Consider the following 72089-nt stretch of genomic DNA (forward strand, 5'->3'; position numbering starts at 1 on the left):
TTTTTATTTTTTTAAACTGTGCATTGAAAGAGAGAGAATTCAGAACTATTCCCACATGATACTTTTGGAAACTCTTTAGCTTTTTTCCTTTTGCAGACTCATTTTAGGTAGTTTTCTGGTTTGACTTGAGGCAAGCTTCTGCAGGAGAAGGCTCCCTGTCTCCCAGGCTCCCACTAAACTTCCCTGTGCCAACATAAGTGTTGGGGAGCACAGAGCAGGTCTGAGGGGAAGCTCTCAGTGGAACTTGTCTGATTAGGAGAGTGTTATGTGAGCCCCAGCACTACTCGACTGTGTCAGGATCTGATCTTGCGACATTAGACACTGAGATGCCATTAAGGAGGGGAGGAAAAGAGATGAAGGAGGAACAGGGGAGTGGAGGGGAGGGAGGGGAGAGGAGAGAAGAGGGGAGGGTAGGAGGGAAGGGGAGGGGAGGGGAGGGGAGAGGAGAGAAGAGGGGAGGGGAGGAGGGAAGGGGAGGGGAGGGGAGGGGAGAGGAGAGAAGAGGGGAGGGGAGGAGGGAAGGGGAGGGGAGGGGAAGGAAGAGAAGAGAAGGGGAGAGGACATATGTACTTATGTCCCTAGTTCCTGGTTCATACCTGTGCTTTAGATGCAAATGAGTCTGGGAAAGCAAGTATCTAGCGTCTCTGCCTCTATAAGAAGAAGTAATTTTACCCTCCAATAAGATCCATGCTGAGTAGCCAATGTAAATGACTAATGTCCATTACAGTCTCGTGCCGCAAACGAACTCTTGGCTTCTGAGGAACACTATGACAGCATTCTCTGAGGAGGACACTCTGAGTTCCAAACATTTCCCTCCTCATCTTTGACCTCTCAGAGCCCCCCTCTCTCATAACAAGCTTGATGTATAAACCACAGAACCCTAGCATCTCTGTCACAGAGGCACCTGAAGGGCCATCCAGGTCAATGTTTTCAAACATGCTCTGGGGAGCCACAGGGCTTCCTCAGACACCCCACTGAGGTGAAGATCCCCTTTCTCCCTTCCCTTCCCTCCCCCTCCACACACAGCCTGTTTCAATTTGGAGCAGCTCAGCTTGGAACTGTGTTGCTTTTGTTCTTTTGAAGGAAGATGACAAGACTCAAAAATGTTTGATAGTCACTGGTGCAGGCCAAGCCCCTTTGTAAGTCTCATTCATCTTTGTAACCCTGGTGCCTACCACGGACCCTGGCGCAATGGAGGTGCTTCATAAATATTTACGAATGAAAACAAATACAAATTTCATTCATTCATCTAGTCACCAGAGAAACACTTTTTCATCTGCTGTTGGGTTGTGAGGAAAATTTGCCCATAACTTCTATGACCCCATTGACTGCCAGCCTTTTAGTTAGCCAGTGTATGTGGTTAGAAAGCATCCCTTTCTTCCCTCACCATCTCTGTGGGACCCAGGCCGTATCCCAGGCCGAATCAGCCTGAGGGTTAAAAGTGAGGTCATATTAACAGGAACAGACATTATTGTTTTGGCTTAACTCCCAGTCTGTTATTGCACATTTTCTCTCCTTTGCTGGCCTCATTTCTCTTTGAGACATGCTCTGGTTTTAAGCTTTGTCTCCTTCCTAGCACACAAGATAGAAGCGGTGGGAAGAGCCTTTTGCTGCAAAGAATGTATATCTGAAAACTCTTTGAGCAAGGGAAACTGCTCTTCAAGGGTCAGAGGTTGTTATTAAGTAGGACTGCCTGCCAGCCAGCCGGGTACTTGTGAGAAATTTAGGGTGCCAGGGAGAAGATATTCACCCAGAATAACTGATGCTGTTGTTAAAAAAGCACGTTGTGGTCAAGTCACAGCCAAATCTTAGTCTTCCCCATGGGGAAAAGCCACAGCTTGTTGGTTTTGTCTCTATGTGGTACTGGTATCATTCTATCAGCTATCTGAGCTAAACTATGGCCCTTTGCTTCATTCAACTAACATTTAATGAGTCTCTTTTAATGTTTCATTCACTCATTCATTCACTGATTCATTCAACAAATACTTATTGATTCCCACTAGGTGCTAAGGGTACAACATTAAATGAAAGAATCAAGAATCTTTGCCCTTTCCGATTTTGTATTCTAGTGGTGGTAACATTTAAGTGAAAAGAGAGATACAGTTGTAGAAATATATGGAGTATCAGATGGTGATAAGAACTGAAGAGAAAAATACAAGCAGGGAAAAGAGAGAAGGATGGGGGCCTGGGGTTACCATTTTAGTTAATATGACCCAGGTAGGAAAGACCTCGTCACAAAGTTGAGGGCAAATCTATGAATTAGGTGTAATTTCTATTTTATGGATGAAGCACCTTGGCTCAGAGCGGTGAACTGACTTGGCTGAGGTCACATAGGGAGTTAATGGCTGAGTACGTATTTGGACCCAGATCTGAGTGACCTTGAATCCAGGCTATTTCTGCAATGCTACACTGCCTGTGGTTTTTCATTCGTAAAACATAGGGCTAGACTAAGTCAGGACATGTAGAATTCTTTTTTTCTGACTCTAACATGCCTTGTGCCAGTGGTCTTTTCTGAAGGTGATAGAACATTCTTAACTGCTGTCAGTAATATCAGACATAACTGATGTTATATTACCCACCTTCCCACTCACTTTAGAATAATTATTCCTGGTTAGAGATTTGACCAAAAGTTAGATTCTTAACACACAGACACAATCTTAAAAAGTAAAAATGGCCGAGCTGCAGGTTGTTGTGAAAATGTAGCAATGTGGTTGGCATCAGTATTATTTATGGTAATAAATTATTTAGGTCTTTAATAGTCAAGAAGCTCCTAGAATCATAATGCTGAATAAATCTAAATACTTGGGATACCAGAAAATCCTGGAAGGGTGGGTCACACAATCAGGCTGTGGGTGGTGTGTGAGAGTTGGGGGCCAGTGAATCCTGTGGGGTGTGATGTAAGAGGCACGTTGCTACTTGAAGTGCCTTGAGGGCAGAGCCTGCAGGATCATGTGCCGAATGTTGCAGTTAAGTTCCCATCATGAGGGCAGGGACTGCCTTCTCATCCTCCTGAACCTGTAAGGCCAGGCACAGTACTTAACTTATGTTTCAATAAATATTTGCTGAATGAATAAATGTATGATGACAAAGAGATCTGAAGCCATAAAAGACAAGGAATGGATACTGGAATTGAGAATATACATTGCTTTGTCCACATCCCCTCATCTACCCTTGAACTTCACTTCTGCTCCCTAGGATTACCTTTATATTAGTTTTCTAAGGTTGTGGTGAGAACTACCACAGAATGGGTGGCTTAAAAAACATGAATTAATTTTCTCGTAGGTCTGGAGGCTAGGAGACCAAGATCAAGGTGTTGGCAGGACTGATTTCTTCGGAGTCCTCTCTCCTTGGCTTGTAGATGGCCATCTTCTCCCTCTGTCTTCACAAGGTCTTTCCTCTGTGCCTGTCTGCGTTCTAATTTCCTTTTCTTATAAGGTGACCAGTAATAATGGATTCAGGCCCATTCATATGACTTCATATAACTTTATCCCACTTTAAGGGCCTATCTCCAAATATAGTTACATTCTGAAGTATTGGGGGTTAGGACTTCAACATGTGGATTTTGGGGCAACATAATTCAGCTCATAACAACCTCTTAAACAAGTTACTTGCACGTAAGTCCTTCTCCCAGCTCTGCTTTTGCAAGGGAATAGAAGCTAAGCTATGATACTACTAAATCTCTCTTTCTCTTTCCCCTCTTATATAAATGTACACATCTACACATTATCTATCTATCTATCTATCATCTATCTAACTGGTTGTTTTATTTTTGTTGTTGTTGTTATTGGTGGTGGTGGGGTGTGTGTGTGTGTGTGTATGTGTGAAATTGCATCCGAATACAAAATCGCATCATCTCTTCAAGAAATTCTGTTAAGAAAATTATAACAGTGTCTGAGAAGAAATAGACTTTTCTTTCATGCCCGATGTTTAAGTAGCCTTAATTGTCTAGTGCTTTTGACAATGCCCTGCTGATGCCTGAGTTGTTGTATGCTATGTAAACCCCAATAAAGGCTATACAAACCCCTTTTGAGATTTCTCACAGCTAAGTAATTATGCCTTGATTGATGGAAAAGTAAGCACACCTTGATTGCTTATGTAATTTTGAATTAATTACATTACTTCCAGATTTGTATGCTATTGAGGAAGGTGCTTATCTACTGATTCTAATTAATATATAACAACTTTATGATATATAGAGAGGCTTTAAACACTTAAGATAATATAACCCCCAAGGTTCAATTCATTCATTCATTCAACAAATATTTATAGAAGTTTTAATATGTAGAAGTTACTTTCGGAGTCAGCGTGGTGACGAAGGTGAGGGTTTCTGGAGCCCAGGGCTGGGTTTCACTGGGAGAATCTTGACGATGGCTAGTCTATAAGATGGGATCTGTACCTATGGAAATGATGTGGCTCTCGAGCATAGAGAAGGGGTGGGGGATGCTTTACTTCCCCCTCCCTCTTGCCTCTTCAGTCCTCTCAGAACCTTTCCTGGGAGCTGCAGGCTGTGAAGGTGAGCCTCGGCTATGATACGGGACAGGGCAAGGGTGAGGGCTGGATCTGAAGGCAAACTGGCCTCAGCCTTGCACAGAACTCTAAGATTTATCACTGCCTAATGCACATTACCCTTAAATGTAGAGAAAGTGTATACATCACCCTGAAAACACATGTAAAGTCTGCTGTTTGCAGAGGAAACTCTCAGTATGAGTGTATCTCTGTGTGTGTGTGGTGTGCACACCTAAGTGGGTGGGAGTGGGGTGGGGTAGAAAGCTTGCCTGGGAGAAAAGGGAATGACAGATTCTTCCCAAGTAGTGGATAAATGGGAGATCATTAGTGGCAAACTGTCTGCCATCAAGGTAAGATATTTGGTAAAGAGGACAAAGGATTGGAGCTTACTTCATGATTGAGCTGAGGTGGGGATCCAATAATATAGAGAGTGTAAAAATATAGCCTCCCTGAGAAGCACTTAGCAGTGGTTAATCCATTAACTAATTAATTCAACAAACATCATTAAAAGCCAACTATGGACCAGGTGCTAGCGATAATAATATTTGCAAAAATAGACTTGCTTCTGGCCTTTTGGATTTTGTAGTCAGTGGGTGAGAAAGATGCTTATATTTCAAAAGTGATAAGTGTGGTAAAGGAAGACTGCAGGGAGCTATAATGGTATATTGTAGGGGATACTGGTCTAGCCTGGCAGATTAGGGAAGGCTTCCTAGAAAAAAAAAGTAAGTGATCTGAGATTTTTTTTTTTTTACATCTCTATTGGAGTATAATTGCTTTACAATGGTGTGTTAGTTTCTGCTTTATAACAAAGTGAATCAGTTATACATATACATATGATCTGAGATTTTTTTAGTATCATAGGAGGACTAAAAACAAACAAACAAACAACCCCCCCACAAAAAAAACAAAGAGAGGGTGTGGGGAAGAGAGTTCTAGGGACAAAGAAGAGCCATGCAAAGGCCCTGGGGTGGGAAGGAACCTTCTAATGAGATGGTCTGTGGTGGGAAATAGAATATTTTGGTGGAGTTTTCCAACAAGTTAATCAACTATAGCTAAGAGGACTCACTCATCACACCTTTCCATAACCTTCCAATCCTAAAATGACATGATTTACAGCATTTAATTGCTTGGGTTCAATCCAGTGAGAGTTGCTTTGAGAAATAAAAGAAGAGCAAAAGACAGGGTGCTTTGGTGAGTAGAACCTAACACGCCAGCAAGTTGAGCAACCATATACGACAGCATATGATTAAGGACCACAATGAGGGGTCTAAGTGGCTCGGAGAGTTGGAGGTCAGGGAAGAAAGCAGAGTGGGATGGGGCTTCCTGTTGTCATGTCTCCTGATCAGACAGCTGGAATTCTCCACTCTGCAGAAGGGAGTCTGACTGAAGAGGAGAATTCTTGGCAACCAGTAGGTAATCCCTCCATCAGCTGTCAGCGAGCAACTCTCAGGAAGGAGCAAGGACACTGGGGAACCATGCTGCTTTGTACCAGATGCTTCAAGTGTACTGTCTCAGTCCTCACACCAGCTGTATGAAATAGTATTATTATTCCCATTTTACAGACAAGGAAACTAAGATTTAGTGGTGTGGAAAACATGCCCATGGTCACGCATTTAAGCAGTGACTGGAGTTAGAGCCCAATTCTGTCTGGATTTAAACTCAGTGTTCCTACCATAGTCCTAGGCTTTTTCCCCACTGTGGAGTGTGAGTGTGTGTGTGTGTGTGTGTGTGTGTGTGTGTGTGTGTCTTGCTTTATTCTATTTTATATGTTTTTAAAATATGTATCTAAAAACATATACTAGAGTGTATGTTTTTAATAAGGGAAGGAGATGAAAGAGTGGGGAAGGGAAGTAATTTTTTGAAAAATCTGCTCTTCACCAAGCAATATGCTTGCTTATTACATAGACCATTTCACTTAATGTTAACCACAAACTGTGTGCCACATATTATTCTCTCCATTTTAAAGTTGAGGAAAATGAGTTAAGTGTTTTGTCTAAGACCTTTCATCTACCAAGGCAGTAGAGCTGGGATTAGATTGCAGGTATGCTTGAGTCCAAATTCCATGCTTTTTATAGCCTGTCACCTTAGTCTCTGGGGCCCTCAAAGTCAATGTTATATTCTGCACTGTGTCATGTGCCTTCTAATGTTCAATAAATATTTGTTCACTTATTTACAAAAATAAATTTATTTATTTATTGTTGACTATGCTGGGTCTTTGTTGCTGCATGTGGGCTTTTCTCTAGTTGCGGCGAGCGGGGGCTATGCTTCATTACAGTGCGCAGGCTTCTCATTGCTGTGGCTTCTCTTTTTGTGGAGCTTGGGCTCTAGGCATGCGGGCTTCAGTAGTCGTGGCACATGGGCTCAGTAGTCGCAGCTCGCGGACTCTAGAGCACAGGTTTAGTAGCTGTGGCACACAGACTTTGTTGCTCCACAGCATGTGGGATCTTCCTGGACCAGGGCTCGAACCTGTGTCCGCTGCCTTGGCAGGCAGATTCTTAACCACTGTGCCACCAGGGAGGTCCCTGTTCACTTATTTACTTTTAAAACAAACATGGTGCACCATTTTTGTGCTGGACACCATAGTGAGCATAGACAGTGGAAAAGAATTCTTTTAATTCCTTTTCGCTGTTATGGTCAGTACCAAACTGTGAGACAATTAATTGTTCTCATACTGTTTCTTGGATTTTACTCGATGGACATTAGAATTGAAAAGGATCTTAAAGATCATTTAGTCAATGTTTTCATACTTTAAAAGATTCTTGTAATCAAGATGCAAAAGTTTAAAAGTAAAACATTAGCTAGAAGAACCAGCAGCATATTAATACTACAGGGCTTCCCTGGTGGCGCAGTGGTTGAGAGTACGCCTGCTGATGCAGGGGACGCGGGTTCGTGTCCCGGTCTGGGACGATCCTGCGTGCCGCGCAGCTGCTGGACCCGTGAGCCATGGCCACTGAGCCTGCACGTCCGGGGCCTGTGCTCCGCAACGGGAGAGGCCACAACAGCGAGAGGCCCGCGTACCGCAAAAAAGAAAAAAAAAAAAAAGAATACTACACCATGAGGAAGAGGAATTACTCCAGGAATATAAAGATGAATCATTATAGAGACATATATTAATAAAATTCTTCATACTAATAGATGTAATGACATAATTTCTATGATCATATTCCAGAGATAATGAAAGGCAACTGATTAATGCAATATCCCATATTTTTTATGTATATACAAATTATATATGCATATATAAGACATTATATACATGTATAAAAGCAAGCACACACTTGTCCACTTGTCTACATGTGTACAATATACACACACACACTTCTGAAATTCCACAAAAGAAGAGCTGAACAAATAGCAAGGCATATATTAAGTTCTTGGATAGGAAGTCCCAACCTAATAAAGATGCAAGTTTTCCCTACATTAATTTATAAATTGAATATAATTCTAATAAAAATACCAAAATAATTTTTAAGAAGTTCTTATGGAAAAAGAAACAAATGAGAATAGCCAGAAAACACAGAAACAGAGTAATGAGGGAGCACCTGTTCTAGAAAATATTAAAACATATCATAAATCTTTAACAAATTAGTGAGGTACTGGCTAGTAAATAAGACCTATAGAAAAGAATAAATTTCCAAATATGTATGGAATTCCAATATATATACAAATTAGGATATAATAAAGTTAGCAACTAAGCCTGTGTGTGTGTGTGTGTGTGTGTGTGTGTGTGTATAGAGGAAAGGAAACAGACTAGTCCATACAGTAATAACTAGGTAGCCATTTGGAAAATAATTGGATTGACATTCACACTGTACACTAACATGAGTTCCAAATGGGTCAAAAATTTAAAAGTAAAAAAAGAAATTGTAAAGGTAGTAGAAGACATGTGAGAGTTACTTTATTACCCAGGAATGGAAAAATCATTTCAATTATTATACAAAATGAAAAAGCCAGAAGAGAAAAAAAAAACTCACTTTATGTATTTAAAAAATCTCTCTGCAAAAATGCCTTAAGCAGAGTCAAAAGACAAATGACCCTTGGCGAAATATCTGCAACTTATCACAGAAAAAAGGGTAATGTCTTTAATATGTAAATAGCTTTTACAAATCAGTATAGAAAAGATCATCAAACCACTAGAAAAGTGGGCAAAGGATATGCATACATAGGTCAGAGAAAAGGAAAATCCAAAACTAAACACTCTATAAAAGGGAGAATTGACTGTCTTTTTGCATAATAAAAGAAATGAAAATTTAACTTATTCTCATATACCATTTTTGTCTTCCAAATTGGCAAACTTTCAAACATTTGATAATAACTTTATGTTGCCAAGACTATGTGGAAACACTTTTATATGCTACTGGTGAGAAGTAATTGGTACAGTTTAAACAATATCAAACAAAATTACAAATACATCTATTCTTTGACCCTATAATTCCACATCCAGGAAATTATACTACGGATATATTTGCCCATGTGAAAAATGACATAAGCAATATTATTCTTCACAGCAAAGAATTAGAAATCACCTAAATATTCATCAACAGAAGACTGGTTAAATGGAATTAGGAAGCTGAAGCTTTTTAGGAACTGATATTGAAAGACCTCCAAGTTGCATCTTTGAGTGAAAAAGCAAGATGTAGAACAGTGTATATGGCATGGAAGAAATGGAAAAAAAGAATAAATATTCATCTTTGCTTCTGCATTCATTAAAATATATACCTGAAAGGACAGAGTTGACTTAATGACAGTGATAACTTTTTCTGTTCTCTTGTTTTGTTTTCTTCTTTTGGAGACAGGTGAACTGGCAGCTGTAGGATTTGAAGAGGAGAAAGACTTTTCATTTGACACATTTTTTTTACTTTTTGAATTTTGAACCATGTGTAATATAAAAATTATTTTAAGAAACTCAATACCTACAAAATAGATCAATGAATAAACCCCAAATTTTCAGGTACTTTTTCTGGGTAAAGTTGGGATGGCCAAACACAGAGGCCCATCCAATGAACCTTCTTGCTTCTCAATGACCTCTAAAGCATCATTTGAGAATCCTGTTACCATGTGGACAGTTTGAAAACCAACTTTTAAAATCCAAGAGTGAGTGGATATAGAGTATCTCTAAAAAGTCTGGCACATAGTGATTATCTTGGCAAATCTTAAGTATTATTTTTATTTTTATACTTTGTAGGTGGGCAAACAATAACACAGAAATAGTCAATGAGATTTTAAGATCCTCTTTTTTTCTTTCTTATATGGTGCTTATTAATGTCTTGACACACAGTAGATAGTCAACAAGTGCATGGTGATGGATTGACCTCATCCTGTTGTACCGTCAGTGATTAATAGAGGTCATACTGTTGGTGGAGGGTAACAGATATCACAATATGGTAGCTTGTCCTGTTGGGGCCTGAGGAGCTTCACCTCCTGAGGGAAGAACATTCAGGAGGCAAAATTAATTTCAAATCACAGCCTATGGAGGCCACATGGCATCATGGAAGGTACATGGAATTTGGAATCCAAAGATCTGTTTAGATTCATGATTCATTCACAGAGTAGCTTAGTAGACCATGGTTGGTTCTTTTCACCTGTATCCATCATTGACCTCATCCCTGTGATATCTGTCCTCCTATCCTCATAGGCTGCTCTAAAGCTTGAAAGATCTAACTAGATTTGAAAGCTTTTCAAAACTAAAAAGTAGCACAGAAGTGTGCAGCATAATACGTAACGATTTCATAATAATGTCAGGCCTGTTTGCTCTCTGCATAAGTGGTGGAGGATTTGTGGCTGGTGAGGACAGTGTTAAATTTACAAAGCAACCTAAGGAGAGACTCGCTTGCCATAAGGGGAGACCCAGGACTGATGGTAGGCACTTAACAGCATGTTCCAATTACAGCATTTAAATCTAATTGCATACTCTGTTAATCTCTGTCAGTGCAGCATCATTTAATATCATCTCGGCAGCCTCTAATATCGTGAGCAATGTGAGCTGAGCGGAGACTATTGAAAAAGTTCAGTCCCAGGTCTTCATATCCCCTTTAATTCTCTCTGTCAATTATGCCTCAGCCAAGAGTTCAAATAAAGGTCTTGGGATCCGGCGTAGGAGCTACCTTTTTGAAGCAAAGCCTCTTATAAATATATAGATTATGTCAGGAGCCTCCAATTCCTTGTGCTGGTTATTTTTGATGGGTTAGTTGCAGTGACTAGTCCCTAGGGTATAACTTACTATAGACTTATTCAAACAAATACTGTAAATGCAATCTGTTCCATAAATTATAGTTCTGGAAATAACATGATACCACTTGCACATATATTTTCTCTCCTCCCCCATCCCCCTGGCTTGAGTAAGGTCGATGGGAAAAAAAAAACCTCAGACTCTTACTTAGCTCAGTTTTTTGCACATAGTAAGCTTTTAATCTTTGTTTATTCTTACCATAAATTTTAGTTGATTAGCATGAAACCTCTGGTTATGGACTTAGATTTTAAAATACAATTCTTGAATCAGAAAAATCAAATTTAGGGATGTCACCAACCCTATTTAAATCCTATTTTAATTAAGAATCATTTATTCAATCAACAAACACCAGATAAATGAGTGCCTGTTGTGCCAGAAATTCTGGCTGAGGAGTTATGTTCTTTCTGAAAGAACTCTAGGGCTCCAGTTCCAGATCCATGTTTTACAAGTCACATGGTTAGGTAATTTTCTAAGCTTCTCTAAATCTAAACTTAGTTTCTGTAATATTTTAATACTTTTGCCTCCCTTGAAGCACTGTTTGGGGGATTAAATGAGATAATGTATGTAAAGTACCCGGTACAGTTTGGGGCACTTTTTATGGCTGTTTAGTTTTTGCTAATAGTTAATGAGTAGTTATTATCTGTCAGTCAAAGGACTAAGCCCCTTCCATGAATTATTATTTTATATAATATTTTTGGCAGCCCTATAGTTAGATACCATTATTGCTCCCATTTTACAGTTGAGGAGATTGAAACACAGGGAAATTAAGAATTTTGTCCATGGTGCTATGGCTGGAATGTGGAGAGCAGAAATTTAAACCTAGGAGATGAGAAGCCACAGGTGTGTTCTCTAAGATCATAGTAGGATCAATTCCATGCCTTCAAGGACTTTCTTCAAATCTCGTTAGAGAGATGAGACTTACCAAAAACTATAATTGGTTAGCCACACAGCCATGTGTGATTAAGTGCCCAAAGGGATTCTGCCTGTCTTGTTGGAAAGCCCTGAGACAAAGTGGCTGGAGAACAGGCTGAGCTGCTCAAAGAGACTCGAAATCACATAATGGAAATAGAATAGAATATGTTTCTCTCTCAAGGAGTTATCCAGGGATGTGTGGTCCTGGGATGCCCGGTTTTGTCTGCCATCCTCACATGAGGGTTGGGTCCGAGGCAGCTGCTCCAGTTGTTACTGGTCTTGGGTTCCTCCTATCTGGGTGGACACCTGGGATAGTGTAGCGATTAAGACCTCTGTCACTTTATGTCTGTGGGAACTCAGGCAGGGTATTTACTCTCTGTGCTGCAGATTTCTCAACTGAAAAATAAGCAGAATAATAGAGTTATTGATATAATTGAAAAATGTCTAGAATAGGGCTTGGCATATAGTGAGTGTTATATTATGTGCACGTGATTTTTATATGTATATAGTGGGGTCTTAGTATTTTCCCATCAGTTGGGTGTCCCCCTTTCTGGAGATGCCTAAGGTGAGATTACTCACTGGAAATAAATGAAGTTTGTAATCTCCTCCACCTGGAATTCCTGCAGTGGAAAGGGGGACCCAGATAGAGACTAGGGGAGATGGGGACAGAAAGATCAGCCCACAATGCAAAGAGTGTAGGGCAGGCCCCTGTGTCTGCAGGGGGAGGGGATGGGAAGCAGTCTGGGTGAGTGATGGGACACCTGCACCCTCTAGTTGAGGTGAAGGATTGTTCCATCTTTCCCTTCGCTTCCTCACTCCTTAAGAGAAAATGAACTCCAATTTTGGCCAAGGACATACCATGGGCCATGGAACTAGGCAGGGATGGTCTAGTATTCTGGGCAGTCTTTCTTTGGGAGGTCTTGCAAACATATTAAAATGCAGCCACATTCCCTAGTTCCTATAATTATGAATAACCCTAGGAGTAGAGTTGTAATCTAGTAGCTGACAAAATGTTACATTTATATAGATGCTTAATTCAACATTCATTCATTTTGATTTGCAGGTTTTTTTCCTCATTTTGGATCCTATTAAATATATTTTAAATTTATTTTATTCAAGTATATTTGATTTACACTGTTGTGTTTATTTCTGCCATATAGCAAAGTGATTCGGTTATACATACATATATTCTTTTTCATATTCTTTTCCATTATGGTTTATCACAGCATATTGAATATAGCTCCCTGTGCTATACAGTAGGACCTTGTTGTTTATCCATTCTATATGTAATAGTTTGCATCCGCTAATCCCAAACTCTGGATCCATCTTTCCCCACCCCCTCCTTCCCCTTGACAACCACAAGTCTGTTCTCATGTGAGTCTGTTTCTGCTTCATAGATAAGGTCATTTCTGGATCCTATATTTTTTTCTGTATGCAGGTCTAAGACCCTGAGCTCACAGTACTGAATAGATGAAGCCACTTTGGCACTGGTGGTTGGGAGCAGATGATTTGGTCACAACAAGAAATTGGTTGAAATGACGATTTTTGGTTTTCACTGATTTATTTTTGGAAATTTTACTCAAAACTTTTGTGGTTGGGATTTCTTATGCATGAAAGGGGAGAAAGAGGTCACAAGCTCTTGTGTTTTTTCTTCTTTTTGTTTTTTCCCTCTTCATTCTGGATGGTGAGGTTAGATAGTCTGGGGCTTCTTCTCACTGAGGAGGTAGGACTCTACCTCCAAAGGCACCTCAGGGTCAAGATGCTGCTAAGTGAAAGGAACCTGGAAATGGATGCTTAGGTCTGATGCTTGAGTGGGAGAAAGATTCTGGAAATGTCCAGTCCAGATAGTTAGGGTGGGGAGAGGGCTTTAATAGTGGCGTGACCTTCAGCAGGGGTTAGTGAGATCACAGATGGGGGAAGTTGGAAGCTATGGGAACAGGGATCCCAGTTGAAAATCCAGCAAACTCCCCATTGATATGACCAGCAGAAGGTTTTGCAAATATATCTTTCTTTGTTCTGCAGGGGCCCAGAACCTTCTGGGAGTCACTTAATTCCTAGCATTCTGGAAGCAGTGACCCTCCCTAGGGCCAGAGTTGGGAGAATTTCCCTAAGTCAGTCACTTTTCTTACTCTACTAGACCAGAGAAAGTTCTGCAGGAGCTTAGTAAAATGCCTTAAAATTTTAAACTTCTCCTTTTGGCTGTTTTGGTGAACACTTACCTGTTCCCTGGCAGTGATGAACAATACAAACCCTTATAATAAAAAGGGCTAACGAGCTTGCCTTCCAGGCAGCAACATATATTTTAAAAGATACTTAATAATATAATCTGAATGAGAGGTACTTATGGAAAGGCAAAGGTGGGTCCACAGTTGGGGACAGGTTTGAGATGGGGAGAAAATAAGTGGTCAAGGACCCAAGTTTCTGAGTTAGATCAACTTGTGTTTGAATTTTACTTTGGATCTTATTAGCTGTGTGATGCTGAGCAAATGATTTAATCTTTGTGAAACTCAGTGTCCCCATCTGTAATATAGACCTAATTATTGCTGTGACATAATTCCTATAAAATGCTTATCATGGTGGTTTGTACACACAGACATGTAACATGGAGAAGTAGAATAACATAGAGGTAGCTCACAGCTGGGAACAAATATGCTGTTGCCTCCCCTTCTAAAGTCAAAGAACCCTCTGCTCCAATGCTCAGTGATGGCCACACATTGGTTTTGCACAGCATGGCACTCCATAAGGAAGTGTATGACAACCCTACCCCCACTTGTCTAAACAAATAGAGGGGTGTGTGTGTGTGTGTGTGTGTGTGTGTGTGTGTGTAGAAGTAACTTTGCAGAAAGAGTTTAATGGAGAGTATTACGTGGAAAGTTAGCTCCCTTTCCCTATTCTAATTGAATTCTTGGTTTTTTTTTCAAGAAGGGAAAACTGGTAGCTCATTCTCCAGATGGCTGTTTGCTAAATTTAAGACATGCCCCCCAAGACCTTGGAGTTTGGAGACAGAAGTGGTGCTGGATGTTGGAAAGGGACAGAGACTGTCCCACATACTATTGTGGGTTCTCAAGGAACAGTGAAAAATCCCACTTGCTTCCACAGACTTTGAGTTTGGGATGAGGAGGGTAAGGATATTGGTAATCTGCAATTTTGCCAGAGATTATTGTGTATCTTGAAGATAGGGGTCTGGAGTCAGACTGAAGATGTTCTTGAATGTCTTGGGGTTCCCTGGAATAGGGCCATGCCCATGAATCAATTCCCACCTATCTCAGATGAATGCACAGACCATGACAGAGATAGGAGAAAGGTCACTGGAACTGCTAAGTGTGCCCCTCACATTCTCCTGGGAAAGAGATTGCTCCCCCACCTACCCCTCCCCCAGGTTAGCCAGTCCATGAGACATGGAGGAGAAAGAGGAAACACAAGAGCACGAGAATGAACGGTCAGGGGTGAGCAGGCCACAATTCTCTCCTTTCTTAGCAGCCCCCTGCAGCTTCTTCACAGAAGATGCAGGGATAGGGGATGGTAATTCCTGTGTGGGATTAAATATCTGCCTGGAATGAATCAGAGGATCAGTCCAAAAATTGCTGAAACAGGTTGAGTTATTGGAAGGACTAAGATATTGTCAAGTGGTTATTTGATAACCTTAAGGCATCACCAAACCCTTCCCCTCACTGCCCCTCTCCACTAACATGTGGCGGTGATACTTGAAAAGCAATCAGCATATCAACAAAGTATTATAAAAGAATGGGAAAATAGTGTGGTAGAGGTAAGTAGGGGATGCTATGGGTACACAGTCAAAAACTGAGGACTGAGTCCATGGAGAACATATGTGTGCAGAGGTGTAAATATTGAATAATGGATCTCTGGAAAGAAAAAACTGATTTGTAACATTGGCCAATTTCTGTGGTGTAAATACTCCTGCCACGGCTATCAACATGATGTTACAAGATGACAAGTTGAGAAAAAGTGTGCACAATCTGCTCAAGTGAGCTATTTCAGATACCTCCAGCATACCTGTGTGTGTGTGTGTGTGTGTGTGTGTGTGTGTGTATGCGTGCACATGCGTCGGTGAAGGCTTTCTAGGAGAACGGACCCCTGACCTAAGTCTGAAATGATGCGTAGGAAATAACCAGGCAAAGAAAGGTAGGAAGGACATCCCAGGCAGGGGAACAGAATGAACAAAGGAAGGAAGCCCAAAGTGCAACGACGTATAAGGACAGAGTGTTTAGTCCACTTTAGGGTGGTTATCGAAGGTTAGCACGTGTTCATTTCTGCTCTCTCTCTTTTTTTGTTGTTGTTATAAACTACATGTATGTTATGCAAATAAATGAACTCAAATAAATTATTGTCATATTTAAGTCTATTCATTGTATTTTTTCATCATTCGTCAGTCACAACAAACATTTATGAGAGCCTACTTAGTGTTTTTCCCTGAAACGATTTAAAGATGAGTAGAACATAGTCCCTGTCCTCAAAGAACTTGTCGTGTGGTTAGAACCAGAGCATAAACAGATACATACAATACATCATGCTGAGCACACTGGGTAAAATATGCATATGTTCTAAGGGGTTGGGGGATGCTGAGTGATGGACCCCAAAGATATGGACATCTTAATTCCTAGAGCTTGTAAATATGTTGCCTCACATGGCCAAAGGGACTTTGCGGATGTGGTTAAGTTAAAAACCTTGAAATGGGTAGGTTATCCTGGATTATCTGGCTGGGTCTTGAATGTAGTCACAGGGATCCTTATAAGAGAACAAAGATGTAAGGATGGGAGCAGAGGGAGAGAGAAGATGTTGTGCTACTGGCTTTGAAGATGAAGGAAGGGGCCATGAGCCAAGGAATGTCATCAGCCTTAGAGTCTGGAAAAGGCAAGAAAATGGATTCTCCTTTAGAGCCTCCAGAAGGAATGCAGGCCTGTCATAACTCGATTTTAGCTTATTGAAACTTGCTTTCGGACTTCTGACCTACAGACTGTAGTTCACATTGTTTTAAGCTACGAAATTTGTGGTAATTTATTAAAGCAGCCATAGGAAACTAATACAGGGGTATGAAAAGGAGAGACATAACATGGTAATTAAGAATCTTGATTTGAGAGTCAGAGTGCCTCTTTTATAATCATAGCCTTATCTCTGAAGAGTTCTATGACTTTGGGCAAGTTACTAACTGCTTCATGCTTAGTTTTCTCATCTGTAAAGTGAGACAATTATACCTACTTCATAGATTTAGAGTGTGGGTGTTGTGAAATTATATACATATTGCACTGAGTCCATAGTGAGCAATCTGTGAAAGTTAGCTACGATTTTCTTTTAGACGATTAAGTTTCCTCCTTCTCGCTGCTCTCTGACCAAGTTGGTGAATACGTTGGGATTTTAAATGGGATTTTGTAGTCTGGCCTGGGCAAAGGGCTGCCATTTCTAATGTTATTTTTATGGGCACATATGATCTCAAGTTGGAAAAACCCAATCCTTCACAAATTTTGGAGCCGCAGAACAATTTTAATTCTGAGTATGATCTTGTCTCTCTCAGAACAAACATTCATATCTGATCAGCCAATAAAAGGGTTAAGAGTTTGTATCTTTTCCATCTCCCTGCCACCCCTCATCCCCGCCCCATCAATAAAAATCATGTTTTGTGCACCCTCTCTTTGGCCCAAGTATTATTCTCTGCTCTGTGATTCCGAGTCAGCCTGTCTGTCCCCAGACTGAGCAGGAGCTGCTGAACAGCTGTGAAAACAATGCAGAAGCTGAGGAGAGCTGTGATTAGTGGGGGAAGCTGGGGAAATCTGGGACCCACCAGGCCCACTTCCCACACCAGCACATAGCCCGCAGAATCTGGGTATCACTTGGCACTGCTCAGCCTTGGCAGTCCCGCTCCCAAGCTGGGGCTCCCCATCCCGGGCGCCGCTCTTCTTCTCTGGCACCCTCTCTCCAGAAAGGCAGGGTCTTTTTTCTCTTATTCCCTCCACGTTCTTGGGACCACTACATAAACACAGTGTTGCTAGGCAGCCCTCAAGCCTCCTTTCATTCAGGATCTCAGCAAATTCTGTCCAAGCAAATTCAGAGGAGTGTACTTACAGCTGGTGTTGTCCCCCTAGCCAGCTCTCCCCTCTGGCCCCAGGTTTCCCCGCCAGAAATCTCCCAGTCTCTGCCTTGTGCATTTGATTTTATAGATTGGGATATTTAAGCGAGTTTAGAGATCCCCCCCAACTCTTCCCCCTGCTATTAACCGTCCCTTACTCGGCGGGCTGTGCATACAATCATAGCCCTTTGCAAGTCAATCCAAGATTGCTGGAGAACAAAGAATTTCTCTTACTGCCCCAATGAAACACCCGGTGACCTCCCAGCAGTGCTCACCATTTTCACTCCACGTTTTCAAACTTCTTGCTGCCAGTGGCTTCCAAATGCTCACCCTTTCTTGGTTCCCTTTACCTAAGTGACAGTCTTTCTTTCTTCAGCTTTTTGTTTCCCTTCCTAAGGACAGAAGTGCTGCATCTATCTTCATAACCTCAGCAACCAGCACAGAACCTGGCACACATTGGGTTCAGGAAGCATTTGTAGGGTGAAGAAATGATGAAATCATTTAAATGTGCTCTTTCCTTATTTTTTCCCTTTGAAATATAATTTTAAAAAAATCCGTTACTATACCGACCTAGGTTTAGTATTTTCTCTTCTGGATTGAGTCATCACTATAATTATTCTTAGTTCTCATTTGATCAAAATAATCTACACACATTATAAATATTGACAATTATTAGACCTAAAATTAGAATTTCATTGAAAAAAGCATCTCTCAATAATGGACTTATTCATGTAGTTTATGGATCATTGGAGGACTACTAGTTATTCTAATGACAGAGGCTTCTATATTAATTCTATTTCAATTTTCTGTTTTTCTTAAATATTTTATATTATTGGAGATTTCAAATATGCGCTAACTAGAGAGACTAGTATAATACAATTATCATTTGACCTTTTTTAAGGTTGCCAGCAAATTGCACATTCTACTGCATGTAAGCTATTTAGCATGTATAAGTCTTTGCTTAGTCCATTTTTATTGAGTGAATGGTGTGAGTGTCTGTCCTTATTCGACCTCTCTACTTGTTATATACAAAATATTACTCTCATTTTTATTAGGCCTTTGGAATGTTGACTGTACAGCCTGTGTGGCATCACTGCTTCTTGAGAGCCATGGCAGATTGACTGATGAATCAGAGTATTGTTTTCTGCTGAGCCTTGATGCGACTCAAAACTCCTTAACATGCTGCTCCAGGCAATTACTACCAACCAACAGAGTGGGCATGAGAACTGACAACAATTTTATGTCCTTGTGGGGTTTTATGGTAAAGAATAATATCATTATTATATTTGCAAATATGGTACATAATACAAATAAAAATCAAGCAGTATTGAAAAGTTCATAGAAGAAAGTAAAATTTCACAACAAATTCCTCCACCCATATAGTAGCATTGTAATGTGAGAGTGTATTATTTTCTACACTTCTTTTTAGAAACATAGGGATAAAGCTCGGCAGAAACAATTATATAAAAGTGTGGTCCTTAATATATGCATGTCCTTTTTAATAAAGAGTATGTTTATTTTTTCTTGAATCTAATAGGACAATAAAAACAATGAATTGCTAAACCTCAGACTGTTTCTTTACAAGATATTTGTTCTTGAAAAATCCTTCTGAAGTTAAGAAAAACATTGTGAAATACATTAAGGGGATGAGGAAAAATTGCTTTTAAATTACATGCTTCAAATTGGGCCGTATCTATTAGTGCCTGTTTTGAAATATGAGAATAGTGGGTCATCTATGTCTTCACAGCCCTTCCTCACACCTCTCATTTTTTCCTTAGTGAAATTATTTTACCTTGTTGGAATTCATAATATTAATATTCTAATTTATAAGCATAATTCCCAGTTGTTTAATCTTAATTCAATATTCAAATCCATTTAGTGCTCACTACCAGCCCTTTTACCATGGCTTTGCCATTGCAGAATTCTTCTATTTTGAAGCATCATTGATTTGCTATATTTTGTTATTAAGTTTCAAAGGTGTTGTGTTTCTGAGTTTTTAATGTGCTTTTTTCACCAAAGTCTCAAAGGTGTTGTGTTTCTGAGTTTTTAATGTGCTTGAGAATGCTCTCATCTTTATGCTTGAAGGGCAGTAATTAAATTGTTTTTATGGTTCTGTGATCCAGACAACCAAAAGATGCTACTACTTCTTTGCAGGGTGACTTAAAAACAGCCCGCATCTCCAGCGTTTAAGTGTTCCCTGGAAAACTGCCTGAGGTCTGGAAGGATAAACCTTTTGCTCACAGCCAGCATGGCTGTACCCAGGAGGCCCACTTTGCCTTCTCTGCATCACTTTGTCTCTCTCCAATCCTTTCCTGCTCTTGGCTCAGCCTAATACCTCTTCCTTGTTTACCATGTGGATAATAATTCTGGCCTTAGTCCATCCTCTGTGAGATTTAAGTTCTTCAACACCTGTTCTGGAAAGATCTTGTTTCTCACAAAATTTCCTTTTCTTACTCACAAGGAAAATGCATTCTGTCCTTGGCACCTCTGAAAATTGAAGTAAATGATTTTTCTAAGTTTTCCTGCAGGTTTTGCTACTTATTCCATTTAGGTTTTCCATGTCATCTCTCTCTCTTATTTTGTAGCCCAGTGTTTCCTCAGTTCAGGATATAGCTGCTTGTTTTGAGCAGTTCTTTATTATATCTAAAAACGAGATGTGTATTAAAGACCTATTACCCTACAGTTCTAAGATGCTGACTAGTTCAAAGTCTGATAACTGATCAGTGACATCTAACTTGGTTTCTCCCTTCATCCCTTGCCCACTAAACTATATAGCAGAGGCCACTGTAATAATCCTTTTTATTAGCATGGTACAAACACAAAATCTCACTAATTGTGGTTGATGACTGGTTTGTGATTCTAATGGGGAAGACACACAAGGCAACAATTTTAATATAATATGAGTTTTGCCTTAATTGGGCGATAGGAAGGATTATGGGAGATGATCTACATCTGTGAAGACTTTACAAAGGATCTGGCTTTTGAAGGAAGGTTTGAAGATCAAGTTGGAGTTTGTCAGGAACGCAAACCCTTGGGGAGAATTCAGCAGAGAATGACAGGATGTGCAGAGAAGTGGCAGCAAGGAAAAGCACAGTGGGCCATGGGAACTGGAAGAAGGTTAGCATGGCCTGGAGGGAGGAGAGTTGGAATCTGTGGCTGAGAAGGTAGGCAGAGCTGTGCTTGCCATAGAGAAGAGTTTTTCGATTTTATCGCATAGGTTAAGGAAAGTCAGGGAATTCCAATTTTGAAAGCCAAGACTTTGACATAATCAGGTGTACATGTCAGGGGGGTAGCTCTGGCAGGGAGTCGGGGCTGTTGTCTGAGGGTGAGCCTAGCGGCAGTGAGACAAAGGCTACTGTAAGCGCACAGGTGAAAGGTGGCGGGCATGACTTGGCCCTGACCGACTAGGAAGGCAGTGGAGGTGGGGATGGGAGGGGGCTGCCGTGAGAGATTTCTTAGATGATATCAAAGCCAGAGAGCAACTCCTTAGAGAAAAGCTCTGGATGCACCTCACCTGGTGGCACACTGGCTCTGTCTCTGATCGGCTGTACGATCATGGGAGAGTCACTAAACGATCTTGGACTTGGATTCCTCATCAATATATGCGAAAGAAAATGCTCGACCTAAGATTGTTGTGAATAATATACGTAATAATATTCTCCCTTGGGAGAATGCCTGGTGCTCTGTGACCCTGCAAAATGAGTTAGCTGTCCCCATTCCAACCTTCCTTTCCCTGGAAGGTTGTTTGAGAACGGTTATGCCGTCAACTCTCTGAAAAATTTGATGAAAATTCTATACTTTGGGCTACCTGTCACCCACTTTGTAGAACTGAATAGTTCAGAGGGTGAGTCAAGAATATAAAATCTATCAAACCCTAGCTGAGTAAATTTTGCATAAGACATCTTATTAGTCACAGGATGAAATAGGTATTTCAAACAAACAACCTGTTTGCAGTTCCTTGGGGCTGGAATCCATGTGGACAGTAGGGTAGGAAGAAAGTATATTGCTACTTCTACTATCACTATTATACTGCCACTAATCTTAATACTCTCACTAATGGAGTATTTAACATGTACTGTGTCACTGTGTGACAAATATTTTAATTATATAGTATCACTTAGGTCTTGCAATAAACATATGAAGTAGGACTTATTCATCTATTTTACAGATAAAGAGTATTGAAGCTAAAGCACTGTAAATAACTTGCTCCAGGTCACTTAGCTAGTAAATATTAACTCTGGAAAAGGAACTTTTCAGTTAGCTTTTGCTGAATAACAAACCCACGGAAACAGGGTGGCTTCAAAGAACTACCATTTATTATTCCTTGAGAATTGAGGGGTCAGCTGGGTGTTTTTGATGATATGGGTCAGGCTTGGTTGGTGTCAACTGGGCTTACTCCTGCATCTGTGGTCAGATGGAGCACAGGTTAGTTTTGAATGACCCCTCTCAACAGCTTTCTCTGGCTGTTGGCCTGCTGTCAACTAGAGCAGTGAGAGTGGCTGGACCTCATTAACTAGCAGGCCAGCCGGCTTATTCACATGGCACAGAGGGAATGTTCCAAGACCAAGAGCAGACATGAGCAGACACTTGTAGCCTGGGCTCAGAATATTGCTTCTGCTGCAGGCTTTGGGCCAAAACAACACAACACAGGTACAAAGGTTGGAAAAGTAGGTTCTACCTCTTGGTGGAAGAAGTGAAAAGAGTTGTGGCCATTTGTGTTATATGCTACACAAACCTAGGTGTGGCTTTGGACCCCAAAGCCCATGATCCTATGGTGAAGGACATTATTTTTCTCCTTATTTATAGATGAACAAACTGAGGTTCAAATATATTAAACAACTTGCTCAAAGTCTCTTGAATAGTGAGTTGCTAAACCTTGGTGTGAAGGCTGGCATGTCTGACTCCAAAGCCAGTGAATTTCTGCTGGACCTGGATGGTGACATTCAAGGTTCAGAGTCTGTGAGATGTGGAGCCGTTCACTCTTTACTCTTTGGGGTGGAAGAGACCTTAGAGGTTGTCTGGTCCATTGGCTGATAGGCTTTTGAATTTCCATGGGTCACTATCATTTCAAAAGGTATTTTGGCAACCAACACAGATTTCTCAACCTGCTATTTTTTTGCCAAGTCAAGGCACTGTTAAAACCATCTCCTATCATCCTCATATCATTAAAAGAATGAAACTTCAACACCGAAAGGCATAATTTTTTAATTAAGCGCTATTGTTTAAATTGAATTAGTTCAGCTTTGTGAAAACTTACTACTTTGTCTTTATTTTTGCTTATTTTGTTGTCAGCCAGGGATGTCTTTACATTGGTCAAAGGACCATCGTATAGAAGCCACTAATCTAGCCCTGCCTTTTCACTTTCCTGGTACTTGAATCCCCTCTAAAACATTCCTAACTTGTGGTCTTCAATCGTTGTTTGCATACTTCTAGTGACAGAGAGCTCACTATTATCTGAGGCAGTTCACTCCATCTTTAGATAGCTGAACCAAAGAATAATATTCTTTTATTATATTGAACCCTAATCCTTCTCCCAGTGACAACTACCCATCCGCTGAAATTCATCTTTTGGTGCTCACCTAGAAAAATTAAACACACTAAGGTGTTTGAAAACAGACACGGCTCCCCTGAACCCTAGTCCCTTTGGTTGCCACTGAGACAGTGTTGTCTTTGAGTGCCATCTGCTCTCATCCTGCTCTTAGGCTTCATCCAGTTTGACTACATCTGCCTTCATGTGCATGTAGAAGTCCGTTTATGTCTCTGAGCTTGGCCTGATCAGCTGCAGTAGATTAGGTCATCCACTTTTTCTTTCTACATATGATTCTTTTGTTAATGAGGTTTAAGATCATACTTGCCTTAGCAGAAAATCTTATCAAGCTGTTGACTCAAGGCTCAAGTTTAAGCCTCAATTTGTATATGAATAAAATGTGAGCATTATGGAGCTGTTTTAAAGGCTCTGTAGATGGTAAATGCAAGGGTTTCCTTAATTTCTCTTTCAGATTTTTCATCATTAGTGTATAGGAATGCAAGAGATTTCTATGCATTAATTTTGTATCCTGCTACTTTACCAAATTCATTGATTAGCTCTAGTAGTCTTCTGGTAGCATCTTTAGGATTCTCTACGTATAGTATCATGTCATCTGCAAACAGTGACAGCTTTACTTCTTTTCCGATTTGGATTCTGTTTATTTCTTTTTCTTCTCTGATTGCTGTGGCAAAAACTTCCAAAACTATGTTGAATAATAGTGGTGAGAGTGGAAAACCTTGTCTTATTCCTGATCTTAGAGGAAATGGTTTCAGTTTTTCACGATTGAGAATTATGTTGGCTCTGGGTTTGTCATATATGGTCTTTATTATGATGAGGTAAGTTCCATCTATGCCTACTTTCTGGAGGGTTTTTTATCATAAATGGGTGTTGAATTTTGTTGAAAGATTTTTCTGCATCTATTGAGATGATCATATGGTTTTTCTCCTTCAATTTGTTAATATGTTTGTCACATTGATTGATTTGCATATATTGAAGAATCCTTGCATTCCTGGGATAAACCCCACTTGATCATGGTGTATGATCCTTTAAATGTGATGTTGGATTCTGTTTGCTAGTATTTTTGTTGAGGATTTTTGCATCTATGTTCATCAATGATATTGGCCTGTAGTTTTGTTTCTTTGTGACATCTTGGCCTGGTTTTGGTATCAGGGTGATGTTGGCCTTGTAGAACGAGTTTGGGAGTGTTCCTCCTTCTGCTATATTTTGGAAGAATTTTAGAAGGATAGGTGTTAGCTCTTCTTGAAATGTTTGATACAACAAGAAGAATAAAATACCTAGGACTATACCTACCTAAGGAGACAAGAGACCTGTATGCAGAAAACTATAAGACACTGATGAAAGAAATTGAAGATGCTACAAACAGATGGAGAGATATACCATGTTCTTGGATTGGAAGAATCAACATTATGAAAATGACTCTACTACCCAAAGCAATCTACAGATTCAATGCAATCCCTATCAAACTACCACTGGAATTTTTCACAGAACTAGAACAAAAAATTTCACAATTTTTGTGGAAACACAAAAGACCCCGAATAGCCAAAGCAATCTTGAGAAAGAAAAACGGAACTGGAGGAATCAGGCTCCCAGACTTCAGACTATATTCCAAAGCTACAGTAATCAAGACAGTATGATACTGGCACAAAAACAGAAATATAGATCAGTGGTACAGGATAGAAAGCCCATAGATAAACCCACACACATATGTTCACCTTATCATTGATAAAGAAGGTAAGAATATACAATGGAGAAAAGGCAGCCTCTTCAATAAGTGATGCTGGGAAAACTGGACAGCTACATGTAACAGAATGAAATTAGGACACTCCCTAACACCATACACAAAAATAAACCCAAAATGGATTAAACACCTAAATGTAAGGGCAGACACTATAAAACTCTTAGAGGAAAACATAGGCAGAACACTCCATGGCATAAATTACAGCAAGATCCTTTTTGACCTACCTCCTAGAGAAATGGAAAGAAAAATAAACAAATAGGACCGAATGAAACTTCAAAGCTTTTGCACAACAAAGGAAACCATAAACAAGATGAAAAGACAACCCTCAGAATGGGAGAAAATATTTGCAAACAAATCAACTGACAAAGGCTTAACCTCCAAAATTTACAAGCAGCTCATCCAACTCAATATCACAATAACAAACAACCCAATCCAACAATGGGCAGAAGACCTAAATAGACATTTCTCCAAAGAAGATATACAGATTGCCAACAAACACATGATAGGATGCTCAACATCACTAATCATTAGAGAAATGCAAATCAAAACTACAATGAGGTATCACCTCACACTGGTCAGAATGGCCATCATCAAAAAATCTACAAACAATAAATGCTGGAGAGGGTGTGGAGAAAAGGGAACCCTCTTGCACTGTTGGTGGGAATGTAAATTGATACAGCCACTATGGAGAACCGTATGGAGGTTCCTTAAGAAACTAAAAGTAGAAGTACCATATGACCCAGCAATCCCACTACTGGACATATACCCTAAGAAAACCATAATTCAAAAAGAGTCATGTACCACAATGTTCATTGTAGCTCTATTTACAATAGCCAGGACATGGAAGCAACCTAAGTGTCCATCAACAGATGAATGGATAAAGAAGATGTGGCACATATATACAATGGAATATTACTCAGCCATAAAAAGATATGAAATTGAGTTATTTGTAGTGAGGTGGATGGACCTAGAGTCTGTCATACAGAGTGAAGTAAGTCAGAAAGAGAAAAACATATACTGTATGCTAACACATATATATGGAATCTAAGAAAAAAAGAAAAAGAAGTCATGAAGAACCTAGGTGTAAGACAGGAATAAAGACACAGACCTACTAGAGCATGGAGTTGAGGATATGGGGAGGCGGAAGGGTAAGTTTTGACAAAGTAAGAGAGTGGCATGGATATATATACACTACTGAACGTAAAATAGATAGCTAGTGGGACGTAGCCGCATAGCACAGGGAGATCAGCTAGCTGGTTTGTGACCACCTAGAGGGGTGGGATAGGGAGGGTGGGAGGGAGGGAGGTGCAAGAGGGAAGAGGTATGGGAACATATGTATATGTATAACTGATTCACTTTGTTATAAAGCAGAAACTAACACACCATTGTAAAACAATTATACTCCAGTAAAGATGTTAACAAATAAATAAATAAATAAAGGCTCACTAGATACTCAGCACAACCCAATACAACTTCAATAGCATTTAAAGAATATCTATCATGGACTAGGCCCTGTGATAGTTGCTGGGAATATAAAGAAGAAAAGACAATTTCTGTTCTCAAGGAAGTCAAAGTCCAAAAAGTAAAACAGACATGCAAAAAGAATAATACAACAAGATTGTCAGTTTATTTTTTTTGGTAATGGGAACCAACTGAGATGGGAGAAAGGGAAAAGTAGTATCAATGTCTCCTGGGGTTCAAGGAGGGCTTTATAGAGGATGTAGTATCAGAACCAAGACCTGGAGAGTGTTAAGGTTTGCCATGCAGATCTGATCTCTCTACCTCTGGGGCAGGTATTAAATCCCAGAGGTTAAGGAGCACAGGCTTTGGGACCAGACCGTTGGAATTCCAGTCATGACATTGCCACTTCTCACGGGTTAAAGCCCCTATATCTCAGCTTCTTTCTCAAGGGCATTATTGCTCCCTTCCCAGTGTTGTTATGAGGATTAAATGAGACAATATCCATAAAGTTCTTGGCATAATCTGGTGCATAAGTGGTAACTACCCTTATTCCAAATGACCCAAGATGACTCAAGTTCCAAGCCAGATCAAGTATACCCTTTAAGTTCCTTTACTTGCAGTCTTCCTGATACAATGATTCAGGGTACATCCAGGATGCATCCTTACTTGTCAGAATCTTAAAAGAATGGCTTTAGGAAGAACACATGTGTGGGCCAAAAGGCTGCTGCATTCAGAAGTGCTGATATCCACTGGAGTAGCAGGATAGTCTGAGGCAATCAGGTTCACATTTCTCTTATGAAATGTAATCATTGGAAACCCAATCCAACATTAAAAACTTTTTTTAACTGGAAATAATTTCAAAGTTAAAGAAAAATCATAAGAATAAGAATAGTACAAGGATAGCCATATGTCCTTTACCTGGATTCTTCTATTACTAACATTCTGCTCCATTTGTTTTCTCATTTCCTCTCTCCTTCTGTCCTGTACACACACACACACACACACACACACACACACACACACACACACAAAATATTTTTTCTGAACCATTTGAGAGTAAGTTGCATATATTATAGACTTTACCCTAAATACTGCAGTGTCTATTTTCTAGGAACAATGGTATTCCTTTACATAACCACAATGTAGTTATCAATTTCAGTAAACACTGAAAAAATACTTTCATATAATCTACTGTCCTTATTCCAGCTTTGTCAATTGATGCAATAATATCCTGTACAGCTTTTTTAAAAAATTTAAGCTTAGTTGATTTACAATGTTGTGTTAGTGCCAGGTGTACAGCAAAGTGATTCATATATATATATTCTTTTTCATATTCTTTTCCATTATAGGTAATTACAAGATAGTGATCCTTTACAGCATTTTAAAACCTTCATTATAGAATCCAAAAGTCAAAACTATATAAAAAGTTACACTCAAAGGAGTGTCACTCCCTCACCTCCCTTTCTCCCTGTTTCTTTACCCCAGTAGGTATCCAACTTAATTGTTTTCTTGTTTACCCTTCTTTTTTGAGTAAAGATAAACAGAGATTTGTATGTTTTCTTATTTCCCCTTTTGTTTTACATAAAAACTAGCATACTATATATGTTACTTTACATTCTGATTTTATCAATTAACATTACTTCCTGGAAATCATTTTCTGTCATTATATAGTGATCACCACTCTTTTTGACAACAGCATAGTACTCCATTGTGTAACACTGTGGTTTATTGAACCAGTCTCCTATGCTTGGACATATAGGTAATTTCCAATGTTTTGCAAATAAGAATGATAAATAACCTTGTGTATACATAGTTTTATATTTTTAGGGGTATATGTCCAGGGTAAATTCTTAGAGGTGATAGATATTCTGTGTAGAAGAGTAAATACATATGCAGTTTTATTACATATGGACAAATTGTCCCTATGGGGGTTATGCCGTTTTACATTCCCACTAGTAAGAGAGTGCCTGGGAAACCCAATATTTTGACTTTTTTTTTCACATGATGATAAATTAGAAGGGTTTCAGGAGCCAGGACAGAATGAAGATCAAATGTCAAGTGCTGCACAAAGTGGGAAAAAAGACGCCCAACACAAAACCAATACACAAAGTGCTTTTTCAGACCCTTGGACACCGTCTGCTTAAGGGCAGGGCAGTCTTATTTAATTTTTCTCTTTAGGGCAAGGCAGCTCTAGTAAGAGATCTTAGCAAGATGCCTAGCACATTGTAGATGATCTATAGATATTGACTGTTGAAACGAATGGAAGAATAAACTGGCAAAAACCTGGCATTGCCCCTGGGAATAAATAAACCTGGCTGGGAGATTATTTTGAAAGAACAAATCTCACCTCTTCTTCTCCCCTTCCATCCTAGACAGACGCTTCCTTGTACAGCTGTTCCTGGGGACTGAGCAGTTTGAAGTTTCCAAAGATGAAAACATGTAAGCAGTCCTTGCATTAGGAGATGGGGCCGCACAGAGGTCTATTGTCTGCAGGGACACAGGGAGCTCTGTGGTGAAAGGGGAGTGTCCTCCAGTGCAGCCTGGTCTTTTCAGCCTGAGCATTGCCTTTTCTCTCTGGAATGTAATATTCTACCCATGCCCTCGGAGTGGCATTGTGCAGTAGTGGGGTCAGCAGTGGGGAGGGGGCACAGGCAGGGAAATGATCTCTGTACGGGGAACCCAATAAGTCAGAGGCAGCATCAGAGGGCACGGCCAGGACGGGGCCCCTGAATGAGTGCTTTGTGCAGGTCTTGGTGGCAGTGGCTGGAGAGGCACCTTCCTCTTGCAGCTCACCTGGTGGTGAACAAAGCTGCCTTTCAGGCCTCAGGCCCCACAGCAAACATTGCGCAGGTGATAGACCTGCTTTCCTGCCCTGCAGTGGCCCAGGTATCGCATTTCTGGCTGGCGTTTCTTGTGGGTTGCCACTAGGGCTCGTCCTCCCTCTAGGATTATGAAACAGCAGAACTCGCCCATGAGAAGATGGGCCACCTGTTCTGAGGCCACCAGGGTCACTGCAACTCTAAGGACTTTTTTTTTCAGAGTCACAGGTGAGCAGGCACAACTAATCTAGGTTTCTGCCGACTTTTGGCCTGGTCCACACTAGCAAGCACTCCTTGTGCAGCCCACAACATGTATAAAATTCCTTTTCTCATTTGAGTTTTGTGATGGTTTTGGGAGGTCAATGGGACAACTTTTACACAAAAGAAAATGGAGCCATGATGAGCTGCAGTGGGTCCAGAGGGTGGAGTCTTCCAACTCTGAATTCAGAGTTCTTCCCAGGATGCTATTAATCCACAGTATCATGGGAACTAGAGTGATGGTGGGGCATACTACGCTGCAACATGATTTTGGCATTTTTTTTCTGTTATCTATCCAGACTTGAAAGAGCAAGCTCCCTTGATATAAGAGACAAATCTCTGTTCTGAGTTTGGGTTCCTTGTCTAAGGGATTGTTAATGGTTTTTTTTAAAATGGTTTTAATTCAGTAAATGTTCAGTTTGATTAGTTGAAGTACTTCCTAAACCATAATTAAATCTATTATAGGTAACACTGCCTGATTCCATAATGCTTCGAACCCCAGTCCCTGGAGTAGTTAAAGTTCTCATTGCTGAATTATCACCAACTGAATTCTTTTTTTTTTTTTTTTTTTTGCGGTACGCGGGCCTCTCACTGCCGTGGCCTCTCCCGTTGCGGAGCACAGGCTCCGGATGCGCAGGCTCAGCGGCCATGGCTCACTGGCCCAGCTGCTTCGCGGCACGTGGGATCTTCCCGGACTGGGGCACGAACCCACGTGCCCTGCATTGGCAGGCGGACTCTCAACTGCTGCGCCACCAGGGAAGCGCTGTTAATAGTTTTTATGTGTCAGAGTTACAAACAGAAACTGTGAAGCACTCATTATTATATTTGGGCTTACAAACTCATGGACAGAGGCTGGTGCTGTGATTCAAGGAAACAAAAAGCGTTTATCTTGAAGTAGAAGGATGAATTTCCCTTTCTCTGACTGAGACAGGGTTAGTTAGGATTTGGGGTGCTTCTATGAGTGGCAGAAATCCATGACCTATGTGGACGAAGCAGCAAATAATGGGAAGATGTCTATGCTAACACTGAGGCTTTTGGAGCAGGTGTTGGATCTGTGGTTGGGCTTGTTGTGTGTGGATAGCACTGCTGGGGAAGCATCTCTGAGCCCACCTGGAGCACCATTACCTGCTATATGGTGGAGGACTGTTTGCCCAGTACTGTCATGCACAGGATAGATATGACTGTAATGAGCTTAAATACCATGAAGTAAGCCCTCATTTTGTACATCCATATAAACCTTCAAGATTGTTTTCAAAACCCTAGGCAGGGAAGAAAATCACCCTCAAAAGTGACTGAGGTTGAATCCTCTCTGCCCCTGGCAAGTAGGATCTCAGAGCTGAATTTAATTTGCTTAAAGAAAATGAAACAATTTACTCATTCAACAATATTTATTGAGTTGTCATTGTGAGTTGGTATGATCTCAAAGAATGTCAGTATATCCTTCTCTGGACAGCTTAACAAAATTTGTTTAAAATGGATTATTTTGATATTTGGCCTCTATAATGTTTCTGCTTTCTCTGTCATGCTTTCTCTTCATGAATCATTTGTTGCAGTGTTTCCATAAATCCTACTCTGCCTTCAAAATATGGCTCACATACCTCCTTTTCCACAGATACTTTTTTCTCCCACCTAACCCATAAATTAAGGTGTAGCTGGGTCTCAGCTTGAGCATGGGCCATGTCTACCCGTGGATCTAGGCATGCCTGAGAGTGTCTGGAAAACTGCAGATTGAGGCCTGATGAAACTATATTTTGTGGGATATTGAGAATCCTCTTGTGAAATAAATCATATTTCCACTTGTGGGAACCAGACAGACACATCTCAGCATGTCTGGAGAACCAATCGAGTGACCTCAGGTTTTAAGGAGGGAATAACAGATTCTCAAGCAAAAAACTTATCCTCTCGTGAGGAGGAATCCCACTTAAAGATCTTGATGCAGTGACAAGCTTTACCCTTACAGGTCAGAGAGATACAGCTCCAAATATAGTACCATGTTTGCCATTTGGATTTGTCTCCTAGCTTGTGAAGGTTGTGTCTTGGGAGCACAAGAGTTTCCATCTATAAAAAACCAAACCAAACCAAAACAAAACAGAAATAACGACTTTGTTTAAATCTCTGCATTTCAACATTTTGGTAACACCTCCCACCCCCTCATTCCTGGAGATTTACACAAAAGGAATAGAAATATTCTCCTCCATTTGACCATAAAATTGTACTGTAGCTTTGGCACATTGAAGTCTCTGAGTCATTGAGGGTGAGCCTTGGCAGAGCGGAGGTAAAACAGCCATAAACATTGGTCTAGGGCTTGATTGGGTGGCATAGAGAAGCAGTGAACATGGAGCTGCCTTGTGTCCAGGTGTAGAACTCTGCATGGGTGGGTTTGTTCAGGAGTGAGATCTGCCCATGGAATTCTAGAAGTTACTTGAAGGAGAAGTCTTGAAGGTGGTTAGTGTTAGTTCAGTGGAGGCAAAATGTCACAAAGGTTTTGGTTATTCAGGTCAATGTGATCCAGAAGCAGAAAGTGTAAGAGAAGGAATGATGGGGACAAGCCTGAAGAGGATGACAGGGAAAGACCATGGGCAACCTTGTAACCTGTCCAAGGTAGCTTGAATCAATTGTGAAGACAGGTCAGATTGTGTTTGAGAAAGATCACTTTGGATGCTGGTAGGTAACTGATTGGAAAGGGGTAAAATTGAAGGAGGGGAAACTAACAACTTGAACTAATTCTCAGTATTTCTAGGGCTGCTCCTTGCTATGGGATATGCCCGGTCCAGGAAGTGGTAGCATTTCCTCCCCTAGGTCCTCTATTTGGATGGGCTAACTGTCCAGGGAATGAGGTGAAAACTTAGTCTTTATCTTGAATTCTCTTTTGATGGCTTTGTTTTCCAGTCATCAAAGAGTCCTTTAACTTAGAGACTTTTGTTGAAGAATCCTTCATTTTATGAGCCTTCTTGATAATCAATGCTTTTGTCTCAAGAACTAATTTTTGCCTTTATTATAGACTTCTAGAAGATCTGATTATTCTGGGACAGTAGTTAATAAAGAAACAATGAATGAAATCTGAACCCTACAGTTGGATCTTACCCTTTCCATGTTTTCTCCATTTCACTCTAAAGCAACAGGAATATTCTTTTCCTTAAAACTTATGTTTGCTTTTTAGTGTACCTAGTAATGTTTAGTAGTAATATTTCATCTACTAATGTTACAGCCATCAGCTCTCTCTTGACTGAAACACATACCACACACATATACCAAACCCCCTGCACACACGATTTACACACCACCCCTGAAGTGCTTGAAGCTCTCCCATCAGAAACAGTGGTTCTTTATGGCAAAAGGTCAGGATCTTTAAAGAGGCAACAAATCATGCAGTTTGAAAATTTTCACATAGACATGTTGCTCTTTCTAGAAGGGCTGAGAATCACCAGCCTTACAGGTTGGAGGCCCATTGTCCCTTTGCATCATTCACACCTACTTTCAGGATCCACCTATACTGGCCTCTAAAAAAGGAAAATATTTATTGGATCCCCTTCTCTGTACTACATATGGGAATTTTGCATGTGTGGCAATGGAACATGTGTGGCAATGGAAGAAAATTAAATAGGAATTCAAACACAAGGAATTATTAACAAATGTATAATTGATGTTATTATTGTCATCCATTTGACATGCCATTGGGGTCATCAGAGGATGCTTTCATATGGTACATGGTGAAGATCCACAGGGTTGTGGAAAATGGACTGAAGGATCATAGGGTCAGAGCGGGAGGGTGATTTTCATGGGTGACTCTAGTGACATAATGAGGGGATTGCTGGTAATTGATGAATTTATTATAGTTTTTAGCTATTTACATGTTTTTATGACTGATAACTATTTTAAAACATTGAACTGAAATTGGGCCACTATAATATTACCTTTGAAAAAGATAATTGAGCTCCTGAACGGTTTAGATATCTAAACTTTAAGAATATCATTAAATCATTATATGGTTTGTGGTCATATAATTTTTCAGAAACCTTTTCTCCAAACAAGGTTGTCCGTGTAAAGAAATGCTCAAACCTTTCATAGTGCTTCAAATCCTCTTCTACCTGAATACCACGTTTCCTCAGAAATGGCTTAACATGTTGTGGTCAAGCCATAGTCGAGGACTATTCTTTTCTTACTCCTAGGAAAGAATCTCCTCTCTCTCATTTTTATTTGTACAAAAAATGGTTAAAATGGGACAATGCCATTTTTTACCCTGAATGGTGACTGCTAGCTATTAAAATGCTAATTTTCCCCCCCAAATACAAAAAAAGAACCAAATAGAAGAGCCAAAGACAGCCAGGAAACAAGAGAAATGAAGTCTATGGAGTGATTAATCATTTGATTGACCAGGTAAGTCTCTGGCACATTACTAATTAGCTCACTTACAAAGCCCTGGCCTGAGAAGCCCTGGTTTGATTAAAGAGGTGCCGAGCCATTCAAACTCTGTTACTTGAGCTCCTTTTATAAAACAAAATACAATGTTCACGCTAAGCTCATCTCTTTAATCCAGCTGTGATTTCTCAGGTCTCTGACACTCAGGTCTAGGCACATAAATCAAAAAGTAGAAAGCAGTCCTTGTGAATGTTTGGAGACTAGGATCTATATTTTAGAACTCTTTTTTTTTTTTTTTTTTTTTTTTTGCTAATTTGATAAAGGAGTTGTTTACATTCTGAGGTTGCAGGAACTACCTGTTGACTGTCTTAAAGCTGCAGCTTTTGCTGACCCTTTAGGTTACCTGGAGGCATCAGTAGAAGACTCTGCCTTAGGAGGAGGGTATAAATCCATTCTAGCTCCACTCTATTCCTCTAGGAGGATTTATGAGCTGTGAAAAAGGATATTTGACATGAATAATAAAGATCTTCTCAACTTTACTAGGGAGTCTGCCTTTAAAATATACTCAAAGTTGATTTCTTCTTGGTTAAGTATTTCTATTCTTAGTCATGTTAAAGGTTTTGTTCTTTCTCCCTAGATTGAAACATCCATCTTCTCAGTGGTACTAAATTAGGGCCACCCTCACTACTTAAAGGATAAGAGGTAGAGCAGATTCTCCCTGATTTTACTTTGAATCCTCATACAGGATATATGCTTCTTTACCCTTAGGTTTGATTAAAACAGCTGAAGACTTTCTCAGGTACTCTCGCTGGACTCATGAGTTTGGCAGCTCCATGGTAGTTTTCTTTGTGACTGCTGCAAGAATAGAGAAACTAACAGAAGCCAACAGAAATGTGTGGCTGGATTAGCTGAAGTAGAGGGTTAAGGCCAAAGCCAAATTCTCCTCCTGTGATAGTCCAGGTTGATAGTGGAATTCATGGCTGGATGGCGTCTCCATTGTGGGTGCCATATTTTCAACAGGCATTGATAAAAACAACTCACCTAGTGAAGGCCAGGGAGAAGATGACTCCATGGGGAAATCTTGTTTTGGGAGAAATGGCTAAGAAACCAGAGAAAACTGGAGTGGAAATGGCGTGGAGGAACATGACACCTGTCTTTAAATAGCTGAAAGGTATCATGTTGTACGTAGTATGAAATGTATTCTTGTCCACATTGAATCCCCAACATGTAGCACAGTTCCTGGTAAAAAGCAATCAGTAACAACAGTAATCACCACTTTTTGAGCACATACTATGTTCTAGTCATTGTTATAGTGTTTTGCTTGCCATGTCTCAATCAGAAATGATTATTACCTCCAATTTATAGCTGAGGAAACTTAGGCTTGGAAAGATCGAGAAACTTATCCAAAGTCACATAGTAAATATCTAAGTTAGGATTCAAGCCAGATCTGTCTCCAGGCTCTGAGTCCTCTTTATGGTGCTCTGCCTCTCAAGAGACCTCTCCAGATGCTTCAATGAGGATGATATCACTGGGATCCATGGGTGGCCAAATTCTATCACTTTTATCTTTTCCCTTGTGGATGAGGAACTGAGGTTTGGAAATGGAGTTTCCACAGCCAGTATGTTCCAGAGTCAGGATTAAAACCATGTTTGTTTTTGTACAAAATCCAACCTCTTGATCATTATGTTCTACTACCTCCCTGGTACAAACAAACTCAATACATGTTTTCCCTGAGTGAAATATTGCTATTTCAAGTCTGAATCTCCGCTGCATCTACCTTCTTCTGCCTAACTTCTAAAAACTGAGGACTCCCTTGCCCGCTGTACCAGAATTTTTGGTTTGCCCTCATCTGGTGCTCAGTTCCTCCCTGGATCCTCCATCTGCTCTGCTCCAGCTGACCTTTCTCCCTGATGGTGATGGGGATAATATAAGTTTATGAAGTGTTTTGTCACTGTCAAGATATTAGACTCAGTACTGAGGCTTATTTAAATGTTTCTTATTTAAATAAAGAATTTAAATATTTAAATATTCTTTAGATTTAAATATCCCTTATAACAATTCCATAAATAGAATTATTATTGCCTACATCTCACAGATTAGCAATCAGTGTCTCAGAGAGGATATGTGAGTTTTCCCAAGGTAACACAGCTAGTTAATTGATAGCCAATTCAGGCTAATAATTAATAATAATAATAATACATATATTCTTTATATTGCATGCGTGCTAGGAATTCTTTTCTCACTTCTCATCTTCACTTGCCAACTTTTTCCTTCTTGCCCTGCAAAGAGTATGAAAATCCTCTAGTTCACTAGGGCATCACCAGATAAGTAACAGCACCTTTATCATTATCAATCTAAGTAGAAAACTATAGAAAAAATATAAATAAAATAACTCTCATTCTGTTCTTAGAGATAGGAATTCATTATTAAGTAAGGAAACTGAGGTTTACAGAAATGAAGTGACTTTCTCATGGTCATCCAGCTAGTGAGAAGGCTGTGCCTTGATGTCAGGACCTTAAAGTTTGGATGACATGTGTTGTTAAACAGGAGCAGATGGATAATCCAGATGTTAGTGGAGGAGGAATAGACAAAGATGGAAAAATGTTTAAGAAATCTACAAAAGGTAGTGAAAGGTCATAGAAATGTCTTGGAAGCCTTAGTAAGACATAACTAAAATTTTTAGTGATATTAAACTGTCTGTACAGGCGGACAAAGTAGCCCTTTTTAGTTCAGAGGAGATTTAGTCAAGTGGCCCCTCTTGATTAAGGAAATGTAAAACTTAAGGAAAGTATGTATCTATGGTCCTAGTAGGAGAGCATGACTGGACGTGAGTGCACGTGGGCACATGTGTGTGACTTAGCAAAAGCTGTGCCCCTTAGATCCTTTGACATATGGAACCTCCAGGTGGGGAGAGATCAGTTTGCCTGCCGAGATAGAGGCGTAAATTACCAAGCATTTGCTTCGCATGATGCGGATGTAGGGAACCTGACTGAGTAGACTAGAGTGGGACTGACCAAGGTGTGCTGGCGAGAAAGGACTTCAAAGAACGCAAAGACCCCAAAGAGTAACTGACTTGGAGCAAAGGGAAACTCGGTGACTCTCAGATTTCTATGCCTGGACTCTTTCTCTTTTGTAAAGCCCAGACTTGTACATCCATCCTGACATTTCCACATAACAGGTCCAAAAACAATCTCTTGATTCTGCTCCAAACCCTCCACTGGTTTCCCATGTTGCTCATAGTAAGAGTCTAAATCTTCACATGGCCTCCGAGGCCCTTTGTGATCTGGGCCCTGCTTCCCTCTCCTTCCTTGTTTCTACTCTTCCTTATTTGGTTCCTGATGCTGCAGCCACACTGGCCTCCGTGATGTTTCTCAGCTATGGCAGGCAGTCTCTGATTTCGGGGATTTTGGATTTGCTCTTCCCTCTGCCTCAAATTCTCTATCTCCAGATGTTCTCCATGCTTGTCTCTTTGTTTCATTTAGAGCTCAGGTACCACCTCACCTGAGAGGCCTTCTGTAAGCCACCCCCCTGGAATAGCTCTGACTCTCCCTCACCACCTCCACCTTGAAACTTTCTCTCTATGCCTTGTCTTGTTTCTCTTCCTTGCACATATCACCATCTGACATGTTCTCTCTCAATATTTTGTTATTTGCTTGTTATCTGTCTTCCTCAACTAGAAATATGAGCTACTGTGTCTCCTTTGCCTGGAACATACGATGGACACCTAATGGGCACTTGTAAATATTGTTAAATGAATGAATAAAATGGGACATCTGGGCATGTGATCGTGGTCAACCTAAAGGTCTAAGCAACTGTGATGACTCCCATCCCAAGAGGTGATGGGGGCTGGTGATGGACCAGTGTCTGTCAGGTCTTACAGGCCCAGCCTTCAGTAGTGACACTCTGTGGAAGGAGAAACAATGCTGGCAGAGGGCTGACTGTAGATCCTCCAGTTTTCTGTCAGTCTGGCATTTGTAAGTAGGATTGAGTAAGCTCCAGAGGTCTTGGGCAATTCTAGGTGATGTGTTTTAAAAATTTTAATTCAACATATGATTGTGGTAAGGTAATATATTCACATGGTTTAATTTGCAAAAGTGGCATAAGGTATATGTGAGGGTTCTAGTAACCCAGAACCCCTTTTCAGATGTAGCTAGTGTTATCAGTTTCTTGTGTGGCCTTCTGGAAATAGTTTAAACAAATCCATGTAGAGACCTGCATATTTTTTCTCTTTTGCTTACTTTGTGCAAAATATAGAATAGTATACATACTGTTCTGCATCTTGTTTGCATTTTTTTAAACTAAGATATAACATGTACAGTAAAGTGCAGAAATGTATACAGTGTGGTGAATTCTTCTTCCAACATATACCTATGTAATCACCATCCAGATCAAGATATGTATTTCCAGCACCCCAGCACTACCCTTGTGCCTCTTGCCAGTCTCTCCTGAGATCATTACTAGCCTCACTTTTATCACCATCTATTAGTTTCTCCTGGTCTCAAAGGCCATATGGATGGAATCATATCGTATGTGCTATTTGGTTTCTGACTGTTCACTCTAGATTCTGTAGTTTTTAATATAAAAACGTATCTTGATGATTGTATCTCATAAAGATAAGGGACATACATTTTTTTCTCATCCTCTTTTACGATTACATGGCGTCCCATTGTAAGAATGCACCATGCTTTAGTTAACCACTCTGTTCTTATGTAGATGGAATTTGCAATAAAATATGCACAAGCACATGTGCAGGTATATCTGTTTGATGAATACAAGGAAGTGAAATTACTAGGTCACAGGTTACGTACCTGAGTAATTTGGAAAGGTACCGCCAATTTGTCCCCCTGTGCATTTGTAGTAAAGTACAAAAATATCCTACCAACAATATCCAAGAGTGCTTGCTTCCCTCATCATCTAAGCATATTTTCAAAATATGTATCATTGCTGATTTTTAAGAGAAAAGTGGCATCTCACTATATTTTCTCACGATGAGTGACATTGAACATTATTTCTTTTTTTGAAAACCCATTTGTACTCTTTGGTAAACTAGGTACATATAAGTTTATCATTTTCAATGGGATTGGTGATATTTTCTCTATTTCTCTCCAAACACCTTTTATGTATTAGGAAAAATATCTCTTTTATGTGATACGGGTTGCAAACATATTTTTTGAGAACATTTCATTTGTCTTCTGACTACTTTTTAGCCATTCATAAATATTTTATTTTTATGTGGTCAAACATCGATTTGTTTAAAGTTTCAGGGTTTTGTGTTATTCTTTAAAAAGGCTTCCCTGCTCCTAGATTGTTAAAATAAATCATACATTTTCCTCTAGCCTTTTTTTAGTTTCCTTTTAAATTATTGAAAACTTTGATACTTCTAGAATTAATTTGTGTGTGAGGTATGAAGTAGGATCTAACACTTCTTTTTTCACATTGTACCTATCACATTAATTTTGTTTATCCACTGACACAGTTTTCCCAAAACTGATATGTCACTTATCATATACTAAATTCCTCTATGCATTTGGCTTTATTTCACAATTTGACATTGTTTTATTTAATGTGTGCCAGTCTAAATACTGTGCTTAATATCTGGGGCTCATATGAAGGGGCATGTCAATGTAGAGGTACTGTTTTTCCTTATAATAATGGCAAGAGACCCCATAGCGATTAACTATAATAATAAAAGATATGAATATTCACATCTCAAATTTGGGGAGAAGAACATAGTAGCTAGAAAAGAATAAAATGTGGCCATGAGAGGGATCTTAGACTGAGATTCCAAAGTACATTCCTATTAATCACCCCCAGCCCCAGTACACACACACTCAGCAGACTGCCTGCCTGGAGCAGGCAGGACCATTTGCCCTGAAGAGTGTGGATGGTAACATGAAAGTGACCGGTTAGGGTTTGATTGTGGATGCTCTCTCTTTACTCCCAGTCTTCTAAAAGTGATAATGTAAATAACAGATTTTATAACTCTACTTTCTTAATGATTTAGAACTTTATTTCATCTCAATTTATTACTAAAACATTTATTTATTGAAAAAATACTTGTTGACTATACACCTATTAGAATGGGCAAAATCCAAAACACTGACAACACAAAATGCTCGTGAGGATGTGGAGCCATAGGAACTCTCATTCATTGCTGGTGGGAATGTAAAATGGTACAGCCACTTTGGGAGAGAGTTTGGCAGCTTCTTACAAAACTGAACATACTCTTACCATACGATCCAGCAATCATGTTCTTTAGTGTTTACCCCAAAGAGCTGAAAACTTATGTCTACACAAAAACCTGCACACAGATATTTATAGAAGCTTGATTCATAATTGCCAAAACGTGGAAGCAACCAAGATGTCCTTCAGTAGGTGAATGGATAGGTAATTTGTGGTATGTCCAGACAATGGAATATTATTCAATGCTAAAAAGAAATGAGCTATCAAGCCATGAAAACACATGGGGAAACCTTCAATGTGTACTATCGAGAAAAAGAAGATAATCTAAGAAGGCTATATGCTTGATGACTCCAACTATATGACATTCAGGAAAAGGCAAAACTATGGAAACAGTAAAGAAATCAATGGTTGCCAGGGGTTAAAGGCAAGGAAGAGATGAATAGGATGAAAAGTAAGACTTTTAGAGCAGTGAAACTATTTTGTATGATGCTCTAATGGTGGATTCATGTCATTATACATTTACCAAAACCTATAGACTGTACAATACCAAGAGTGAACCCTAATGTAAACTGTGGACTTTGGTAATAGCGATGTTTCAATGTAGGTTCATCGATGGTAACAAATGCATTGCTCTGGTGCAGGATGTTGATGGTAGAAGAGCCTGTGCGTGTGTGGGGCAGGAGGTATATGTGAAATCTCTTCCTCTCAATATTGCTATAAACCTAAAACTATGCTAAAAATAAAGTCTATTAAAGAATTTTTAGAAAAAAATTATTGAGCATCCATTATATTTTAGGTACTTTACAGGTAGTATTTGGGATTAAATGATAGTTCCTGCCCTCACAGATCTTGGGAGTGCCAACCTACAGGTTATGTGATGTCTGATGAAAGAGTCCTAAGAATTCTCAGAGGGGGAGCAGTAAGAGTTGAAAGGCTTTGGTGGTAGTCAGGAGTGGATTCGAATTCTGACTATGCAACTTATAAGCACAACTCTGGGCATATTTTCCAGCCTCATTTGCTCAACTGCAAGAAGGAGATAAAAATATTTCTCTTGTAATACTATTCTGAGGATTAACTGATAACTGTAAGGGGGGGGGCAGCACCTGACATATAGTAGGTGCTTACTAGAGAGCATATCCTTTCTTTGCTCTGTGTGCCACTCCACTTGGGCAAACTGAAGGGCAAGGTATCTCAGTGAGTGCTGGCTGATGCTTTCCAAATACATAGTGTACATACCTCAGAGAGAGCTTGCCTGGCCTTGGCAGTCCCTCCCATCATCTTCCTAAATTAAACGTGTTCTTGGCAGACTATTAGACACAGACTAAACATTCATCCTCTGTTTCCATCTACCTTTCCTTGGGCTTTTCACGTTTACTCTCTCCTCTTGTCCTCAGCTGAAATACCGACTTTGTAAGAAATCTCCCACATAGAATGCTCTTCTTTTTAACTAAGAAAATAGATGCTTCTGACAACTGCACATCATTATGATAGTTATACTACATACAATAATCCTAACATATGCTCCTTTGTCAGCTTCCCAAGGCCTAACTGACTAATAACATGATGGGCTGATATAAAATCAACTGTGTTGGTTTTATGCACAGGTCTGCTTTGGGGGGAAGGCACTGGAGGTCACAGTTGAGTATTCCCTTTAGTATTAGCCTGAATGGAGACTGATTTATGTAAGTCAGACGGGAAATGTGTACCATTCTTAGACACTCAGGCTGGACTAGACTCCTTCCTTCTCTGCTCCCATAGCTCCTTGTGTGTTTGCCCCTGGACAGGTAGTGTTGGGTAGTGATTAAATCCTGTGGGCTCTGGAATCTGCCTGCTAGGTTCAGAGCCAAGTACCATCATGAAAGCATTCTGGATCTGTGTTAAATTGCTTATCTGCTCTGTGCCCTGGTTTTCTCACCTGTAAAATGGGCTTTAATAATAGCACTTATGTCACATTGTTGATGTGAAGCTTGAGTGAATTAATGCATAAGAAACACTTGTGCTTGGTACTATTCTAAGTGCTTCCTATGCATTAGATCATTCAATCCTCACAATAAACATACTAGGCAAGTGCTATTATTAAAAGTGCTTGGGCTTCCCTAGTGGCACAGTGGTTGAGAGTCCGCCTGCCGATGCAGGGAACATGGGTTCATGCTCCGGTCTGGGAAGATCCCACATGCCGCGGAGCGGCTAGGCCCGTGAGCCATGGCCGCTGAGCCTGCGCGTTCGGAGCCTGTGCTCCGCAACGGGAGAGACCACAACAGTGAGAGGCCTACGTACCGCAAAAAAAAAAAAAAAAAAAAAAAAAAAAAAAAGTGCTCAAAAGTGCTTAATATGTTTTTCTTTTTTTAAATGTTTTTAAAAATTAATTAATTTAATTTATTATTTTTGGCTGCGTTGGGTCTTTGTTGCTGCACACGGGCTTTTCTCTAGCTGTGGCTAGAGGGGGCTACTCTTTGTTGTGGTGCCCGGGCTTCTCATTGTGGTGGTTTCTCTTGTTGCAGAGCACGGAGCTCTAGACACACAGCCTTCAGTAGTTGTGGCGCACGGGCTTAGTTGCTCCATGGCATGTGGGATCTTCCTGGACCAGGGCTCTAACCCGTGTCCTCTGCATTGGCAGACAGATTCTTAACTGCTGCACCACCAGGGAAGCCCCCTTAATATGTTTTTCTATGTCCAAAGAGTTAAAACACCAAATTGTAGATGTATGTTTACTTGTTTCTTTACCCCACTAACCTGTGAGGTGTTTTTTTTTTTTTGTGGTAGGCGGGCCTCTCACCGTTGTGGCCTTTCCCGTTGCGGAGCACAGGCTCCGGACGCGCAGGCTCAGCGGCCACGGCTCACGGGCCCAGCCGCTCCGGGGCATGTGGGACCCCCCCGGACCGGGGCACGAACCCGCGTCCCCTGCATCGGCAGGCGGACTCTCAACCACTGAGCCACCAGGGAAGCCCACCTGTGAGGTTTTGATGGCAGGAAATGTGTCTTGTTTGGTGTTGTATCATCAGAACCTAACGCTGGGCTTGCACATAGTCTGTGCTCAATATTTGTTTAAAAAACAACAACAACATGGATGTCTTGATAGAACATTTTTCTGTCTATTCACACCATACTACCTCAGTCCTCAAACTACTCAATCAATGGGCTAGAGTGATATATTAACTATTTGTCCTTTTTTAGTTTTTTAATTGAGATATAATTAATATATATGTTAAAAAGATATGTTCTTATGGTACAACTAGATTTATTTAGTAGCCTTACTTTTCATGAAATAAGAAAGCCCAGCTGTGAGTAAATGGTGAAAACTATGGGAAAAAAGGACAATGAATGATATTTTTATAACATGTGCTCCAAATAATTCAGTACAGATTGAAGAGTTGTGTTATGGACAAAAAATATGGACATTTTTGACTTGGTCCAGTGGTGAAATCTGTGCATTTAGACAGGGAACCCAGTAGTAAATAGCCTGATGGGCTTTCCTAAGGTGAGAAAATGCCCTAGAACTCTTAGGAAAATATGTTGCTTATCTCGGGTCAACATCAACTTTGCATTTGCTTTATTAATAGCCCTCTTTGAAAGTATGTGCCATTTCATTTTCACTGATTGACCTTCTACTGTTTTGAGAACTTGAACAGGATTCCTGAAGCTCCTTGTGGAATACCACATTTTCTAAAATGGTAACTGTAACAGAGAGATGTGTCTAGAACTTAAGTGGCTCAATATCAAGACCATGCTTCAGTCTCTCAAATTTCATCTCTATCTGGGAGACAATTCTAGAGTCACAGTAGTGAGCTTATCAGAAAATGGAGATCACACAATGACTATCATGTCATGCTGAGTCTTCCCTTATTCAAAAGTTCCAGGTACTGGATACAAAGGTTAAACAATATGAACAAAGATCTGCCTTCATAGAATCAGCACTTCAACGTCATGGGGGCACACTTAGAAGGGCCAACTAAATTGGAATTTCAGGGTCAGGAAAGGTTACTGGAGAAAGTAGCATCCAAGCTGAGATGCAAAGGGCAAATGAGAGTTAGCCAAGGGCAGCTTGGGCATGGAGGGTCCTGGCTAGCATGTACGCCACCCAGAAGAGTGAGAAGTTTAAGTGCTGGGAGATTTGCAAATCATTTGTTACTATTGGGGTTGAGTGAGACAAAGGAGTGTCTCTAGGTGAGTATCCAGGGTTTAGGTCATAGAGGGTCTTGCTAGCAATTATGAGAGTGGGCTTTCTAATAAGGGCAGTGGAAAATCACTGAGGGGGGTTTAAATAAGGGTGAGGGCATGAGAAAGTGTTTTCTTTTTTTTTTTGCAGTACGTGGGCCTCTCACTGTTGTGGCCTCTCCCGTTGCGGAGCACAGGCTCCGGACGCACAGGCTAAGTGGCCATGGCTCACGGGCCCAGCTGCTCCACGGCATGTGGGATCTTCCCGGACCGGGGCATGAACCCGTGTCCCCTGCATCGGCAGGCGGACTCTCAACCACTGTGCCACCAGGGAAGCCCGAGAAAGTGTTTTCTTTACAATAACCTTTCTAACCACAGTGTGAAGAATGGGTAGAAAAAGAAAGACAAGAAGCAATGAGACCACTTAGGAAGTTATTGCAATAAAGTGGCAAGAGGTGGTGATGACTCACAAACATGGTGCTCTTAGGGATGGAGAAGAGTAGATAGATTCTAGAGATATTTTACAGGCTTAATGTATGGAGCTCCATGATTTATTGGATATAAGGAGTGAGAAAGAGGTGAGACATCCAGGTTTAAGCAATCGACTTATATGGCTGTCATTAGTTAAGGTAAGAGGAGAGGAGCGTGTTTTTCAGGAAAGAAAATAAATTCAGTTTAGGACCCAGTATATCCAATTAAGACGCAAGTCGGGAGATAATGACACCAAAGCCAAAGGAAGAAGTCTTTTCTAGGAGGAAGGAATGATCAAAATATAAATTCTGCCAATAAGTCAAGTAAAAAAGAAGTAAATTAGAAAAGTCTACCAAGGAGATCCAGGTTTCCATTAGGAAAAAAATTGTAGAATTATTATACAGGTTAAAGATGCAAAAGGGTGATGTTTCCATGGAGAAGGGTTTCTAGTGCAGAGGTTTGGGAGAGAGGGGAACAGTAAAACATGGGTCTGTGAAAAGTAAAACAGCAACATCAATACTAGTTATGGAGTGCTTAATATGTACCTTGGAAAGTGCTTTACCAGTATTACTGAATTTAATACTCTCACTATCCCCTGAAATTGGCACTCTCATAGAGCCCCTTTTACAGATGAGAAAATTGAGGTTCTGAGAAGTTAAATAAATCTCCCTAAGGTCATATAGCTAGCAAATGACAGAGCCAAGATTTGAACACAGCCCTTGGTTCAGAATCCTGTTCATAATTACCAGCTATGCTGCTCCTTAGATGTCATATACAAAACACTATAAAGAGTAGAATACAGGAAATAACAGGTGACCACAAAAACTTGAATCTTTGAGTTTGACCCTGTGAATTACATTATTTGGGATCCCTTGCTGATTGCCTTCTGATTGGGTTCAACCATTGGGAGATTGGTGGGCAGAAGGAGAGAAGTCTCTCCTGTTTTGGTGCCCCAAATTTGGCAATAGCTACATCCCTCTGGCTAGCCCCTCCTCCTTTAGGACTCCAGTCCTCACTGAGCTCTGATAGAAGGTATAAATCTGTTCTTTCATCGACAGTGGGAAGTAACTTCTTCCAGCTATTGCTGACCTCTTGGTACCTCACCATCCTTTGTTTATTCCCTTAACACTATCTACACCTTTCTAAGTAGGGGCTTCATTAGAGTCTCTCCATTTGAATCATCTGGAAATGAATTATGTCTTCCTGAATGATAGAGACAGTAGCCAAGGGGTAATGGGGACATGAGGACTGAAAGATTTAACTGGCTGCAAATCCTATATGCTCCACCACCATAAATAACAATGATGAGAGTTTTAACACTCATAGTTATTAGCACTTTACAATTTATAAAGTGCTTTCACATAAATTATATCATTTGAGTCAAGAAATAATCGCCAATAGTAGGTCCTATTATTTACTGTTTAGACAAGCAAACTGAGGCTCAGAAAAGTCTCCCAAGGTCTCCCAGGTGACAAAACTGAGCTTCCTGAACCTGGCCTCCTGAGACCAAGACCAGCATTCTTTCTACTGCACCTTGTCTTCTTTTTAGTTAGTGAGATGACAGGACTCCTTTCCTGTATAAAGCCTCCTGCAGTGGGTAGGCGAAGAACGTCTAAATCATGTCAGGAATCCCAAGGACTCAATGCATTTCACACATAGCTAGTTTCACAAGAAATAAAACTTCCCGCCACCTCCTGGGACCTGTCTCACGGTGTGTAGGTTGATGAAGACTCATAAAGCCTGCCAACTTTATGAACAACGTCAGTATAGAGTGGGAACTGATAAAAGGTCTCTGGGGGCTGAAAATAACTGGATAAAGTGCTAAAAATCACCCCACAATGCCAAGAGATCATGCTGATGATTTCATTGAGCTTATTCCTTGGGTCTACGGCCCTTTTCCAACATATCTAACATCTCCTGTATGAATGCTACTTATTTCTCAAGTTCCATACTCCCTGACTATAGATTCAAATTTGATAAGGGTCTTCTGAAGGCCTACTCTGTGCCAGATGTTTCCATATGTATGATCTCCTTATAATTCCCATTGCAGCTCAGACAGGTGAGGCTATCTTTGCTCAAGGCCATAGGGCTGGTGAGTGAGAGGGTGGAGTAAAACCCAGGTCTCCTGGTTCTTTTCACAGTCTAATTCCCTCAATTCTGCTGCCACAGGTTGGGACGCAGTTTCTGCAATTTCTTCCCCTTTCTTTTCCTTTCCTTAGATGTGCCCAGTGGACACTTAAAGGGGAAAGGAGTCCATGGTGTTGAATCTGTTAACTCAGTCTAGGGGTATATGGAAGGGACTCTGCTGCATAAATAGGGAACAGGGCTGCTGACCTGGGGATTTATGTTGTCCCAAAGCCAAGTCTTTTCTCATAGTTCTGAACTTGTTTTTTGGATTAGGAGGAAATTGGCCTGGAAAACCTCTCCACTAAAAGTAGCCTTTGAGAGGTTATGTTCTGATACAGTGCTTCAGCTCAGTGACTATGACAATCAGTATATACTAGCCATTGTTCTTTTTATTATTGTTTGCTGCTTAAATTATCAACGTAGTGTACCAGCCTCGGGGTTTATATCCTTAATAACTAATGATTCATCCAAATAGTCTTTCTCAATGGGAGTCTTCAATTTCCAAGTGTGACAGTAACAACCTGAATTAGGTAGTGGCAATGGGATTATGCAGAGAAGGGGACTGTTGAATAAACTCCTAGACATTTAGTACGAAGTCCAAGGCTTCTCAGTTTAACCCAGACTTACTCTCTTGCCATATAACTTGCTTATGATTCTCCTCCAGGCAACCTGGGTTAAAGTCGCAGCAAATTGCTCAAGCTCTTTAAACATACCATACTTTCATGCCTCTGTGAGGTTTTCCTGCAATGAACTTCCGTCTTTTTCCACTTGAGGAATGTCTGTGTTTATTTTAGGACCCAATTAAAAAATCATCTTCTTTCTGGAAACTTCCATGATCTCCTGTTCTCATCCCTATGCTAGAACTCATCACTTCTTTTTCTAGGCTCCGTAAGTAATGATGTCTTACCTTTAGTGTAGGATTTATCACTTTATAGAAAGAAAGCTCTTTGTATTCCCAACACTCTGATAAACTCTCCTCAGGGGAGGTGGCTGTTCCAGAGTGGGCACTGAGTGGAAGTTGATGCTGAATAAGGGGTTGAATCCTCATTCTATGTGTTAAGGATTCTGGGATTTGCTCATTCTCTGATGCTCACAAAGCTCTCCAGATTGTGGTTACACAACGGCAATTTATATCTCTGCTTTCAGATAGGACCAAGCTTTGGCTGGGTGCCTAACAAGATAGTGGACATAAATTAACAGTGGAGCAATTTACAGTCTGTCATATCTTACTGCTGAATGAATTTGTCACAAATCATATTACTCTGAAAACTATGGCAAGCGGCATCCATGGGGCTTAGGTCTTTAAGAGCGAGATTGTTCCAGCCTCACTCAAGTAAAACTGCCTTACTATGTTCCTCTTGTGTATGTGGACACCAGAATCTCTGAGCACTTCTGTTTATTTATCAAATCTCTGTTGACATTCACTTTGCGTTAGGGCTACCAGGGATGACCTTGGCCAGTTTGCTAATCCCCAACCCCAGTCTACCTGCTGTCAGAGCCAAATAGGATTTAGGAGTCTCTCTTAAACTCCTGATTCTATGCTAATATGATGTCATCCAGTCCTGGCTTATGCTCACCCCACACTTTATTACTCATTTTTCAAACAAAGCTAAAGCCTTGTGCTCTGTTTTGAGGGCACCAAGCAGAACCCTCTTTTTTGCTCTGCCCCATCTTCTCCTCCATCCTTCTTCCTCCTCTTCTCTTCCTCTTTCCCTATTCATTTGTTCCCCGAACCTTTCCCAACATTTGTACCCCTCTGTTTCTCACAATATCTCTGAGAAATGGTTTGCTATTTCACAGGGTAAAGAATCAGTTAGATTTGGGTTTCCCTGGGCATTACTTTCCTCATTTGTAAAATGAGATTAATAACTGCTAAGTTACTGGGCTCGTGTGAGTATTAGTGTGCCTGGTATCCATCCATTCATCCATCCGTCCATCCGTCCATCCGTCCATCCATCCATCTATCCATCCATCCATTTAAAATACATTCATTCACTTTATAAATATTGTTTGAATACCTTAAATGGGGCAGGCCAAATGCTTAGCATTTAGGATACATAGTTGAACTCTAGACTACACTGTCAAGGACCTTGGAATCTACTGGAAGGATGGACAAATTAAAAGATAACTAAAAACTAAGGTGGGAAGTTCCGAGATTGAGATATGCTCAGACAATATGACAGTTTCATAGCAATCTTCACAGGGCTCCTGGGAGGTGTTTGGAGAGCTGCCAGGGCTCTGTTCTCGGGGGAGGCCTGCTCTTAGGTTTGAGGCCATAGTTAATACTCAAAAATGATGATGGCACTGCTGGTGGGAATGGCAGCACCAGCAATGGTAGCTCTATTATTATTATCACCTTTCTCAGTCAGTTTCTCTCTCTTCTTTTTCTCTGCTTCTCTTTCAGTTTCTTTCTGCATGTTTCTCTCTGTTTTTTTCTTTTTCTTATTTTTTTACTTTACATCTCTGGATTTCCCCTTTCACACCCTGTCTATCTTATAATTCTTTTGGGAGCATGTAACTATGGATGAACTGATGGCTGATTAAAACACAACTGGATCTTTTTATTACATGTTTTTCCTAAGGAAAAATTGCCCCAATGGCACCTGAACATATGGAAGAGCCACGGCTGCGTTGCAAACTGGTGGGGGCTGCCCCATGGAGGTGGATGCCCAGCGGCAACTCCCTGGCTCATCCCGTGATCTGTCTGGTTGGCCAAATGGAAGCAGGCCAGCCATCTAACAGTTAACTGTGATTCTTTTCTTCCCCATTTCATTTCAATCTCTTTGTTCTATGCAACCAAAGAGCTAATGGCTGGCGAATTTATTACGACCCATTGTTTGGCTTGTGGAATAAACTGATTCTTCCCCTTTCTGTGTTCTGACTCCCCCCCGCTTTGTCTGCAATTTTATTTTATGGTTCTTTTTGTACACATCCAACACATGCTGAGGTTATTGAAAAGCGCAAATTACACAGAATTCTATTTGCATATCTATTGAGGGTCCAATCCCAGAGTCCTTAGTCAGGCAGAATGCCCACTGACTCTTACCTCCTTTACTCTGCTCCTTCTTGGCACCAAAAGCACAGTCTGCCCCTCTGTTGCTTCTAGCAGACCCAGCAAATGGCCTTCGTGGACTGAGTAAGCAGAATCACACTGTAGAGCACAACGGTTTGGGCTTTCGCAAAGTTCCAACAAAGTTACTCAGTATCTTAGTGGGCAAGGTGCAGAAGAAGAGGTCAGATGACAGTACTAATTGGGACCAATTTAGTACTGGTGTGTCTAGAAAAGTATAGGTATTGGAGTCACACAGGGTTACGTGTGGAAACCTGCTCTGCCAAATTCTTGCTTTTAAAAACATTAAACTTTTTATTTTGAGATACTTGTAGGTTCACAGGCAGTTGTAAGAGAGAATACAGATATGTCTCATGTACCCTACACCCCATTTCTCCCATCAGTTGCTTTTTTTTTGAGGTACACGGGCCTCTCACTGTGTGGCCTCTCCCATTGTGGAGCACAGGCTCCGGACGTGCAGGCTCAGCGACCATAACTCATGGGCCCAGCCACTCCGCGGCATGTGGGATCTTCCTGGACCAGGCCACGAATCCATGTCCCCCGCATCAGCAGGCGGACTCTCAACTACTGCACCACCAGGGAAGCCCCATCAGTTGCTTTTGACCTTAGGTAAGTTACTTCATGTACCTAGGTCTCATTTTCCTCATCTGTAAAATGGGAATAATAATAGTACACACCACATGAGACTGTTTGGAAGATCATCTGAAATAATGTCTGTGAGACATCCTAGGACAGCACTGGTACCCAGCCTGTTCTCAAAAAACAGTCTCCTCAGCATGAAATGACAGTAGCCAAATCATTCTGATTAATGGAGGAATATTGACCTGGAGAGGGTCTCTAGCAGTATATTCATTGTTTTGATTTAAATCCTGTCATGAAAAATAGCATATGTTTTTAAAGTTTGATATAAGAATGATGTTTTTGTAGAAAAAATTAGAAAAATAGAATAACAAAAAATAGACTAAAATAACCCATCATCCTAACACCCAGTTAAAATTATTGCTACCATTTTATTGTATTTCTCCCATAGTCATGTTTTAAACAAGAAAAAAGTATGATCATACCTCTCATATATACCACATTAGATTGTGGTGTCTAATGGAATCATTATAAAAAACGCAGCAGTCTATTTTAGGGCTGTGTGATATTATACAGAAAGGAGTATCACATTTATTCACTTTTTGGGGGTGTCCAGTGGCCTGCTGCCGGGCAACCAGTTTTTTTCCTCTTTCCTCCTTCTCCATCAACTTCTTCAATTCTTCTGCCTTCTCTTCTTCCTGGTCCTCCTCCTTTTTCTACTTACAAAGAGATATGTGTTAAACGTCCTTGTAATCGAATCTTTGCACTCATCTATGATTATTTCCTCGGAGTCCATTTCTAGGAGTGAATCTTGATGGCTCACAGGATCTGCACATTTTATGGGTTTTGATACACAGTGAACCACATTATTATCAGTTATTTAGATCAGAGATTCTTTAATCAGGGTGCATATCAAAAATCATCTAGAGAGATTTTTAAGGCTATACTTCCCCAGGCTCAACCTCTGGAGGTTTTTATTCCAGGGATCTGGCACTTTTAAATGTTCCCGGAGGATTCCCATATGCACATCTGTTTGGGTACCACTGGCTGAGAGGAAGACAGAGGTAAAATGTCAACAAAATTTTCAAACGACAGGAGGCTGGAAAGAAGAATTAATTAATTAGGTGGTAATATAAGTTTTCCCCAAGATGTCCATATGCTGGAATAATAAGTGAGTGTGCTGAGGGGTCTTCATATAAATGGAAAACCTTCTGTAAGTGCCGCACTGTGTAGCTACAGCATGTAGATTATCTGACGGTTGCAACAACCCAGGCAGGAATGCGTTCTCTTATTTTACAGTTGAGGGAATTGAAACTCAGGGAGTTAACTTACTTGTCCAAGGCCAGCATTTGCAGAGGAGGTGTTAAACACAAGTCTTCTTATCTCCAAAGCCCATGCTTTTTATTCTTCACCACGATTTTTCATTGATGCTTTTAAGAGGTATCGATACAAAGTTATGAGCTTGGACCCTCAAATCCAAATTCACAAAGAACACCATTAGGAGATATGCTTTATCTAAGGCATCTGTGAGATCGATTTAAAGCAACATTTCTCAAAGTACAGTCCCAAAATCACCAAAACAAGAATTATCAGTGGTGGTGGGGGGAGGACTGTTAAAAATGCAGATTTTGGAGCCATGCCATAGATCTACTGAATTAGGATCTCTAAATTGGGATCCAGAAATCTAGCAAACATCCAGGTGATTCACATGCACACCAAAGTCAGAGAACCAGAGGCTAAGAGTTTAATTAAACTTGGGTTTAATATAAATCAACAGGGTAATAATTCTGAAAAGACAAAAGAAATCTGGGGGCTTCCCTGGTGGCGCAGTGGTTGGGGGTCTGCCTGCCGATGCAGGGGATGCGGGTTCGTGCCCCGGTCCGGGAGGATCCCACATGCCGCGGAGCGGCTGGGCCCGTGAGCCATGGCCACTGAGCCTGCGCGTCCAGAGCCTGTGCTCTGCAGTGGGAGAGGCCACAGCAGTGAGAGGCCCGCATACCACAAAAAATAAAAAAAATAAAAAAATAAAAATAAAAAAAAGAAATCTGAAAGTGAGACGAATTTACGTTGATCAAGGAGCAAACATATCTGCATTACTGAAGTCACTTTTGAGCAGCTCATTTTAAGGAGATTTAAAATTTGCAGTGTACTCTGAGAAGAGCAATCAGTGTGATGAGTGTCCTTGATGTAGTTGAAGGAGCTATGACCACTCAGCCTGGAGGAGAGAAAACTTGTGGACCAAATAGCGTTGCTACCATCCAGTTCTAGTTAAGTGATGCTCCTTGCAATTTAGTGTAAACCAGAACTCAAGTTCTAGGAATATAAAAATTAGACATTAAACGTACATAGCAAATCTTAGGTTCCTGCTTTGAATTATCATGCTAAACTACTCTTCTATATGTTAACTGAATGAACCAGTCAGTAAAAGAGCTTATGGAAATAACTACTTTTTCTTGAGTCTAGTGAAGTTCTGCTTCCAGCGTGCTATCTCTTTTGCTCATAAGAATGAAGTTTACTGACAGTTTTTTCTTAAAGGCTAATGAGGGTTGGGTCTTTATTCTAGGACCAAGAGTTTAAAAATTATGTATAAGCTCTTCACTTAAAACTCAAGGGAAGGTCAGTCAAATATTTCTTAAGACAAAAAAAGTATGTATCATGATAGAAAAGATTGATAAATTGAAATTTATTGAAATTAAGAATTTGTGTCCATTAAAAGCCCATTAAGAGAGTGAATATGCAAGTCACACACTTGGATAGAATATGTACAATATGTATCTCTAGAAAGAATTTATAGCCAGAAGACACAAACAATTCCTACAGGTCAACCAAACAACAAAAGAAAAATACCACAATTTAAAAATGAGCTGAAGACTTGAACAGTTATTTCATGAAGAAGGACAGAAAAATGGTCAATGAACATTTGAAAAGTTATTTAACATCATTACTTATCAGCAAAATGCAAATGAAAATCACAATAGTATTTCAGTCTACATCCATCTAATTGGCTAAAGTGACTAATAAAAATGTTGGTGACAATGTTGAACTCATACATTGCTGCTAGGAATGGGAATTGGTATAAGTAAGTTGGAAAACTGACTGGCAGTGTATACTAAGGATAAACATATGTTTACCTTAAGACCCTCCTAGATATATCCCCCACAGAAATGAATGCACATGTGCACCAAAAGACATGTACACGGATGTTCATATAGCAGCTTCATTCATTATAGCCAAATCAAACAACTCAACTGTCCAATAGCAGTGGAAAAGATTAATGACTTCATATGATGGAAAAGTACACAGCAATAAAAAAGTGATGTATTGCTGTACACAATAATATGGATGAATCTCTAGACATAATAATGAGTGGAAGAAGCTTGACTGCACACTTCATTGTTTCATTTAGTGAAGGTCAAGAGTAAACAAAGCTAATGATAGTGATAGCAGTCCAAAAGTGGTTATCTCTGGAGAGGGGTGGTGGATATTGATTGGGAAGGAGGATGATGAGGGAAATTTGCAGTCTTGGAAATGTTCTATGTATTGAACTGTGTTGTGGTTACAAGGATGCGCACATACTCACACACACACTTCATATAGATGTAACCTAAGATTTAGGATTTACTGTAAAACTTTGATAATAATAATAAGAATGAAATGTAAAAGAAGGAAACCAGCACTTCTGAAATCCTAATGTAACCCATATACTGAAATGGGGGTTTTAAGTGACATTGATATGAACAAAAAGACAAACTACCACTGTTTATTAAGTACCAGTATTTTAAGTTTGTTACCTCACCTAAAAACCACAGTGATCCTATGAGACAGGCATTATTATTTTACAAACGAATAAACAAAAACTGAGAGAGGTTGAGTCACTTTCCTGTGGTCTGTCAAGATAGGGTTCAAAAACAATTTTTTATACTCAATATTCACCTGTAGAGGATGAAGACATGTCTGTTTAACTTACTTGTGTATCTCCAGCACTTGGCACAGGGTCTGGCATATATTAGGTACTCAATAAATAGAGTTAGATAAACAGGGTAGATAATATTTGAATGAATGAATAAAGGTATATTCTTTCCCCTCTACCAGGCTAGGTACCTCTCTGCTGGTCACGTCAACATTAGTGAGGATCAAAACATATTTTTTCAGATTTGGCTGGTGTGTTGACTGGAATCTAAAAAGCAGCTCAGAACCAGGAATGCTCACGGAATGGGCACATCATGAGGATCCCAGCCAATCATGAAATGCCTTGAATTAGTGGCTTTCTCTTCCCTGCCCCACCTCCCTCCAGCCCCATGCACCTTACTCAAAGGGCCTCCTGCAGATAAGCAATTACACCTGTTCCGTATGGCCTTAGGGCTTGACTTGGACCAGGTCTGATATGCAGATGGCATGCACTGCATCAGCCTGGCAGGTTGTTAATACTTTGAATATTACCCTAACTTGAGACCAAAGGGCAATAAGCTTCATGGAGGGACTGATCACTGCTTAACACAGTGAAGAAATTCCTAACAGCTGAAGATTACATGAACTGCTTCCTGCAGTAGCCATGTTCCCATCAGTGGGGATGTCAAGTTCTTTGGACAAGTTCTTGCAGATGCTGTAAAGAAAATTTGAATACCAATTGAGAGCATGGACAAGATTTGCGATTTTCAAACTATTTATTTGCTTATTATTTGTGGCAGAAACCTTTCTGAATGCAAATCTTAGGCAGAGGCTTAATCCATGAAAGAAATAAAAGAGATCCTGAGATGGTGACTCAGGGCTTCCTTCTTACCCTCCCCTGAAGACCCCAGCAGTGCAGCTGGAAAACCTAGCACTGGGGAGCTCATGTTCTATTCAGCAGGGTAGTAGAGGCTTTCATCTCTGTGGAAGTCTTTCCCTAGCAGGAAGAAAGGCTGTCACTATAACAAGGGACTAATGGCAGCTCCTTTCCATGTTGCAGGAAGCTGAAGATTTCATCTGTCAGGCTGTCCTCACTGTTTAATAATTTCATAGTGCCAGAGAAGTGCCCTCACTGTTGTCCCCTTCTGGAGGTACAGCCGTGTTCATCACCTTTCTCCATAATGTGGGAGAATAGACGGAGTCTGGGCTTCAGCATCAAGATAACTGGGTTTGGCCACAGGTTTGCAATTAACCATGTGGCTAAGCCAGGACCTGCAATCTCTTTGGAGTGTTTCTTCACCTGCAAAATAGTGATCATTGTGGCTGCTCTGCTTCATCATGATATGGCCAAGGGCCAAATTAATAAAAGACAATGAAAATGGAACAGCCATAAACACTGTATATCAAGTCAGGAGTTAATACAATTCCTACAACATATTTTATTTATTTTTATTTATTTTTTTACATTATTTTTTTCTTCTCTCTGCCTTAGATGGTGTTTCTGACAATGTCTGTGACTCCTTTGGTTCTTGCTTCTGCCAGGTGACACTGACCCCTTGGCTTTGGTAACCCTGCTTCTTCCCTTTGTCCTAAGAGCCTAAGCATGCAAGTGCCTTCCTGTTGCTAATCTCTGTACTGCTGTCTCCTGTTCTCAGCTCTTCTGTCACCTGTGCATTAATTCTCTGCATTAAATTCTGTTTCACATAGAATGGTTTTTATTTTCCTGGTTGAATCCTCATGGATACTCATTGTTTTTGCATTCCCTTCCCATTCCCTTTCACCCTGTGGAATTTTGAACCTCAGTTCTCAGGCCTTTCTTTCTTTCTTCGGGCCTTTCCTTTTTTAAAAAATAAATTTATTTATTTATTTAATTAATTTATTTATTTTTGTCTGTGTTGGGTCTTCATTGCTGCACGCGGGCTTTCTCTATTTGCAGCGAGCGGGAGCTACTCTTCGTTGCGGTGCGCGGGCTTCTCATTGCGGTGGCTTCTCTTGTTGCAGAGCAAGGGCTCTAGGCACACGGCCTTCAGTAGTTGTGGCACACGGGCTCAGTAGTTGTGGCGCATGGGCTTAGTTGCTCCGCGGCATGTGGGATCTTTCCGCACCAGGGCTCGAACCTGTGCATTGGCAGGCAGATTCTTTACCACTGCGCCACCAGGGAAGCCCTCTGCAACATATTTTAAATATATATATTTAAACTATGTTGTTTGCAAATTGAGAAAAAATACTGTGCATTAACCTAAGCTCAACTGTAACAGAACAGATTATGCTAAAATAGGATGAATTGGAACAAATTAATTATAACAATAAGTGCCTGTCTCTTTATCCAAGCTCAACTTTCTACCTGATAGGGTTATTGTGAAGGATGCATGAGTACATGTGTGTAAGGAAGGAGCATGAGTCTGTCAAATGGTTTAAATGCATTGATTACTATATTCCTACCAAAATCCTTGAGGAACAGCTATTGGAAGCACCCTGTTTTACAGCTGAGGAAACTGAGGTCCAGAAAGTGTAAGCATCCTTCCCTGAGCAGTCACTGGCTGCTCCACATCACTTTAGGCAGTGGTGATAGAGGAGGGGACTGTATTCTTCTTCTCTGATGTCATTGGTGAAAAAAAGGTACCATAATTTAGCTCAGATGGAGAGTCCAGGAAGGTATCAGGAGCAGAGAAGTTGAGAAATACAGTGGGTCTGGGATGATCTTGAGGCTGGTTGGTCTTGTCTCATATGCGTTTAACGGGGCTCCTGCTCTGAGTTACACACTCCACTAGTTATTGGTGGCATAGTCAATTACACATGGTTCCTGCAATTACAATGCCCTTGGTACTAGTGTAAACAGTTTACATTTACACTTTCTTGCTGTACCTTCTGCTTCATTCCTCCTCCCTCCTTTTCTTCCCTCAATTCTCAGCCTGTAAACACACCACGGAGATAGTTTGGCTATTCTTCCTTCTCTCCCTCATTCTCTCTCACCCTTTGCCTTCCTCTTAGTAACAATTTCTTGTATATTTACTATGTGCCAGACTTTGCGCTGCACACTTTATTTTTTTATTTTATTTTTTCATCTTTATTGGAGTATAATTGCTTTATAATGTTGTGTTAGTTTATGCTGTACAACATATTGAATCAGCTATACGTATACATATATCCCCATATCCCCTCCCTCTTGAGCCTCCCGCCTTATCCCACCCCTCTAGGTCGTCACAAAGTATCAAGCTGATCTCCGTGTGTGCTCCGGGTGCTATGCAAGCGCTACACACTTTAATTAGACCATCTCTTTTAGTCTTCATAGCAGCATTATGGTATGTTTAATTATCTTATTTTAAAAAATAGGTCTGGGGCTTCCCTGGTGGCGCAGTGGTTGAGAATCTGCCTGCTAATGCAGGGGACACGGGTTCGAGCCCTGGTCTGGGAGGATCCCACATGCCGTGGAGCAACTGGGCCCGTGAGCCACAACTACTGAGCCTGCACGTCTGAAGCCTGTGCTCTGCAACAGGAGAGCCCGCACTAGTGAGAGGCCCGTGCACCGCGATGAAGAGTGGCCCACGCTTGTCACAACTAGAGAAAGCCCTCACACAGAAACAAAGACGCAACACAACAAAAATTAATTAATTAATTAATAAACTCCTACCCCCCAACATCTAAAAAAAAAATAGGTCTGGGATATTAAGTAATTTATTCAAAACAACCTGTTGTGGCTGGTAAGTTTCTGAGCTGGCTTTTAAGAGTGGGTCTTTGGACTTCAAGGACATCACACTTAAATGATGTAATAGCTGCCTTTATTCAGCATGCATATATATTTGCTGTTGATGTGATAATCACTTCAGTAGAAGAATAAAAGTGTAACAGCTTCTGGAAACCATATTTGAAGAGAGTCGATGTGCTATATATATGAGAAGTATAAGTAAAGCTTCTATGTCTTGGAGTTATTTATCTTGCATGCAAAAATAGTAACGGCTACTTACAGGCTATCTTCATTAACAGCCTGTAGAGTTAGAAAAATTGGATTTGAGTCTTGACTCTACCATTTAGTTGATGTGTGACCTTGGAAATTTAATTTTGGTAAGCCTCATCTGTAGAATGGGAGTCGAACATACGGTAATTATAGAGATTTGAAACATAGCATAATTCCTAGTATATAGTAAGTGATCAATATAATAATAACAATAATTATTGTTATTGTTATGACTATGATTGAGTCTTTCATGTTTCTCAGGTGCTCTCAGAGGATGCTGTCATTCTTCATTCTTTTATACGCAATACATGTAGAATGGATGGAAATTTGGTGAGTAATTAAACACTGTTAGAAGGGAACACCTTTTCCCTACACCTTGCCCTATTCATATTCTTAGTCTCCCTTTCTTATGGAATTGCTCTGTCCCGAGAGAGGTGTCAAGACATTATGAAAATATTAGGTAAGAATAACTGGAGGTTCTCTGTACTTTTTTCCAGTTAATTTCTCTTCTCCTTAGCCACGTTATGAGTGTCATCTGAGCCTGCTTCCCCTGGCTAATGTGCTATAACTGAGCCTATGTTGCCAGGTTTATGTTTTCAGTGCTAGGAAAGCCATTTTGATCCTCTAATCTATCAGTTCAGGCACTAAAGCTGAACTTTTGACTGTCATCTGCCACTCTTTTGCTTACTTCTCAATGTGTTCAAGAGTCAGGAAGAGAAGAGGGGTGCCATACACTGTGGTCTCCCTTAGAGAATCCCCAACAACCACTTTCCAGCTAATTTGACAATAACATTAAACAAGTCAAGTGAGATCCACAATGCAAGGAGCTGGTAAGTTCAGGCTGAAAAGGGATTACAGTGATATGGGAAAGGCAGGACTTACCCATGGGAAGCCTATGGTCCCAAATGACAATGTGAGTGGTGTGAGTGGTGCAGGCAAACCAGGGAAGAGCCAAAAAAGGAACTGGTATGGGCTGGAGTTGGTGGGGTGGTGGGCCCTGAGATGATGTCTGGAAGGATGGGAAAGATGGGGTAGTTCAAAAATACTTGGCAGGCCTTCCAGAGAGCAAGGGAAATAGTATTAACATCAAGAAAACAGCTGGGCCCTTGAGTTTGAGAGACTTTGATTACTGGGCAAACTGAATGTAGACTTGGTGCAGGGTTTGGGGGAAGGGTCCTCATTTTTGTCATTTATTCACTGAATGAGCTTGGACAAGTGAATTCCCCTCTCTGAACTATGATTTCATCATCCATAAAATGAAGACAATAATTTTGCCTTTGTCTGGCAGTTGTGAGATCTTAATGAGACTGGATAGAAGGCATATAGCCCAATGCCTGACACATATCAAAAAACTTCATATATTTATTTGTGACGACCGAAGAGTAAACTGAGGTGCATGTAAATGAAGTGACTTAACCTGCAGTCACTGAGTGTTTTCTCTGCTTTCCATTAAATCACGTCAGAATTCTTTGAACTTTGAAAGCAAAATACCCTAATTTTTAAGTGGATATAGTTATTATTCAGTAGACCAGAGTTCTACATTTAACTTGTCTCTGCAAAAGTCTTTAAGCTCTGGTCTTTCTTAAATTATTCATTTTCACTAAATTTTTAATAAAAGAAATGTAAATACAGAACCAGCCTGACCAAATTACAGTGCTGACATTTTGTACCAATTACATGTAGGTTTTAAATATTAAAGAACAGGATTACAAAGGAGGACTTTATGAAATCAAGTCTTGCTAGAGGTTTCATCTGCCTCAAGTTCTTATTATAGATTCTCTATCAAAGTTCTGTTTCCTCTTACCAACTCAATTGCTCATGATTTTTGTGTGTTTTGGAATACTTTCAAGCATGGCTCTTGGGTGAAAATAGCCCTATCCTTCGACAATATTGAGTTCACAACTAGCAGAATAACAAACATTGCATAGGAAATGGAGAACAGCTCTTGACATGCAACCAGAACCAGATGTGCCACTTGAAGAGCACCACCTTCCATGTCACATGGGCCACACCAGTGATCGTGGTGAACCGTTGATGTCACCCACTTGACGACCACTGTCATGTGTACACAGATGACTTCCAAATCTAGATCTCCAGCCCAGAACTCTCCTCTCTGCTCCACACCCACCTGCCCATCTCCTTGCTTGGCTTTTCCACCATGATGTCACAGGTGACTTGATTAACATACTCCCCCCAAAACTTGGTCTTTCTCCCAGTATCTGCTCTTTTTCCTGTCAGGATGTAAATGGTATGGCCATCTATCCAGTAGTCAACTAAGCCATTGACTCTTGGGAGTCAATCTTGGCAGTGTATATTACTGGTATTAATGTTCGCGGTTAAGAACATAGACTCAAGGGGAAGACTATCTATTCATGAGCTGAGGGACCTTGAGTCAGTGACTTAACCTGTTGGTGTCATATTTGTCTCATCCATAGCATAAGAATAATAATTCTAACATCATAGGTTTGGTGTGATGATTAAATGAGTTAATATTTTTGAGGGCTTAGAATAGGGCTTGGCACATAGTAAACGCTATGTAAATGTTTGTTAAATAAATAAATCATACATTGCATTCCCTGAAAGGCTGTTAACTTCGCACTTTCCTCTCCATCTCCATGGAGGCTGCCTTTGTTCAGACTCTAGCTCCTCTGGCATCCTATAGTGATCTTCATTTCTCAGTGAGCTCCCACCTCCAGTCCTGGGCTCCTCCAGGCTATACTACCTATGTTAACCAGAGTGAAGTTTACTGAATGCAGAGCTGATCATGTTTCTCCTCTGTCTACAACTCTGAGTGACTTGATCATCTCACCGAGGCTGACTTGGCTCTGCATAGCCTGGCTCCTGCATCTCCAGGAGCTATTGTCTCTCCTCAGCACCGCATGTTCTAAGCATTACCAAGTCTGTTTCCCTAAGCCTGTCTTCACTTGCTCTGCTCCCTGTTGGCAGGAAGCCCCTCTCAGCTTTATTCACCTTCAGATCCAACTTAAGCATCTCTTTCTCTCTGAAGATTCTCCAACTCTTCCACCAGAAAAAATTCCTTCCTTTGCATTTCTTCTGTATACATGATTATTATTACACAATGCATTTATTTGTTTGTACATCTATCTCCCCAGCCATAATGTGAACTCCTGAAGGCATGGAACATTTCTCTGTCTCTCTCACATTTAATTTTAATTAACATTAAAAAGATTTTATTCCAGTACCTTCCACAATACCTGACATAGCATAGATGTTCAATCAGCATGCATTTAATGAAAAAAGAAATAAACAGAATGGCATCTTATTGACCATTTAACCAAACTCCTAATTTTATGAATGAGAGAACAGATCTCAGAGAAGTTAGTTACCTTGTTCTAGGTTACCAATCTGGGCAGCATTAGAATCTAGACTAAAAGCAACTTTCCAGCATTTGCCATTACTACATAGCCTCAATTATGAAGAGCCTTTTGGATCAATTACACCACTTAGAATTCTAGACTGAGGAAGCGAAGTATTCTCTGACCCCATTCTTCTCACATATCCCCATTAGAAATACCTTTCTTGATACTCTGGATTCAGACTCTGTGGACAGGAATGTTAGCTGAATCTGCAAATCTCTCGGGGCTTCTAGGACAGGAGTAAGACTTGCCTATTCTCCAGGCACTGCAAGTGACCTTTACTCTTCACCATTTTAATTTGGGTTGGGGTTGGTGCAGCAGACCACTTTTTGAAATTTAAACGTGGGAACTCTTATAAGAAGAATTATTTTGTCTTTGAGATGTGTGTGTGTGTGTGTGTGTGTGTGTGTGTGTGTTTATGTATTGCATGTGGTGAGCAAGGGGTGACAGGTTACTTGAGAGAGTGCTTCAGAGGCAACAACATAGGGCTGCTTGGGTTTTGCATTCCAGTTGAAAAGTCATCAGAAAAGAGTAAGGTCAATGCTGAATTCTGCCAAGTTTTGCCTTTGGTGCTGCAGTGTGAAATGAGGTAATGTACTTTATGAGCTGTGAAGAACTACAGAAATGTGAAGCATTTTTAGAAGCATTGATTTATGGAAAAGGAAGGTCTTTAGAAATGATGTAGCCCTCCCACTTCCTCATTTCACAGTAAGGGGAAGTGACTCTCCCAAGGACATAGCTAGAAGGTAGCAGAGTTGGACTCTGCTTCCTCCCCAGCCCATAGCTTACCCCTCTCTACAGGCACTCTGCAATCTCACCAACTACTGTGGCACCTGACACTTTGGCCGGACAATTTACTTCTCTGTGCTTTTGTAAATGCTGTTCCCAATGCTAGGATACTACTTCTTTCATGGCTGCCTGGGATACTGCCTCATCCTCTGAGATTCTGCCTCATCTGGCACCCGTTTAGTCTCCCAGCTCTGTACTCCTAAAGCCCGGTCACAATATAATAAAGTCAGGGAGTTTAAAGGAAGCAGTTATCTTAGGGCCATATGACCTCCAAGCTTCTATCTGGCTCTGAGGTTCTTGATTCAATGGCATAACGTCCATCCCATCTCTAATATCGCAATTTTGGGTCGTGATCCCACAAAGTGAAGAAGGGCTTTTTTCCTGTGGACCTCCAGAGGAATGTTATTTTCATCAGGGTTGGAATGACCAAGTGAAGGTTCTTCGAAATGTGAAAAAAATCATAAGTGTGGTGTGGTTGTATATATGCGTATGAATATGGTGAGAGCAGAAAATATAGATATATTATGTAACTTTTATCATCTCCCTCATCTTTTCCATCCACTGATAATTCTGTGAAAATCCATTCAATACACATATATTGAGTACATCTTCTGTATCCCAGTTTCTAAGCTAGATGCTGGGGGTACAGATTAAAAGACAAATAAAATTTGGACACTTCTCAATTTTCTCAGCTTAGAGGGGAGAGACAGGAAAGAGAGTCTCCCCACCTCTCCCAGTTAGCTCTGAGCTTGTTTAGTACCTCAATATGTCCCTAACAAAATATATTCCTTTTTTATTCACCTAAAAATGAATTCCCATGCCCACCTATTTATTTAGAGTTCCTCTGCAGGACTTAGAGAATATGAATCTGTCAGAGTCCCAGAAAGGCACAGAATAAATGGCATACTCAAACTGTGTGATTAGGGAAGAATTGAATAAAGGACTCCCTTATAAAGGTAGGGATCAGTTGTATGGAAATCATAAGGATAATGCAGTGTCCTGGGGCTCGTAGCAGCTGGCTATTTTTACACTTGTGTGTGAGGGATAAAAGGAGGGGGCAGTTACCAGGATCCAGAGATATAGAAATGGAGGGAGAGGACCACTTGGCAGTAGTTGCACCCTTGTGCCAAGGGTGCAGCAGCCTGGGATGACTGCGGAGGAGGGAGCTGGAGCTGACTCTTGCTTCTCTGATTTCCTATGATGCCCTTCATTGCTGGACCCAACTGGAAGTCAGCGAGGGAGCCCTCTGTTGGAGTCCAAGCAGGCCAGGCTGCCAGAACACGAAGCTGGAGACAAGTGTTGTGGAGTGGATCTGGGGTAAATAATTGGAGATGGATAGTTAATTATATTAGATAAGGTAAGTCTTCAGTCCTACAAAGACATGCTCAGGGGCTTCTCTTTGATCCACACACTCATGTGCCCACATGCAAACTCCCATCTCTCCAAGTTTATGAAAACTTGCTGGTGTCAGATACTGTATGAAACACATGATGTACTTTATTTTCTCATTTCAACTTCACAATCAAAGTAGGTGAAGAGACAGAACAAACATGAGAATAAAATTTCTCTGACTCCAAAGCACATGCTGCATGCTGAGTTTCCAAGTAGTGTGAGCACGTTGGCTTTGGGCAGTGTCTTCAGGAGACAGACTCCCTTCTGCCTGGACACCCTTCCAATCCCCATCTACTTGACCAGCCATGATTCTTCACCCAAGACTCAGGTTGGTTTTCTCTTCTAGGAAGCTTTTCTAGAACTTCATAGCTGGTGGTGCGTCCCTCTTTTGTGCTCCCTGTGTACCCTGGCCTCACTTCCCAGGTGGTACCAATCGTATTGAATTTAATCATCCTGATTGCTTTTCCTGTGAGACTGTTAGGTCTTTGAGATCAGGGATCATTCCTTTTTCATTTACATGTCTGTACAAAGCACAATGTCTGCCATTTACTAAGGCGCAGTAAATATTTCTTAACTGAGTGATTGAAAAATAAGGACTTTGTCTATAACTAAAACAGATCAGGTGGAGGGGAGCTAGGAAGATAAAGTACAGAATATCCTTTATTCCTCAATATTTCAGGAACATTCAATACTCAGGAAACCTAGTAGTTTCTGTAACCAGATAGACCAAAGTGATGTCATGAAAATCCTACCGTTTTCACCCATGAGAACATCACCCTACTGCAGTTAATGGAAATAAATGTACCATCTAGTACTTTATTTTTTTATTTTTTTGCGGTACGCGGGCCTCTCACTGTTGTAACCTCTCCCGTTGCGGAGCACAGGCTCCGGACGCGCAGGCTCAGCGGCCATGGCTCACGGGCCCAGCCGCTCCGCGGCATGTGGGCTCTTCCCGGACCGGGGCACGAACCCATGTCCCCTGCATCGGCAGGAGGACTCTCAACCACTGTGCCACCAGGGAAGCCCCCCATCTAGTACTTTAAGTCACAAAGCAACATAACTGTCTTCTATTTGTGGTGACCTTCTGGTGCCCTCATTATTTTCTCACTGCGATGTCTGTACCTGATCTTGTTGATTCAGCATAAGGGGGTGACTCTGAAAGCCATAGGTGAGGTGCAGAGAGGTGGGAGAGTGGAGGAAGGAGGGATCTGTAGTCACCTGAGGAGTGGGGCGGGACCACCCATGATTCCCCCATCCTCACGCATGTCCCTCCATCACAGCTCTTAGCACATTTGTTGCAGGGCTTTACGTGTCTCCCCACTGGATTTTGAGCATCCTGAGGGCTGGTATCACATTGAATTCGTCTCTGGGTGGTCAGTGTCTGGGGTAGTGTGTTGGGAAAGGAGATTCTCAGTGTGTATGCTATAAAAATGACAAATGGGGCTTCCCTGGTGGCGCAGTGGTTGAGAGTCCGCCTGCTGATGCAGGGGATACGGGTTCGTGCCCCGGTCCGGGAAGATCCCACATGCCGCGGAGCGGCTGGACCCGTGAGCCATGGCCGCTGGGCCTGCGCGTCCGGAGCCTGTGCTCCGCAACAGGAGAGGCCACAATAGTGAGAGGCCCGCATAGTGCAAAAAAAAAAAAAAAAAAAAAAAAATGAACGAGCAAATGAATGATTAAAGGAAGAAATAGTTTCTTTCTAGCTGCTACTAACGATTCAGAAGAATGGCTGAAAGAGTGAGAGAGGGAGTTAAAACTCTATGAAGAAGATGATGATTAAATTTAAGGGGAAAACCCCCAAACAAGGAAGCATTTGTTCTTCTCCTGGTGCCCTTCCCTTTCTCTCTGACAGCCCCCTTACTCCTTGGCGTTGACATTCATCACTGTAAGATCTGGTACCATAAGCACCATATCTGCTTGCTTCAATGTGATATTCTCACTGCATTACACAGTGCCTGGCACATAATTGTAGCTCAACAAATATTTTTTTTTTTTTTTTGCGGTACGCGGGCCTCTCACTGCTGTGGCCTCTCCCATTGCGGAGCACGGGCTCCGGACGCGCAGGCTCAGCGGCCATGGCTCACGGGCCTAGCCGCTCCGCGGCATGTGGGATCTTCCCGGACCGGGGCACGAACCCGCGTCCCCTGCATCAGCAGGCAGACTCTCAACCACTGCGCCACCAGGGAAGCCCAACAAATGTTTTTTAATAAATTAAAATCTCCCTCTCAGGGCTTTTATTCCTCCTGTCATAGTCAGTCCCCCCTACCTTCCCTGTCTCTACCTCTAATGCTGAGTACATACCCTGAGCGGCCTTGTCCAGTGGACCTTCTAAAGGGAAATAGGAAGGAGGCTAAGCTCTCATGTCATTAAACTTTCCATTTTACAGACAACGAAACTGAGGCCTAAAAGGGAAAAAGACTCATCTCAAGTCATAAGAACTATCAGATGTAGCATTAGAAAATGAATCTCTTGTCTCCTTTGTTTGCCATCATATTGTAACCCCCAAGTTCATTTTTTTGGTTCAGTGGCTTTCAACCTTTTTTTTTTTTTTTAACTAGGAAACTCTTTCTTCAAAGAAAATCTTATCTAAAAGCTCAATATGTTGGGCTTACCTGGTGGCGAAGTGGCAGAGAGTCCGCCTGCCGATGCAGGGGACACGGGTTCGTGCCCCGGTCCGGGAGGATCCCACGTGCCGCGGAGCGGCTGGGCCCGTGAGCCATGGCCGCTGGTCCTGCGCATCCAGAGCCTGTGCTCCGCAACGGGAGAGGCCGTGACAGTGAGAGGCCCGCATACCGGAAAAAAAAAAAAAAAAAAAGCTCAATATGTTAAACAGATAAAGTCAGTGCTGCTTTGATTAGAGCAGCAATGCAGACTCCCCCCAAACTCAAAACCAAATGGCTCCGGGGGAGCTCGGAGGAGCACAGCTGGAAAACCATTGATGTAACAGGGTGCATGGATCTTTATTCAAAGCATTCTGGGTGAGGGCAAAGGGAAGGGTCAGTTGAGATTGGGCTCTTCTCCATAGCTTCTTGGGAGACTACATAGTGGCAGTGGCAGTTATAAACTAGCTATGCCCAGTAGAGAGGAATCAAAAAGGTGATAGGGAAGCAGGACAACTTGGAACAGAGGTTCCAGGTTCAAGGCTCAGAGCTGCCAATTACTAAGGGCAAATATTCTTTTTTCCTCCAATTTATTCTTGAATTCTTCAAGAAGATATAAATGAAGCTTCATATTATCAGTGATGAACAAGCTATTCATCTTCTGATGCTGATTAATTCAGGAAATAAAAAACATTTAAGTGCCACTTATTTTAAAAAATTCAAAGTGAAAATAACTTTATTGAGTTCTATAGAAAAATTATATTCTTATAACCTGTATTGCCTCTTTTATTAAATAGGAGACTTTCAGTGAGAAACTTGAAAGCTTTTTAAGCCAGTAAAATTAAATCTTAGCATACTTGAGAAATGGCAATACAGAGACAAGCTCATAATATTCCATCCTGAAGTTGTAATTTAGCATTCAAGTTTGTTCACATGCATTATCTCGATTCGTTAATGAAAAATCCTGCAATGTAGCTATAATTGATAGGGAGACTCGGAGAGGTAAAGTGATTTTCTCCAAGTCATCCAGCAAGTTTACCACAGAGCTGGGACTCAGAGTGGTTAATTCCAGTTAATGCAATGTTTACTAACTTTGTTAATGAAGGCAGATATAACATCTGTAATAAATAAACCTCCAAAATTTAATGCTTAACACTATAAAAGTTCTTTTTTTTTTTTTTTTTTTTGCCAATCTAAGAGCCCACCGTGTGTGCTTGTGGTTAGTGCGTCTCTAAGTAGTGATTCAGGGAGCCAGGCTCTTTCCATCTGTGGTTCTACAATTTTAAACACATGGCTTCCCGGTTACCTGGGGGGCCATCTCAATTCCATTCAGCTGGAAGGGGAGAAGCACACGGAGGATTGCATGAGAACATTTTTATGGAGCAGGTCTGGAAATGACACATCACTTTCCAGTAGGTATAAGTCAATCACATGACCATCATTGGCCACAAGTAGCGTGAGAAATATACCCTCACTGTGTGTCCAGTAAGGAAAGGGGCATGATGGTCTGCTGCACTGTTATCGTGAGCACCTTAAGGATTAGTGATGGGGGGGTCTTATTCATCTCTCTGGACTGCACATTGTTTTTGCTTGTAAATAATGTGTTGAATATCTTCCCACCATTGAAACCTCCCTCTGCCATTATTGAGGCTCTTTTCTTTCTGTTGGTGAGATAGAGTGCAAAATCCTAATTCCTCTTCCTTCTTCTGGTAGTATTCCTCTCTTTTCACATGAATACAGTTGGGGTTGCCATACTGTTGAACATAACCTTTCCGTTCTAGAAACAGCTGATTGGTAAAGTGGTAGGCACCACCCCTTTACCCCACACTCAACCAAATAGAATCCTCCATATGAGCCTTACTCTGGGATTTTTTCAAGCTGTAAACTTACTTCTTTGGAGGTAGAATCTATGCAATATGAGGCTCAGGAGCTGCTGGTGGTCATGATTTCCACTTTGCAGCAGAAGGCAGTCTGCAGTGATAGACAAGGAAACCAGCAGTGCAAAACCAGGGAGGTGCAGACAAGAGATGAGACACGTCCTTCTGGTTCTTGTCCCCGATTCCAGTTGCTCCAAGGCCGAACTATAAGCCCACATCCCTGCAGTTTAGTCCAATACTTCCATCCATGTGAGATAACCCAGTATCCTTCCAATAAATTCTACCTTTGCTGACCTAGAGTGAATTGAGCATATATCTAAGCAGTCGCTAGAGACCTGATCACGTGGGGTGAACCAGAGGGAAGCTGCTGTCTTCCAGAAGGGCTTTCTCACTCCAGTGGACTGCAGTGAGCTCAATCACCACCGTGCAGGCCTTTCCAGACTCAGTGAGGGAAGCCACCAAACCTCTCATGGGATTCTCCCAGGAGGATATGTGCCTGAGGATTCTATGAAAATGTTCTGTGCGGTTGCCTGGTAGACTTCCTTTGGTCTTTCATCTGCCTCATGGAAACTGAATGGACAGGTTTCCAAGCAGACTGAAGGTCTTCTCTGAAAGCTTGGTGGGTCAGTGAGGCCCCTGGTTCTGGGCTCACTCGTATCCACTTCAGATGATGCGTGAGCTCCCTTCCATCTCTGAGCTTTGTGCAAGTGCTACGCGTGGGCCGAGGGTGGGAAAATAATCATTTCTCAAGTGCCTCTCTTTTTACAAGTGACTCCCCCATCCATTTCTCTTTTAAGCCTCTAAGGGGTTAAATGACTCCATCACACATGAGCTTGGTAGCCTAGTGACCTTTAGGATTTCTGTTTTCTCATGTGTAGAATTAGTGATTAGTGAGGTTTACCTTGTGTGAATGTATGCAACACACCCAGCGCAGGGACAGGAACTTGCTAAGTGCCAGTTTCTCCCTCCCATCTCCCATTACCAACTTCTACACTCAGGGCTCTGAGCAGCGGAGGGAGCTGAAGACAAGAGGGATACAGTGGTTTTGTCCAGATTCTCTCGGAAGCCATCACTTACCTCCCTAACCTGCTCCTCTTGGCCCTCCTTTCCTTCCATGCTCCACGACGCCTCTTTTTCTCCTCTCCTCTCCCTTGCAGTGTCCTTGTTTTCTCCCAGGAGCTCCCTCTCTCCCCTCCTCCTGCCCACCCCACCCCACACCCCCAGCTGCTGCTGTGGCTGGCTGTTTTGAATCTATTGATTTTGTTCTATAAAAGATTGCTTAATTCATTTTCTCCACTGCGGCCCAGTGCCAGACCTCAGGGTAGGTCCCAAGATGACCGAGTTGATTATGTGCACGGCTTCCCATGAAGGACAGCAACCACATTCCCTCTGGATGCCCAGGCCGGGTAAGACAGTGAAGGTGAACATGATTCATAAACTCAAAAGAGCTAAACAGAGAGCAGTGGACCCTGACCTACTCATCTCCATATTTACAAGGCCTAGCATGGGGCCTGGCATCGAGTCGCTGTTGGTAATGTTGGCTGACATTAAATGAATCTCTTTTCTTAGCTTCACCGCATTCTAGATGCACAGGGAGAATCTCCACTGACTTCTGATTGCCTGCAGCAGTGATTCGCAGCCCTGGGTGCACGTTAGAATTACCTGGGTAGATTTTAAAACGACTCATGGCCGAAACTTACCCAAGACCAATTAACTTGGAATCATGGACAGTGTGGCCCAAACATTGGCACCTTGCCAGAACTGGACAGGTGACTCTGATATGCACCTGTTGTGGGCTTACAGGATACGACTATGTTCCCTAGCCTAGCACTCAAGGGCCTTCATGTCTCTGCTCCTGCCTGGTTGCCAACCTCACCTCCTTCCACTTTTCATTCTGCACACTCAACATCCCAACTACTTGACGTTCTTGCTCTTCCCCTTGGGCATCACTATGCCTTTGCTCGTGCTGTTTCCCCTTCCAAGACACCCCTTCCAGGACACCCCTTCCTTTGCATCTCTTCCTGGCAATTTCCTACTCATCTTTTAAGTCCCAGATCAAACACCACCTCGTCTGAGAAGAATTTTCCAGCCTTTTCAAGACTACAGTGCTTCAGATTTTCACTCTGCATCATGTTCTCTTTTCTGATTGGGTTTTGCCTGATATCTCCAATTTCTGTTCTACTGCCCTGAATTTAGTTTCTTTCACTCTAGCCCCTCCTGCCTCAGTCCAGGCAGATTTTTCACTGGGCTTTGTACTCCAGCTTTGTCCTTGAACATGGCTCTTTGGGGATATTCTTTGGCTCTAAGCTTTGAAGTCCACTATCCTTCCCCTATCCTTTCTCTGCCTTCAGAACACTTACCTGGATGCAGTGGCTGGGACCCTACATCTCCAGGAGAGGCATTTGAAAACAAATTGTGTTGGGTAACAAAGACCCACATTTTCTGAGTGCTTAGTACATACCCTGTTAAAGTGATTCACTGCATTATTTCATATAACCTATACCAATGGGTCACTGGGCCTTAAAGACCTTAAATGAATTGTCCAAAAGCAAACAGGCAGCAAGAGGCAAAGCTGGATTTCCCTGTGGCTGAGTCTCCCAAGTCCACATGCTTCGTGCCTCTGTGATACTTTAATGCTTCTTCTCTGTGCATTTGATTTTTAACTCTGCTGTTATGTTCTCAGTGCTGTACTGTAATTTATTGGTTGGTATGTCTTGCCTACCCCACTAAACAGTGACCGCCTCAAGGTTAGGGATTGAGGTGTTCGAGTCTGTATTCCTAGCACTTAGCAAATTGCCTGGCATGGAACAGAGGCTCGGAAAATGCTTGTGGCCTGAATAAATAAATGGCCACTCTAGCCTGAAGGGAGACTGGTCAGGAAAGTAAACAGAACAATCGAGATCACAGTCTGACCAAAAAGCCCGTTTTCCTATGGCCCTGATTAGTGATATCTCTGCTAGGCAGGGTAGGTAGATGGGTGGCGGAGTAGGGGCAGCAGGCCCCAGGGTGCCTTTCCCTGGTTTCCTTGAAATCCGGCGTCTGTCCCGTCCTGTCACCCAGCAGCCAGAGAACATTTGTTCCCCAAAGGGCCGGCGCTGTGCCAGCAGCAGGTGGAGGCCCGTCCACTGGGAGGGAGGGAGACAGCCGGCGGGAGCACTGATGTGTGCCGGAGACAAGATGCTGCAAGTCTGCCGCAGCATGCCGGTGACAGCAGCTGGGACAGGGCCGCAAGTCACCATTCTGTAACCATTAAAAACCAGTTGCTGTCCCTTTCATAATAATAAATTAAAATATCACTCCACATCATGCTGGTTTCAGAGAGCAAAAAGAACAAAAAAACCCAAAAGACAAAAAGAAAAAAAAAAGCAAACACCAGTGATGGACCATATGTTATAAGTTGGGTTGTCTATAAAATTGATAGGTTTCTGGGTAATTACAGAAAAGCTTTATGGCTGCTTTTCAAGACGCAATTTTTCATTTCCTTACAGAAAATTAATTTTCATTTCCCCAGCAACCTACAATCAACCAACAACGTACACGTGTGGAAATAAGAAGACGAGGAGAGTAGAGGCAAAGTATTTCTGCCTGCTTATTTGGTTGCTTGAAAAACTTAAGTGTTATCACTAAGCCGAGTCATCAGTATCCTTCTTCACAACTGCCTGAAAACACGCAGGTTTGATGTCGCTGGGACCGGAGTAGAAGTCTGTGATGTTG

Source organism: Lagenorhynchus albirostris, chromosome 2 (genome assembly GCF_949774975.1).
Source record: "Lagenorhynchus albirostris chromosome 2, mLagAlb1.1, whole genome shotgun sequence".
In the NCBI taxonomy this organism is placed as follows: domain Eukaryota; kingdom Metazoa; phylum Chordata; class Mammalia; order Artiodactyla; family Delphinidae; genus Lagenorhynchus; species Lagenorhynchus albirostris.